This window comes from Trachypithecus francoisi, unplaced genomic scaffold (assembly GCF_009764315.1).
Source record: "Trachypithecus francoisi isolate TF-2019V2 unplaced genomic scaffold, Tfra_2.0 Lachesis_group1, whole genome shotgun sequence".
Lineage (NCBI taxonomy): Eukaryota > Metazoa > Chordata > Mammalia > Primates > Cercopithecidae > Trachypithecus > Trachypithecus francoisi.
Window position 1 is genome coordinate 135318168 of NW_022681454.1, and position 72089 is coordinate 135390256.

Sequence of the window (72089 nt, forward strand, 5' to 3'; positions counted from 1 at the left end):
ACCCCAGCTGTGCCACCTAGTAGATAGTACCTGGTGATTGCCCCAAGGCCTCTTCCCTCCTGCTCTCTGTTAACTGTGAGAGAGAGGACTGGCAACTAGCTCTACTTGCCCAGGAGACCTTTCTCTCATGGTGTATCACTTTGAATCTCTCTCTTTCCTGTTTTTCAGAAATGCTTCAGTATTTCCCATCCTGTGATAATAATTCATTCGTTTTTGATTTGATGATATGAAGGAGACACTAATTGCAACATGAACAAAAGAAATTAGCTTAGAAAGATTCCTAAGCGATTGATTTGCTCATCACTCTGTCTCTATCAGTTCATCAACTTATCATGAAAATAACACATAATTTGAATTTTGGTTGGAAATTCAAAATAGCACCAAAGGGTATCCAAAGTAAAGTAAGTCTTCTTCTCAGCCCAGTTCCTGAATCCCACTCCCTGTAGATAAACACCATCGACCATTTCTTATACACTCTTCCAGAAATGTTCCATGTAAATATATGTCTATAGACATTATTAATACCTTCCTTTTAACTTAATCATATATCTTGAAGATCTGTCCATATCAGCGCATGTAGATACACTAAATTATTTCTAATGATGATATAACAATTTATTATATGACCACATCAAAATTTGTTTAGTCAGTCTCCTGTTGATGGACATATGGCTGTTTCCTGGTTTTTGTTTTTCAGATCTCTCTGTGTAGAGGTGAAAATAAAATCAGAGAACAAATTGCTACGTTTGCTAGCAGGCCTTGCAAGATCGGCCTGTTTTAAATTTTAATAATATTGTCCAATTGCATTTCAAAGAGGGTGTACTAATTTTTACAGCACCTACATTGCATATGTACCTGTATCCTTACATCCTTAGCCACTGTGAATTTCCATGTTTTATAACTATTGCCACTATGGTAGGCAAAACATTGTTTCATGGTCTGAATTTGTATTTCTTAATTATGAATGAGATTGAGATTTTTTTAATATGCATAAAAATTTATTTTTCTTTCTGAACTCCTCTTTCATACATAACTTTTGCCTATTTTGTGAGGCCATTTATATTTTTCTTGTTGGCCTATACTAATGTTTTATACATATCTAGAGAGGATATAGTACATATAGAGTGCAGATGTGATAAAAATTCGTACAACCTCTCTGGAATGCCGTTGGAGATAAAGACGCATGTGTACAAAGTTCAGGGTTCTTTTGTTTTGTTTTGTTTTGTTTTTTGAGACTGAGTCTCGCCCTGTTGCCCAGGCTAGAATGTAATGGTATGATCTTGGCCCACTGCAACCTCTGCATCCCAGGTTCAAGGGATTCTCCTGCCTCAGCCTCCCAAGTAGCTGGGAATACAGGTGCATGCCACCACACCAGCTAATTTTTTTGTATTTTTGGTAGAGACGGGGTTTCACCATGTTGGCCAGGCTGGTCTTGAACTCCTGACCTCATGATCCACCTGCCTCAGCCTCGCAAAGTGCTGGGATTACAGGCATGAGCCACTGCATCCGGCCTAGGTTTTTTTTTTTAATCTTGCCTTTTGCCTTTAATTACTGTAGTTTTCCATGAAAGAAATGTAATATTTTATAGTAAAATTTATTCCTTTACCTCTATTCCTAATATCTGCTTAGATTTTTTTTCTTAGGAAAATATTACTCACTCCAAGATTACTTTAAATTTTTTTCATGATGCCTTATAAAATTTTTTAGTTTTGCATTTTATCTTTAAAGCTTTGGTAGAAATTCAAAATAACAAATCTAGAATGTACTTTAATGCAAGGAGGGAGACACAGAACTATTGTTTTTCTAAATGGCTGAAAACGTCTCAATGCCATCTATTAAATAATCCATCTTTCTTCACTGATTTAAAATGCTACCTTTATCATATACTGGATTCCCTGAAGTGTTTGGGCCTACTTAAGATTCTATTCTGTTCCATTGATCTGCCTGCCTATACAGATATTTTAGAAATGAATGCATTTATGTATCTATAATTTAGCCTATGTGGGTCTATTTCCAGGCTTCAGTTATTTGCATTCTACAGTATGTTTATTTGTCATTGTGTACCTTGGTTTTGACTTCCTCAAGGGTAAAGATTATGGATTCTCTTCCCTTTGTAATTCCCTAAAACATGAGTCTCTGCCAAGTTTGGCATTTTGAAAACTGAAATCAAGCCATGTCCTTAGGCAGAACCAGTGGTAGTCTGAGTGGTTTCAGTGAGTGAAGCCCCTGATCAAAATATTCAACCTCTAAATGTAATATATAAAACACTATGACAACTTATTCCTTTCATTAAAGGGATGCTCCTTTAAACACTAATATGGTGCATGGTGCTGAGAATACATTCATCATAATTTCTCCTTGGTCTAAGTTTTAGTAGAAAGGCAACATGAACTAACATTTAAGATCCATGAAATCTGTTAAGAATAGCACATATTCCATCTCATTTAATATCACAAACAGCCTACAAAATTGGTGTTATTAATCTCACTTTACAGAGAAGAAAACAGGCTTAGAAAAGTAAGTTAATTTGCCAACTTAGTTAGTGGCAAACCCTGGATTCAAACCCAAGCCCGTTTGATGCCAAATATCATGTTCTTCTTACTTTCCTATGCCGCCTCCCAGAGACAGAGATCCTCAAACAATTATGGAAAATAGTTTTCACTTCTCTTCCCAGCCCTGCAGTGCCTCCCTTGATCACTGAAGGGAGAATAATTTCTAGCTACAACCATGCTTAGCAGGAAACAGGACCATGATAAATGATTGACATCTGCCACAGAAGTAAAAGGCAGCAGTGGCCATACAGGACACTGTATTTGTCATTATTTGCTACAACACAACATAGGAGACCAAAGGAACATTTTCCCAACTTCACAGTTAAGTTTAGGAAAAACCCTAAAAATCAGTTGATCGATAAAATTTCACTCCCTGTATAAAGCCTAAGAAGCCAACGTTAAAAATAAATTTTGAGAAATATAGTAAATAAAAGAGAGATTATATGTGGTATCCAAAGTATACCAGTCCTGCCAACTTGACATGCTAAATATTCAGCCTCTTTTTGTAATAATCAACTTGGCTCTAGTAGTCATAGGAAGGCACTACCTCAAACCAGTTTTCCCCAGGCAGAAGAGAGAGAAGAAACTCTATTCCATTCTAGAGCTATGTATCAAATCAAGTACCTGAACTTTCAATCAAGCTCTACCCAGATCGACCAGTTCTAAGAACTGGGCCCCTGGGTTTGTGTGATACTCAATAGTTCCACATCTGGCCTCTCTAGAGTAGCCAATGAGTGGCCACCCAACTCCTATTCCTCCTTCCTCTCCCTTAGGGATCTGCAAATTTATCTAAGTTTTCTGCCCACTTCTCCAACTTCATATGGCTCAGGTAAGATTAGCCCCACTCCAGCCCCTCATAGTCCACGTATAATCCCATGCCCTTTGTCAGTAACTGGATTAGCAATGGGACTAATTGCTATTTGCCATTAGCAATGTGATTGGATTCAGAGTCCTGAATTGTGGTAGAGGTCTGCTCTAAGCATAAAAAACGTCTGCCTTGCTCCTCTGGAACAGCACCAGGGAACAACCCTTACTTTTCATCTGGCCAGTCTTCTTTGCTGATATAAGATCCAGAACTGCTGCAGCACGTTCCCACCAGCCATCATTCAGAGAAGGGCAGAGCCAAAACGATCACAGGGAATTGAACCTGTAGCCGTCATGGACTCAGCCATGATGCCCACAATAGCACTGAACTTGCAGTTACTGAAGCAGTAAACAAGTTTAAATTGTAAGCCATTATTGGCCTCCAAATGTTTCCTAACTGACCTCACTCATACACCTCCACTATGAATCTCTGAGGCAGTCACTCTGTAAACTCTAGACAAGGATTGCCAAAGTATTTACCTACTTAAAGGACACTGTAGGAGTTAAGAGGATAGGCTCAAACCCTGGCCCTGCCACTTATTTTCTGTGTGATCTTGGCAAGTTACCTAAACTCTCCAAGTATGTTCCTTCACCTGTAAACTGGGGATAATCATCACATCTAAAAGTTGTGAGGATTGAGGCAACTCATGCCTAGTGCTTAAAATCCAGCCTGGCATGTAAATACTGCCCTGATTGTGTATACTTTTGTTAATATCTATGCCTGATTTTCCTCTCCCAACAGTGACCCAAATTCCACACTTCCTGTGTTTATTTGGATTTCACGATCTTCAATTCTGAATCTAATCCATGTGTCTGTCTAGCCACTGCACCACAGTGATTCCAAGTTTGGACACTTTTCAAATATAGCCATAGTCATTGACATTTTCCCATCTAGGAATCCCAAGGATGATATAGCTAATGTGAGCCTGAACCCTAATGAAATACAAGTCTAATGCTAATTGGTATCTTGTAGATTTTAATCCATTCTTCTTACCACAGCAGTACTTCTTAAGAGCCTGTTCCTGTGGGTTAATGTGTACAGAAAAATAAGATACTAATTACTATGGATATTTAGCTCTGTGTTTCTATGAACAATCATCCTACTACAGTAACCCTCCCTTCCCCTTTGGCCCCAGCTGTTTAATTCATTAGGTATTACTTTTTTTTTTTTCCTCTATGAGCTGTTAGGCTGAATTTCAAAAAGAGACTGACCAGGAAAATTTTCAAATACATCTTTCAAATTTCTTTTCTCCTTGAAAATAAAGTTGAACAGTCCTCATACCATTAAACGTGGCAATTGAGTTGACGGGACAGCTCCTTTCAAAGCGCATACCTACGGCTATTTTCCACACCCTGGCATTGCTTGTCCGCTGCTTTCCAAGCAGGTTCACTGGGAACTGTGCCATGCTCAGCTATCATTTTCTGCTTATAAGAAGGAAGTGAGAGATCAGGGTCGTTAGAGTCTATAAACACTTGAATGCTTAGAAATGCAAAGCAATGAGCTATTTTGCAGGGCTGCCGGAGAAAAGGAGTGGAGAAAAGAGAAAAGAAATCATGTCTTGAAACTCCGATGAGTACCATTCTTACATGATGTCTAAACAGACAGGAATTCAAGTTGAGCATTTGAATGTTAAAAGAAAATAGACAATGCAATGATCTTCCCAGCAAAATAGCAGCCATACATGGGCTGCCTTGAATGGAAAAGGGAAGAAAAAAGGAGAAACAAAGATAAAATGAGACACAGGGAAAAGAGGCAGACAGATTGTCCAGGAAGGGTACAGTTAAGATTTCTGTAGTTTTACATGAAAAAAAAAAAAAAGATCTGTTTCATAAAAGGAATTCAAATAAGAGAAATAAGAAAAAGTCAGGCTGAACTTCAGAATCCATGATATCGTGACCTATAATATTTCCTCATCTAATTCCAACAATTTCAGGTAGCCAGTTCAATGCTATATAATTCTGAAAATGATTCATGGGACCAAAAAAGCAACTTTGGAGCATCTAAACTACCTGGTTCAAATTTGAGAACATTATTTTCATATTTTTCTTTATCTGCTCCACAGTTCCATGGCAAATTAATAGAAAGCCAATGAGATTTCAATGTGTGGGCTGTATTGTTCTTTTTTATGTGATATGTATAACTTTTCCCCATCTGCACAGATACAGAGAGGCCTATTTTGGTGTGCTTTTTTAATTTGCTGCTTGTCCGTGAAATGGAATGCTCCTGAGAAACTAGAGCGGTAAAGAACTTAGAACAGGTGATAAAACCTCATTTTTGCACTGTCGCTCAATGACACTGCGCTGCTGAAGCCCCACAGTGGTTAATGGCCATGGAAATTATACTGGCCCACCAGTCCTTGGACAGGAAGAAAACTAACTGTGAGAACTTGAATTTTATTGAAAATCAAAAGCCAACTGACAGGATGCTCTCTGAACTCACCTAGGAAATGCTTAGTCAGACTCATCAGATATAACAATACTCAGAAAAAGATTCAGAAGCAAAACCTAGGGAATTTAAAAAAAAAAAAAAAAAAACCTATCACACACGTCAGGGTGAATTTTATAAAGTATACGAAAGGCTGTAGGAAAAAGTAGATTGCAAGGCAGTATACCACAGCCATCAAACATCTAGTGCACTTTTAAGTTCAATAAATTCCTAGTTACTGTAATTGTGCCTAAAAACACAGAGTAAAAAAAAAAAAAAAGAAAAAATGGCAAAATAAGCAAAGAATTATTTTAAGGCTAGAGGATAATATTTTTATAAAAAAATGTAAGAGAGGTGGCCGTATGGGTGTATACGAAGACACATATAATGAGTATGACTATGTAAAACAGTAATTCCTCACTCACGAGTTCCACAAGTGTCTACTGAGTACCTGCTCTGGGCTAGTATCTGTTCTATGTGCTGTAGTTATAACTACGAACAACACAACACCTCTACTCCTACAGAATTTATTTTCTCATTAGGAAGAAATGCAAAATAAATATATTTATGAAGCTACATTCAATAATTGTAAATGATCAAGATCAGCCACTTTGCTTAATATTTTTTCAAACTTATTTTGTATAGACAATTCCACTGGAATTTCCTCTATATTCATACCAGCTATCACGAGGAAGAGAGGTAGAAACCTATATGGGTCATGGCACCTTTTCACACATGGCTTCTTTAAGTGGAGTATGATTATATTTACGAAGTGTACATTTTTTAATTTTTTCAAATATATGGGTTGTTACACAGAAATCATCTTAGTGCCAATAAGTATTTAACATTTCCACTTTCAGCAGCTAAAAGAATTTCTATCTCTGTTTCATTATAATTATGCTAAACACTTTTAGGCTTCCATTTTCCTTTTTTTATAATAATGAAACAAAATGCAATCAAATATTCAAATCACTGGACAAACAACCATACAAAAGGCAATACTGCTGAAAATGAATTGTTACCTAGCCCACAGCTCCACTATGCAACAGCTTGAATTTTTGTCAGCTGACATGAGAGTCCAAATTTAATAATGAAAGGCAATTAAGAAGGGTGAGAGTATAACATAATAAAAAGGTGGATTGTATGGAAATTGAATTTTTAAAAGTCTCTATACCAAGTGAGGCACAGATGCTGGACTGCCATAATTGACATTGGAGCCTTCTATTGGAAGTCTATCCTGGGACCCAGTATTCCATCTCTTGTCTCTGGGCTGGGAAAGACAGGGGTCTGAGTCCTGACTGAAGTCCAAAGAAGCCATTAACATAATGTCTGCCATAATACAGTTCCACCCAAAGAGTATGGAAGACCAGACACATTAATCTTCTACTCAGAGTCAAAGGATAGAGAACAGGGAATCAGGTGATGGGTGCCATTTCTCTCTCTGTCTCTCTTTTTTTTATATATCCACACTTAATCCAGTGAAATCACATATGTGGGCTAGTAAGATCTGAAATAGGCTGCACATTTTTGAAGATGGCCCACAGAAGCTTTTCTGTACCAATGCCCTTCAATGCCTCCTTTACTCTCTCTGAGATTCTCACCTCTATAATGAGGAAGGATAATTACATGAAATAACCTTTGTAAAAGTAACATACTATTGGCCGGGTGCAGTGGCTCACACCTGTAATCTCAGCACTTTGGGAGGCCACAGCGGGCAGATCACCTGAGGTCAGGGGTTCGAGACCAGCCTGACTAACATGGTAAAACTCCATCTCTACTCAAAATACAAAAATTAGCTAGGCGTGGTGGTGCATACCTGTAATCCCAGCTACTCAGGAGGCTGAGGCAGGAGAATCACTTGAACCCTGGAGGCGGAGGTTGCAGTGAGCCGAGATTGTGCCACTATACTCTAGCCTGGGTGACAGATTGAGACTCTGTCTCAAAAATAAATAAATAACATACTATTAAGCAGGGACGCAGAAAATCCTCAATGTGAGTTACTGAATAAACAAGCTAGTACCATTCTTAATAGGTAGCTAAAGCTGCATATACTGGTGAGAGTAAAAATTCATCTAACCCTAGATACATCTATCACCTATTGCTAAGATAACAGAATAATCAAGAATAATTTTTATTTATCTTTATTTTATTATTATTATATTTTTTTGAGACAGAGTCTCACTCTGTCACCCAGGCTGGAGTGCAGTGGCATGATCTCAGCTCACTACAACCTGTGCCGCCTGGGTTCAAGCAATTCTCCTGCCTCAGCCTCCTGAGTAGCTGGGATTACAGGCACCTTCCACTGCTCCTGGTTAATTTTTGTAGTTTTGTTTTGTTTTGTTTTCAGCAGAGACAGTGGCCAAACTGGTCTTGAACTCCTGACCTCAAGTGATCTGCCCACCTCAGCCTCCCAAAGTGCTGGGATGACTGGCATGAGTCACCATGCCCAGCTAAGAATAATTTTTAAACCAACATTGGAACTTAAGACAATTTTATTTAAAATACAGCAAAATGGATATGATCGGTGAATACAAAACTTTAAAATGTCCTATGAAATACAGAATTTTATTTCAGATAAATCAATTGTCTGTCTTTCTTTTCATATATTTAGTTAAGCTTTTGAAAACTTCAGTTTTTCATATTATTTATGTCTATGTTTGTAATGAAATTTGTTTATCAGAGAAATTACTGCTTACGAATCAATGGTTTTGTCTATTTATGTCTTTCAATCAGCTATAGAATAACATTTTAAGTGTATAAAATACAAATTTTCTATCCTAGAAATAAATGCACAATACTTTAATTGCTTTCTAAACTCTTTAATATTTTTCTAATCCTGTTAGGCTTTTAGTAATGTTTTTAATTCCCTACTTTTCAAAGGATTTTTTGTGAGACACTTTTCTATTTTCTTTAGAGTGGATTTAAAACAGTTCAGAATATAGCAATCATTGCTGCATTGCATGTACATCACCTTCTCACAACACCATACATAATGTATAAGAATCAATCATGATTTATATCTGATTGCTGGCTCAATGTCACGTTATAAAAAAGAATTCCTTTGTGTGTATTCTAATATTCTTCTATGTTCTCTTGAGAAAATTAGTAGCTTTTGCTGTTTTTTATCCTCAATCAGTTTTACTTGGAGTTCTTCAGAAATGAAAGAGATTGAGGGTCATATACAGAAACATATTTAACCTCAAACATATTAAAATGTATTCAATATTCAATCTAACTAGAGTCTGTTAGACTATTCTGTTCTTAACTCAAGAAAAAAAAAGTTAGACTTAACTAGGCAAGATTAATTTACTAGAGGCCCCATGTTTAATTTTAAGACATGGAATTATGTTTTAATATGTAATATTAATTACTAAAGGCTTACTATATAAATTAATTTATTAACATAATACCTAAATTTTCTAATGTTAAAAAACTCGGAAGATTAATATATACAAGGAATGCCACACACTGACCATCTCCAGAACATAATCTGCCACTTTCATTCACAGCATCCCTCAGAACCAGCACTGTGTACTGCCCTCACAAGTTTCCCTAAGGAGTCACATTGGGCAAGTTATGCTGCAATAAGAAGCAATCCTCAAAATCTCAGCAGTTTGAAACCACAGAGTTTTATATCTGCCTCATGCTATGTGTCCATCATAGACCTCTGCTCCTCACAGCCTCTCAGGGATCCAACTTGCTTGTGTTTAAACAATCACTGAAGAAGTGGGGAGAAAGCTTAATTAATCAAGCAGTAAAATTCTTCCTAAAAGTCATAAACATCACTTGTTCTCACACTTCATTGGCCAAAGCAAGCCACATGGCATCACCCAAGTTCATGTGGGCAGGGAAGTACAATTCCTCCGTGAACTGGGGATAACCAGATATATTTGGTGGCAGCTCCCACTCACCTTGTGATAAAGGAAAGAAGTAAGAAAGCAGAAGTTTTAAAAATTGGCCCTGGGCCGGGCGCGGTGGCTCAAGCCTGTAATCCCAGCACTTTGGGAGGCCGAGACGGGCGGATCACGAGGTCAGGAGATCGAGACCATCCTGGCTAGCACGGTGAAACCCCGCCTCTACTAAAAAAATACAAAAAATTAGCCGGGCGAGATGGCGGGCGCCTGTAGTCCCAGCTACTCGGGAGGCTGAGGCAGGAGAATGGCGTAAACCCGGGAGGCGGAGCTTGCAGTGAGCTGAGATCCGGCCATTGCACTCCAGCCTGGGCGACAGAGCGAGACTCCGTCTCAAAAAAAAAAAAAAAAAAAAAAAAAAAAATTGGCCCGGAAAATACCCAAACTCTTTTCAATGACATTCATCCTATTTTTTTATAACGCATACCAGGAAGAAGAGGATGAATGGAGTAAAAGTTACCATTTCCCTCATAGTACATTCTACCTGTAAATGCAGGGTTTAAATCATCTTTTCGTCCTCTTTTGTTTCCATGATAAAGCTAAATGTGAATTTGGCTGGATTGAGACCTTCCCAGCAAAATTAGGAATAAGTTAGTGCAAACTTGAGGCTATTAGATTAAAATGGATAGTTCCTAATGTTTATTTACAGTCTACCCCAGATGCTATTCATAGTGCCTTATGTGGATCATCACATATAATCTTCATAGCAACTTATATGAAGTAGGTAGATACTATCACCATCCTCATGTTACAAGTAAAGAAGGTCAAGAAGAACACAGAACTCATTAGTGAAAGAGGGTAGATTCCATTTCAGGCATGGACTCCACACCCCATACTCTCAATCGACACACAACAGTGAGTAGCACTGATAAAATATTTTGTTATATAATGCCATTTGAGCTTGTGTATTTGTATAAATGCCAGTGAACAATTGTAATTCTGAGAAAGAGGTTCCAAAACAGCATTCCAGCACATTCCTCCATTTTCGAAAAAAAAAAAACACTGGTTTTTCACTTCATTAGATTTCATACATTAAAGGGAAAAATATGTAAAGAGTGTTTTGGAGCTATTTTATAAACTTTATGTGACTCTAAACTAATTAGAGAACTTAAAATTTTACTAAAAATGAGTAAGACTGAAAATTTATGAAGAGCATACTGGGATCATGATAATATTCACAGATGCCACATTTATAACTCTGGAATGGCATCCATGGAGACCACGTAAATGTCACCCCCTGAAGTTGTGCAATGTACAATATGTGTGACCATATGCTGAGGCCCTAATGTTTTTATGGGATATCTGCCATCACTTGTATTTCTATCCTGATGCTGTGTCTTAATATGCAGTCTTATTTTGATTTTTGTTTCCCAAATAGCTTCAAAATTTTAATACCTTAAGTTATTCTCCAAATTGGAAGTAGAGAATGTTGTCATACTGATATGATAAGCATTGTAAAAACCAGTCTTAAATGAGCACATCTCAGGTTGTCATTTCGTTTGCTTAAAGAGTCAGTGTCTGGGTTTACATATGTAAATTATATTAACTGAACTGGAGAGCTGCAAAAACAGTTGAATTTAAGGAACTATATTTACTCAAGCATACAATAACAGCTAATCAATTCAATTATTTTAAAACTTCTTAGAAATATGTCACATTACAGACATTATATGTACTGGTATCTATGGGAGGAAATCATAATTATTTTCAAGCATGCAAGAGACACTACTTCAGTTCATCAACTTCAACAGCTTCCTATTCCAATCTCAGGAAAACTGCTCGAGTATTCCTCTCCTTCCACAGGACCCCATTACAGGCCCCACGGGATCTCTCCACTATTGCTATTGTGTCTTAATTTTGTTTTAATCATATTTTCAATCCTCCAACCCTCTCCAATGTCAGCAAAGTGCTGTTGATCTTGAGAAGTCCTTTGTTGTAAATCCCACTAGCCACTTTCTGCAGAGACGCTCCCCTTTTGAAGACTTGCCCCAGTGGTCTTTGTGTTGGCTGCTTCACTGAAGGAATAAAGCAGCATGCCTTAGGTAAAAAATTTTTGCAGTGCCTTTTCAAACAGTATTTGTACACTTTAGTAGTCATCACAGAGTCTGTGCTGACCTAAAAGATTTGCAGTTTTATAAAAGCTGTGGCAGATGCTAAGAATATTCATCAACCCTTTTCTTCTTTTGAAACAGGCCCAAAAATGAATGACTTGTGGGCAAATATTGATTTTGTTTCCCAAAGATCAACTATTAAGCATGAAAGAACACCTAAATACAAAATCGAAGGGTTTACCTTGTCAAACTAGGACAGAACGTAGACCACCACACTTACCTACCTGAGGACACAAGGGCCAGGGAACAAATCAGAAATGTAATGTCTGTGGCACTTCCTATGAGTCTTCTCTGGCAACCAAAGCCATATAAACGAAGCAACATAAGGCTGTGCTTCTCTAACTTAAACTTTAATGTGAGTACGAATTACCAGGGATCTTATTAAAATACAGATTCTGATTCACTGGGTCTGGGATAGAGTCTGGTATTCTGCATTTCTGACTAGCCTCCAGGTGATACTGATTCTGCTCATGTAGAGACCTCGCTTTGAGTGGCAAGTATTTAGGCCACTTACTAGCAGGAACTAAGCACAATCTCCTACAACCGCAAATGTCTGAGCTCTTTCCAACAAGAAAGACAAGAGCAAATGCTGATGCCACATCTGCACTGCCTCAGAAAATAAAGAAGGGATGAGGAGCCTCCCAGTGGCACTCTGTGCCCATAAAAAAGATCACATCAACATGAGAAGAGTTGAGCGAGGCAATGGGGTTGGTGCAAGGAGTTCAGCAATCCGTCTGCTGCGCGCTGGGGGCACTTGGTTTGGTTTCCACATTACCAGCCTCAGTGAGGTGGAACAGAGGATTACAAAGGGATAATCTAAATGGCAATTGCAAGTGTATTGTTGTGGTCACCAGCACCTTTTCCATCAGTATTTTCCATTTCTCCAAAGCCATATGGAGCAGTTAATCTATGTGGGTGATTTCTTAAGAGAAAATGAACAACACATGGTCCTGAGTGGCAACTGTAGTGAAAGTTAAAAATGATATTTTCTTTTATCCCGAAGACTCCATAATGTTCACAGATCTTACTATTACCACAACAATAAATGACAAAAGGGATTTAGTTCAGTTAGAAAGCATCCTGCTATTGGCCATGTGGAGAAACTTAAAATAAAACACACTGTCTTCTAGGCTTCAGCAGCTTCTAGCCTTGAGCATTGAGATAAAAGTCCAATATGAAGTTTCCTAATGATTTGAAGAGCTGGCTGTTTTAACAGAGATCATGGGAAAAAGAGTTAGAAAAAGAGAGATTTCAAATCCAAAACTAAAAAAAAAAAAAAATGGTAGATTTATGCTTCAATAGATTTGTTCCTTTAGCATATGCTCCATTGATCTTTCTGAAATTCTTCCAGGTGAGTTACCTGCTCTGTCCAAAAGGAATCACCATCAAAAAAACAAGAAGTCTTTTTAAACTAACAATTCCCTTTAGCTGAGGCAGAGACTTTGGCAAAATTTACAAAGAAACATTTTTCACTGACTTGCCAAAGATATATATCGAGTATAAGTAAAAATGGAAAAGAAATTAGACACAATTGTTTAAAAGCCAAATATGATAGCACCAGATCTACAGTGGTAGAGATTTGATTTGGAGCTTGATTAGAAGGAGACCAGCCAAACAGAATCTGGCCTGATTTAGAATATTACATCCAAAGCAGGGACAATCTAACTGGTGGGCTGAGTAGGTAGCCACCTACATGAAATAAAAGAGTTATAGGGAATCTTCCTCTATCCCAGTCCAAAAGCATCTTTTGCCTAAAATTTCAAATTAGACACCCTATTCCTATTAATATATCCATGGGAGAAGTAATACAATAAATTCTCTTATATCCTTAATATATTTCATTGGTTTGTTATTAGAGCCTCTTTGCATTATCTAGCCATAGATACATTTTTAATAGGTTTTTGGGGGAACAAGTGGTGTTTAGTTACATAAATAAGTTCTTTAGTGGAGACTTCCAAGATTCTGGTGCACCCATCACCCCAGCAGTGTACACTGTACCCAATGTGTAGTCTTTTATCCCTCACTACCCCCCACCCATTCCCCCAACTCCCCAAAGTCCGATGTATCATTCTTATGCCTTTGAGTCCTAATAGCTTAGCTCCCACATAGGAGTGAGAACATGCAATGTCTTATTTATCATTCCTGAATTACTTCATTGAGAATAATAGTCTCCAATTCCCTCCAGGTTGTTGTGAATACCATTGTTTCATTCCACTTTATGTCTGAGTAGTATTCCATGGTATTATGTATCACATTTTCTTTATCCACTCATTGATTGATGGGCATTTGGGCTTGTTCCATATTTCTGCAATTGCAAATTGTGCTGTTATAAACATGCGTGTGCAAGTATCTTTTCTCTATAATGACTTCTTTTCCTTTGGGTAGATACCTAGCAGTGGGATTTGCTAGATCAACAGTAGGTCTACTTTTAGTTCTTTAGGAACTGCCACACTGTTTTTCATAGTGGTTGTATTAGTTTACATTCCCACCAACATTGTAATATTGTTTCCTTTTCACTGCATCCTCATCAACATCTATTAATTTTTATTATGACTATTCTTGCAGGAGTGAGGTGGTATCACATTGTAGTTTTGATTTGCATTTATCTTCTAGAATCTTTATGGTTTCAGGCTTAGATTTAAGCCCCTGATCCATCTTGAGTTGATTTTTGTATAAGTTGAGAGATGAGCATCCAGTTTCATTCTTCCACATGTGGCTTGCCAATTATTCCAGCACCATTTGTTGAATAGGAAGGGTGTCCTTTCCTTGCTTTATGTTTTTGTTTGCTTTGTTGAAGATCAGTTGGCTATATATAGTTGGCTTTATTTCTGGATTCTCTATTCTGTTCCATTGGTCCGTGTGCCTATTTTTCTGCCAGTACCATGCTGTTTTGGTGACTATGGCCTTATAGTACAGTTTGAACTCAGGTAGTGTGATGCCCCCAGATTGGTTCTTTTTGCTAAGTCTTGCTTTGGCTATGCAAGCTCTTTTTTGGCTCCATATGAATTTTAGAATTTTTTTTCTAGTTCTATGAAGAATGAGAGTGGTATTTTGATGGGAATTGCATTGAATTTGTAGATTGCTTTAGGCAGTATGGTCATTTCCACAAGCTACTCCTGCTTGCTTTTGGTGTCCATTTGCATGGAATATCTTTTTCCACCTCTTTACTGTAAGTTTATATGAGTCCTTATTTGTTAGGTGAATCTCTTGAAGACAGCAGAAACTTGGTTGGTGAATTCTTATCCATGTTGTCATTCTGTATCTTTTAAGTGGAGCATTTAGGCCATTTATATTCAATGTTAATATTGAGATATGAGGTACTATTCTATTCATCAGGCAATTTGTTGTCTGAATACCTTGGCTTTTTTTTTTTTTTCATTGTGTTACTGTTATATAGGCCCTGTGAGATTTATGCCTTAAGAAGGTTCTATTTTGTTGTATTTGGAGGATTTGTTTCCAGATTTAGAGCTCCTTTTAGCAGTTCTTGTAGTGCTGGCTTCATAGTGGTGAATTCTCTCAGCATTTGTTTGTCTGGTAAAGATTGTATCTTTCTTTCATTTATGATGCTTAGTTTCACTGGATACAAAATTCTTGGCTGAAATTGTTTTGTTTAAGGAGGTCAAAAATGGACCCAAATCCTTTCTAGCTTGTAGGATTTTTGCTGAGAAATCTGCTCTTAGTCTGATAGGTTTTCCTTTAAAGGTTACCTGATGCTTTTACCTCACAGCTCTTAAGATTCTTTTCTTTGTTTTTACTTTAGATAACCTATGACTTTAGATTTCTCTTCTTCCTCAGGAACACCAATTATTCTTAGGTTTGCATGTTTAACATAGTCCCAAATTTCTTGAAGGCTTTGTTCATTTTTTTAATTCTTTTTTTCTTTGTCATTCATGGATTGAGTTAATTCAAAAGCTTTGTCTTCAAGCTCTGAAGTTCTTTCTTCTGCTTGTTCAGTTCTATTGCTGAGACTTTCTAGTGCACTTTGTATTTCTCTAAGTGTGTCCTTTATTTCTGGAAGTTGTGATTTTTTTTTTTATTTATGCTATCTTTTTCACTGAAGAATTTTTCATTCCTATCCTGTATCATGTTTTTCATTTCTTTAAGTTGGACTTTACCTTTCTCTGGTGCCTCCTTGATTAGCTTAATAATCAACCTAAATTCTTTTTCTGGCAATTTGGAGATTTTATCTTGGTGTGGATCAATTGCTGGTTAGCTGGCATGATCTTTTCAGGGTGTTAAAGAACCTTGTTTTGTCATGTTACCAGGATTGTTTTTCTAGTTTCTTCTCATTTGGGTAGACTATGTCAGAGGGAAGATCTGAGGCTCAAGGGCTACTGTTCAGATTCTTTTATCCCATGAGGTGCTCCCTTGATGTGGTGTTCTCCCCCTTCCCCTAGGAATGAGGCTTCCTAAGAACCAAACTGCAGTGATTATTTTCACTCTTCTGGGTCTAGCCATCCAGTGGAGCTACCAGGCTCCAGGCTGAGAAGTTTCTGCAAAGAGTCCTGTGATGTGATCCATCTTCACATCTTGTAGCCATGGATATCAGCACATGCTCTGGTGGAGGTAGCAGGGGAGTGAAGTGGACTCTGTGAGGGTTCTTGGTTGTGTTTTTGTTTATGCACTGGTTTTGTGTCAGTTGGCCTCCAACCAGGAAGTGGTGCTTTCAAGAGCACATCAGCTGTGGTACTATAGGTAGGATAGAAACTTGCCCTAGGGAAACCTGATTAAGTATTCAGGTTTCTCAGGCAGTGGGCAGTGTCATGGAGCTCCCAAGAGACCTTTTTCTTTGGCTACCAGGGCAAGTAGAGAAAGACTACCAGGTGGGGGCAGGCATGGGTGTGTCTGAGCTCAGCTTCTCCTTGGGCAGGGTTTGCTGTGGCTGCTGTGGAGGATGAAGGTGTGGTTCTCATTCCAATGGAGTTATATTCCCAGGGGGGTTATGGCTGCCTCTGCTGAGTCATGCAGGTTGCCAGGGAAGTTGGGGAAAGCCAGCAGTCACAGGTCTCACCCAGCTCCCATACATCCTGCAGTTCTAAAGCCGGGGCTCACTCCCACCATTCCCCCCTACAACACCACTGAATCTATTTCCACGTGCCTGGTGGCCAGGGCTGAGAACTTGCCTCAGACCACGAGCCTCTCCACTAAGAAAGCAAGCTGACACACAGGTTTTCAGCATCTCAAGGAGCCCACAGTGGTGATCCAGTTCCCTCAAAGCGTCTGTAGATTCTCTCGGCTTTCCTAATGTGTTCCTGCAGTAGTTCTTGGAGCAAAAGTTCACGATGTGAGTTTCCACATGCTGCTCTGTCCATCTGAGTGGGAGCTGCAAGCTAGTCCAACCGTCTATCCACCATCGTAATCCTTACTCTAATAAATATTTTTTTTATGAAAAGAGTAAGGGGAGGAGCAAAAGAAGTGTCCAGAGTCAATGCAGGGCTGATTAGCAAGCCATCTGGGGGTGATTATAAGAGTACTCAGGTATCTGGTTCTTGAATACAGAATCAGACCTTTACCAAAGGCAATATTCTTTAAATTTTTGCCTACAATGTCAATCACAGCAATCACAGAACGTGAGCAACAGGCCACAGCTCGTGCCCCACACCTCAAGCTAAATCTTGTGGAACACATATAGTGGCTCTTTTACATTAGAAATACAATAACTGAGATTAATTGTTTAACAAAATTTGAGTAAAACAACCTTACTGGATTTTGTCCACTGTAGTTTAGGTATTCCAAATAGACAGGAAATAAAGCTCTTCATAACCTGGATTATTTATATTCACTTAGGAGACATGTTTTCTTCCTCTGGCAGGATAACATTTCTGGTAGTAAACAGCTGCTTCCATCTTCACATAACAAATGGCTTTGACTCACCCCTGTTCAAGTGATCTAGTCAAACTCTGTCAGGAGTAACTTGAGGCAGAAAAGTACACATGTTGCTTTTTATAGAAATGGATATTAAAAGTGTAAGGGAATAGGTGCCACAGGTAATGCTGTCACACCCAAAAGACTTTGAACAGATGCCAGAGACAAATTCTCCTGGTCCTCTGCATCTCCTTTTTCTACTTAACTACATTGTTCCCCCCTCAGGTGTCCTTGAGGTGACTCTGAACATCCTGATAATGATTTTCAAACCTAATACATTTCTACGATTATGGAATAAACACCTCTGTGAAACAGAGAGATGAGCTTAAAAGAAAAGATGAAATTTGCATGTTTCTTTGCAACTAGGGTTTTCTTTTTTTATTTCCTTTTGGAGCTCCAACTTTGTCTTTAATCATCAAAAGTTGCCCCTTGACAAAAAGATGGTATAGGAAAAAGCAACAAAGACCCTCTTCATGACCAAACTTTAGTCAGGCTTCTCTGAGCCCACTTCTCAACTAGGCCTCAACTTTGGCCTGTAACAACTGCAACTTTCAGCACAATTTGTCCACCCACCACCCCCCACCCAACACACACACACATACACACTAAGAGGCCTGAACAAACATTAGCACAGTTTCTATCAACTCAAGGCCATTTCCCTAGTATAACAATCCTAGCCCCCTTAAAATGCCTTCCTGAGATAGTTCAACGCTGCCAAAAGGCCATTTCCCTAGGATGGCAATCCCAGCCCCTCCCTTAAAATGCCTTCCTAAGACAGTTCAATGCTGCCAAAAGAATTTACTGTTTGTTCAGGCCAAAACCTGACTACAGGCCCTGAGTCCCTTTCCTGACAGCAAGTACTTTAGAAAACTTACTATTATACATTCTTTCTTCTTTTAAGATCTATCTTCTACAACCCAGGATGGTCTTTCTCAACAACCTAGAAGCCATCCCTTTGTAATGTAATGATCAAGAAAAATAGGGTCCATGCCTCCCTGTCTCTATGGGAAGATAGGAGTTTAACTTTCTTTTCTTTGATTTTACTTTCTTTTTTATTTCATCTCTTTTTTTATAGCTCTTAATTTTTTTATTATACTTTAAATTCTAGGATACATATGCAGAACGTGTAGGTTGTTACATAGGTATACATGTGCCACAGTGGTTTGCAGCACCCATCAACCCGTCACCTACATTTGGTATTTCTCCTAATGCTATCCCTCCCCTTGCCTTCCACCCCCCAACAGGCCCCAGTGTGTAATGTTCCCCTCCCTGTGTCCATGTGTTCTCATTGTTCATCTCCCACTTGTGAGTAAGAACATGCAGTGTTTGGTTTCCTGTTCTTGTGTTAGTTTCCTGAGAATGAAGGTTTCCAGCTTCATCCATGGCCCTGCAAAGGATGTGAACTCATTCTTTTTTATGGCTGCATAGTATTCCATGGTGTGTATGTGCCTCATTTTCTTTATCCAGTCTATCATTGATGAGCATTTGGGTTGGTTCCAAGTCTTTGCTATTATGAATAGTGCTGCAATAAACATATGTGTGCATGTGTTTTATAGTATAATGTTTTATAATCCTTTGGGTATATACCCAGTAATGGGATTGCTGGGTCAAATACTATTTCTAGTTCCAGATCCTTGAGGAATCACTGTCTTCCACAATGGTTGAACTAATTTACACTCCCACCAACACTGTAAAACTGTTTCTATTTCTCCACATCATCTCCAGCATCTGTTATTTCCTGACTTTTTAATGATCGCCATTCTAACTGGTGTGAGATGATTTTCATTTCTCTAATGACCAGTGATGATGAGCTTTGTTTCATATGTTTCTTGGCCTCATAAATGTCTTCTTTTGAAAAGTGTCTGTTCATATCCTTTGCTCACTTTTTGATGAAATTGCTCTATTCTTGTAAATGTGTTTAAGTTCCTTGTGGATTCTGGATAGTAGCCCTTTGTCAGATGGATAGATTGCAAAAATTTTCTCCCATTCTGCAGGTTGCCTGTTTACTCTGATGATAGTTTGCTTTGCTGTACAGAAGCTCTTTAGTTTAATTAGATCCCATTTGTCAATTTTGGTTTTGTTGCCATTGCGTTTGGTGTTTTAGTTATGAAGTCTTTGCCCTTGCCTATGTCCTGCATACTATTACCTAGGTTTTCTTCTGGGGCTTTTATGGTTTTAGGTCTTACATTTAAGTCTTTAACCCATCTTGAGTTAATTTTTGTATAAGGTGTAAGGAAGTGGCCCAGTTTCAGTTTTCCGCACATGGCTAGCCAGTTTTCCCAACACCATTTATTAAATAGGGAATCCTTTCCCCATTGCTTGTTTTTGTCAGATTTGTCAAAGATTAGATGGTTGTAGATGTATGGCATTGTTTCTGAGGCCTGTGTTCTGATCCATTGGGCTATAAATCTGTTTTGATAGCAGTAGCATGCTGTTTTGATTACTGTAGCCTTGTAGTTTGAAGTTAGGTAACATGATGCCTCCAGTTTTGTTCTTTTTGCTTAGGATTGTCTTGGCTATGCGGGCTCTTTTTGGGTTCCATGTGAAATTTAAACTTGTTTTTTCTAATTCTGTGAAGAAAGTTAATGGTAGTTTGATGGGGATAGCATTGAATCTATAAATTACTTTGGCCAGTATGGCCATTTTCATGATATTGATTCTTCCTATCCATGAGCATGGAATGTTCTTCCATTTGTTTGTGTCCTCTTTTATTTCCTTGAGCAGTGGTTTGTAGTTCTCCTTGAAGAGGTCCTTCACATCCCTTGTAAGCTGGATCCCTAGGTATTTTATTCTCTTTGAAGCAATTGTGAATGGGAGTTCACTCATGATTTGGCTCTCTGTTTGTTTATTATTGGTGTATAGAAATGCTTGTGATTTTTGCACATTGATTTTGTATCCTGAGACTTTGCTGAAGTTGCTTATCAGTTTAAGGAGATTTTGGGCTGAGAAGATGGGATTTTCTAAAAATAGAATCATGTCATCTGCTAACAGAGACCATTTGGCTTCCTCCCTTCCTATCTGAATACGCTTTATTTCTTTCTCTTGCTTGATTGCCCTGGCCAGAACTTCCAATACTATGTTGAATAGGAGTGGTGAGAAAGGGCATCCTTGTCTTGTGCCAGTTTTCAAAGGGAATGCTTCCAGCTTTTGCCCTTTCAGGATATCGGCTGTGGGTCTCTCAGAAATAGTTCTTACTATTTTGAGATACGTTCCATCAGTACCTAATTTATTGAGAGGTTTTTGCATGAAGTGGTGTTAAATTTTATCAAAGGCCTTTTCTGCATCTATTGAGATAATCATGTGGTTTTTGTCATTGGTTCCGTTTATGTGATGGATTATGTTTATTAATTTGCATATGTTAAACCAGCCTTGCATCAGAGGGATGAAACCAACTTGTTCATGGTAAATAAGCTTTTTAGTGTGCCACTGGAATCAGTTTGCCAGTATTTTATTGAGAATTTTTGCATTGATGTTCATCAGGGATATTGGCCTAGAATTTTCTCTTTTTGCTGTGTCTCTCTGCCAGGTTTTGGTATCAGGATGTTGCTGACATCATAAAATGAGTTAGGGAGGAGTCCCCCTTTTTCTGTTGTTTGGAATAGTTTTAGAAGGAATAGTACCAGCTCCTCTTTGTACCTCTGGTAGAATTCAGCTGTGAATCCGTCTGGTCCTGGGGCTTTTATTGGTTGGTACACTGTTAATTACTGCCTCAATTTCAGAACTTGTGATTGGTCTGTTCAGGGATTCAACTTCTTCCTGGTTTAGTCTTAGAAGGGTGTATGTGTCCAGGAATTTATCCATTTTTTCTCGATTGTCTAGTTTACTTGCATAGAGGTGTTTATAGTATTCTCTGATGGTTGTTTATATTTCTGTGGGATCAGTGGTAATATCCCCCTTTATCATTTTTTATTGTGTCTGTTTGATTCTTCTCTCTTTTCTTTTTTATTAATCTGGCTACTGGTCTATTTATTTTGTTAATCTTTTCAAAAAAAAAAAAAACCGCTGGATTCGTTGATATTTTGAAGAGTTTTTTTGTGTCTCTACCTCTTTCAGTTCTGCTCTGATCTTAGTTACTTCTTGTCTTCTGCTAACTTTTGAATTTGTTTACTCCTGCTTCTCTAGGTCTTTTAATTGTGATGTTAGGGTGTCAATTTTTAGATCTTTCCTGCTTTCTCCTGTGGGTATTTAGTGCTATAAATTTCCCTCTAAACACCACGTTAGCTGTGTCTCAGAGATTCTGGTACATTGTGTCTTTGTTCTCATTGTTTTCAAAGAACTTATTTATTTCTGCCTTAATATCTTTATTTACTCAGGAGTCCTTCAGGAGCAGGTTGTTCAGTTTCCATGTAGTTGTGCAGTTTTGAGTGAGTTTCTTAATCCTGAGTTCTAATTTGATTGCACTGTGATCTGAGAGACTGTTATGATTTCCATTCCTTTGCATTTGCTGAGGAGTGTTTTACTTCCATTATGTGGTCAGTTTTAAAATAACCACCGCATGGTCAGCTATGTGGTGCTGAGAAGAATGTATATTCTGTTTATTTGGGGTGGAGAGTTCTGTAGATGCCTTTAGGTCCACTTGGTCCAGAGCTGCATTCAAGTCCTGAATATCCTTGTTAATTTTCTGTCTCATTGTCTATCTAATAATGACTATGGGGTGTTAAAGTCTCCCACTATTATTGTACAGGAGTCTAAGTCTCTTTGTAGGTCTCTAAGAACTTGTTTTATTAATCTGTGTGCTCCTGTATTTAAGATAGTTAGCTCTTCTTGTTACATTGATCCCTTTACCATTATGTAATGCCCTTCTTTGTCTTTTTTGATCTTTGTTGGTTTAAAGTGTGTTTTATCAGAGACTAGGATTGCAACCCCAGCTTTTTTTTTTTTTTTTTTTTTTACTTTTCATCTGCTTGGTAAATCTTCCTCCATCCCTTTATTTTGAGCTTATTTGTGTCTTTGCACATGAGATGGGTCTCCTGAATACAGCACACTGATAGGTCTTGACTCTTTATCCAATTTGCCAGTCTGTGTCTTTTAATTGGAGCATTTAGCCCATTTATATTTAAGTTTAATATTGTTATATGTGAATTTGATCCTGTCATTATGATGCTAGCTGGTTATTTTGCCCATTAGTTGATGTAGTTTCTTTATAGTGTCGATGGTCTTTACATTTTGGTATGTAATGCAGTGGCTGGTACAAGTTTTTCTTCTCCATATTTAGTGCTTCCTTCAGGAGCCCTTGTAAGGAAGGCCTGGTGGTGACAAAATCCCCAGCATTATTGTCTGTAAAGGATTTTATTTCTTGTTCACTTATGAAGCTTTGTTTGGCTGGATATAAAATTCTGGGTTGAAATTATTTTCTTTAAGAATGTTGAATATTGGCCTCTACTCTATTCTGGCTTGTAGGGTGTCTGCCGAGAGATCCACTGTTAGTCTCATGGGCTTCCCTTTTTGGGTAACCCGACCTTTCTTCTGGCTGCCCTTTACATTTTTTCGTTCACTTCAACTTTGGTGAATCTGACAACTATGGGTCTTGGGGTTGCTCTTCTCAAGGAATATCTTTGTGGTGTTCTCTGTATTTCCTGAATTTGAATATTGGCCTGCCTTGCTAGGTTGGGGAAGTTCTCCTGAATAATATCCTGAAGTGTGTTTTCTAACTTGGTTCCTTTCTCCGTGTCACTTTCACATACACCAATCAAACATAGGTTTGGTCTTTTCACATAGTCCCATATTTCTTGGATGCTTTGTTCATTCCTTTTCATTTTTTTTCTCTAATCTTGTCTTCACACTTTATTTCATTAAGTTGATCTTCAATCTCTGATATCCTTTCTTCCACTTGATTGATTTGGCTCTTGATACTTGTGTGTGTTTCATGAAGTTCTTATACTGTGTTTTTCAGCTCCTCAGGTCATTTATGTTCGTCTCTAAACTGGTTATTCTAGTTAGCAGTTCTTGTAACCTTTTATCAATGTGCTTAGCTTCTTTGCATTGCATTAAAACATGCTCCTTTAGCTCAGAGGAGTTTGTTTTTACCCATCTTCTGAAGCCTACTTCTGTCAATTCATCAAACTCCTTCTCCATCCAGTTTTGTTCCCTTGCTGGCGAGGAGATGTGATCCTTTGGAGGAGCACAGGCATTCTGGCAACCAGTATTTTCTAGGGTATTGCTTGATTCAGGAGAATATTCTCCATGTTTTTCCATGTTTGAAGTAAAACATTCACTCAAGCAGCCAATGGATCTGTTTCTGGCCACAGTGCCATCTTTGGAATACAAACCTTGCAGAGTTTGCCTCAGACTGAACTTTGCCTCCATGCTACTCTTGATCTTGCTTCATACTGATATGTTCCTCGAGAAAAAGCAAAGGCATGACGGCTAAACAATCCAGCAGATATTAAATGAGAACATTTTTTAAATTCTATTTTTCTTTAGGTAACTAACTGCAGTCTCTCTAAGGCTGCAGAATCATTCACTCATATATTAACATCACATGCATATATATCACTTTGAACTTTTCTAGTCATATCTAGGGAATAAAAGATTAAGCAAGACAAAGCCTACGACTTCATGGAACTTACACTGTAGAGGAGATAGACAACAAAGAAACCAAAATTGTCTGTGTACCTGTCGTTCAGTCTTGTGTAGTCATAAGTATTGTGGAAAAATAAGCCTGGGTAAAGGGATCGAGATGAAGGGACTGTGCACACCCACAATAGGTTCATCTGAGAAGGTAATCTAGAATAAAGACCTATATGAGTCAGAGAAGCAGTCCTTACAGAGGAAATAACATGTCCAAATATCCTGATGGAAATGGAAATGTAGTATTTTTGAGAAACATGAAGAGCCAGAATGGTGGAGCCTAAAGCGAAAGTAGTAGGAAATGAAATCGCGTGAACAGAAAGAGGTCAGATCTAACGGATCCTGAAAAGCCATAGTAAGAAGCTGTGTTTTTGTTCTGAGTGAGCTGCTGCAGGATTTTGAATAGAAAACTGACATATAATCTGGTTTACATTTTACTCAGCTAACTCTGTAACTCTCAACTTGGAGTAAAAGTCTTGTGGGTACCATCAGAAGCAGAGAAACCAGTCTGGAATCTAAATGGGGTCTTTTACTAGGAAAGGAATGATGAAAATGGTGAAACTGATCAAATTCTGAATACATTTTGAGGTTGAAGTGAAGATTTTCTAATACATTAAATGGAAGGTTTGCAGGATAGAGAGGCATCAAGGATTAACACTTGGTTTTTTTACCCATATCACTTGGCAAATGGTGGTGCCTTTCTCTAAAATGGAAGGAAGAAATGGTTAGGAAAAGGGAATCCAGAGCTCTAAACTGAACGTGTTAAATTTAAACGTCCTCTTTAGACACCAAGTGGAGATGTTGAGTAGGGAGTCTGACATAAAAGTCTGGAGTCCAGATTAAAAGAAATGGTGGAAGTTATAAATTTCAGAACCATCAAAAAATAGATGATATTTAAAGCTATGGTACTGAATAAACTTCCCTAGGAAGAAAGCATAGAAAAAAGAAGAGAAAGCACTCCAAAATCTTTAGGTCAGGGAGAAGAGGAGCCAGCAAAGAAGAATGGAAAAGTACGATCGCTGTAGAAATAAAACAAGGGGCCAATAGAATTACCCAAGCCAGTAAAAGAATATGCTTCCAGAGGGTGGAATTGGACAACAGGGTTCAGTGCTACTGACATGTTAAGGAAGATTAAGACTGAGAAATGTCCACAAGATTTGGCAAGAGGAGAATCATTGGTAACTTTGATAAGAAGGATTCCAGTAGTGTGTTAAGGATGAAAGCCTTAGTGGAATGGGCCAATGAATGAATAGTAAAACATTCTTTCAAAGAAATCCCACCTGAAAGGGGATGTGACATCTGGTCTGCAGTAAAGGATTTTGTCAAGGAAAATTTTAGAATGTCTTTGGATGTTGGTAGAAATGATTGTATAGGGAAGGAGAAAATAATGTCAGAGAAAGAGAACATAATTGCAGGAGCAAAGTCCTTGAGCAGGCAAGAAGGATGAGATCCAGCATATAAATGTGGAGTTGGGCTTCAAAAGAAACAGGATTTTTCATGCATTATAACAAAAGAAAAGGCCAAGTGTATGGATACAGGCACAGGTGGACTCATACTGTAGTGGTAAGAAATGGAAGAAATTACCTTGTGTTTATCTTTATTCTCTCAGTGAAATGAGACAAGACCATCAACTAAATGTGAAGGGAAAGGGTGTCAGATGCTGGAGGAGCAAGAGAAGGTGTGAAGCAGTGTCCCAGAGGGTGCTGGACTGAGCTGACCAGGGAACACTAACAGCTGTCCAGGCAGGGCAAACTGCCCACTTGAGATTTATGGTCAGAAGCTAGATGATCCTCTGACTTTCATTGTTTCAGCAATGTTAATGGATGGGAAATTTGGATATAATCTTTATATTCTAAGAAGATTTTTTAAGTATATTTTAAACGGGGGGGGAGATAAAAATAGAATAGAAACGATGTTATAATAGGCAACTATGCATAAATGGAAGGATGCTTAAAACCACACTTTCTAACCTAACTTTAAAATAATAATGATCTTTATTCTCATTTCCCTCTATACACAACTTTGCTCCATATAAGACTAGAGGGTCATTTTCTTTGATTTAAAGAGTACTGTATCATCAAGGGATATACTTCTAATCTCTGCCACTAGACAACTGTAAGATCCTAAGCAATTATTTAATACCCCTGCAGCAGAGATAGTAGGTTAGCACCTCTATGTCTTGTTTGCCTTTCTCTTAGAAAAAACTCTCAACTCCTTAGCTGAGCAGATGGCTCCAAGAATCAAGACTACATTTCCCAACTTCTTTTGCAGCTAGGTGCATCCATGGAACCAAATTTGGACCAATGAGACATAGAGAAAAGTGGTATGACACAGCTTCTAGAAAACTTCCTTTAAGAACGTGACATGTTCTCCTTATCTTCCTTTTAATCTCTTCCTCCACAGTATGGCTAGAGTTCTAGTCATCATCCTGGACCATCCTAAAAATTGTAAAGCAGTTAGCCGGAGGATTATGAGTCACTAACTGTTTTCTAGAAGCGACATCAACCCTGGAATACAAACCTTCAACCTTCAACAATGTGAGAGAGAGTGCTATCTCTATCAAGCCAACTGAACTGAATCATGATTGATATGCTTAGTCTCAAGTCTTAGTTTCCTCTTCCTTAAACTAAAGCTATCGTCAAGTTTTCTGTGTGAATGTAAAATTCTCATTTACAATGCCATTTCTGTTTCAGAGATCAAAGTGGAATCTACAGTAGCTAGCATCCAAAATTTCTGGCTTCAATCCTATCTTTAATGCCCTCCTGAAATCTACTTAGTGCTGCCAAGGAAGGTGATACCCAGAATTTTAAGTCCTCTCTCCATGTGTATATTTCCACAGAGTTAATGATCATAATGTTTGATCTCTGAGGTTCAGCAACACAGTTCTGACTCCAGACTTGGTTTGACATTTAGTGCAAAGAGGCATTGTGGGGTATTTTCTTTTTTTTTTTTTTTTTTGAGACGGAGTCTCGCTCTGTCGCCCAGGCTGGAGTGCAGTGGCCGGATCTCAGCTCACTGCAAGCTCCGCCTCCCGGGTTTATGCCATTCTCCTGCCTCAGCCTCCCGAGTAGCTGGGACTACAGGCGCCCGCCACCTCGCCCGGCTAGTTTTTTGTATTTTTTAGTAGAGACGGGGTTTCGCTGTGTTAGCCAGGATGGTCTTGATCTCCTGACCTCGCGATCCACCCGTCTCGGCCTCCCAAAGTGCTGGGATTACAGGCTTGAGCCACCGCGCCCGGCCTGTGGGGTATTTTCTATGAGCTACTGGAACACCCTCTGCCCAACAGTTTCACTAGTTTTGACTCGTGTATTGTCCTATGTGGAAAACAAAAATTGAAAATAATACCTCTTGTGAAAATTTGCTACCAAAATCATCCTTTCTTTTGCCATTCTGAATAAAATGATCAGTATCTGCTCATAAAGTTTATTAACTAAGGAAGGATGCCTTTATTTTTAGTTCTAAAATGCTAACACAAAAAGTACAAAAGGAAACATGCCAGATGAAAACAATTATTCAAAACAAGTTGACAAAAGCTATGGTCTTTAGGAAATAAAATATTGAACTTACATTATATTGATGATTTTAAGTAACTGTGTAAAAATATTTTCCACATTGCATTATTATTAAACTGGACTAGAACCCTTTCCCTATCGTTTATTAAAAGTCTCCCTGGATTTTCAAGCAATTTAGAGAAATGTAACTTGCAAGAGAAAAAACGTATAAAACAGTATTTTAACAAAATTTCTCTTTTTGCACACTACACAAATAATATTGAGCCAACAGAAACTTTCATAAAAGCCAGCATGGAAGGCTGTCACTGTATTTTTTTTTTTAATCTCTCTCTGGATTTAATGCCCTCATGAAGCTTGAATGGAATATATGCATGTCACAGCATAGCAGAGGGATAATATATTTTCCCCAGCTTCGCTGAGCATGAGTTGTGTATCTTGCCGTCTTGAAAGTCCACAGTGCAGCACATTTATCCCTATTAGAAAAGCTCAGTCTAATAATATATGGATGCTGCAGCCATTTAGGACAAATATGTAAAATCATAACCTTATATGTATTCTGGAGATGGATGCATATACATTGAATCTATTAACTATGCATTGACAGGTTTTTGTTAAAACTAGGTTTTCAACCTCAAAGACTAAAAGGGCAAATATATTGATTATATTTGTATATTTATGCAGCCTCAAACTTAATTTCAAGACAGAAAAAAAGAGCAGTGCCACTGTTGCCACTTTGGTCATACTTGGATTCACTATGCCCACCCTGAGCACACAGCTATTCAGATCAGGGTGCATGTTTATAAATATTTGTGATTTATAAATTTGATTAATTTGATAATTTGTGATAAGACATTCAGCTTCTTCTCATCTCATTTTAGAAATGAAGATCACAGCAATGAAACAGTATATTTGTAAAAGTGACCAAAAAATAAGCAAATATTTATGGTTCAAATCCCAACATTTTCTAATTATATAACCTTGGGCAAATTTACTTAACCCAAGTCTCAATTTGCTCACCTATAAAACAGGGATGATAATCATACCTAACTAATAGGATTGTATGTAAAGTGTTTAGCATGTCATTGGGACTCAATAAATGTTGGCTATTTTCATCATGACTAGTCCCTCAGAACCCTTGCCAGTTTACCAGTGGGGAAAAGTAAGCATAATCTATGAAAGAGAGTAGGTAGGAGAGCTATTATTAACTGTGCTCTCCAGTTACTCTTATCTGCTCCCAAGGGGTATAATGTGATACTGTCTCTAAACACACCTGAGAAAGACACAAGATCCTGAGAACAGCACAAAGGCCTGATAATCCCTGCAGAAGTCTTGTTTTAACCAGACTTAAACCATACACTCCAAAATTTAGGTCTGCATCTATATCTAATTAGTACACAGAGAAACAAACAACCTTACAACCAAAAGAATAATGGCCAGGGGTCACTTGAAGAGCACGATAGGATTAGATGTTTTTTTCCCCTCTATAACCATAGGTTATAGAATTTGCATCTTTCCCATCTCAGATTTAGCATTTCTTGGATCAAATTGTGCAAAAATATGTCAATTAGTTGATCCTCTGTGTTGATAAGGCTATAAATTCATTCCTCAAATTTTTTGGCTTTGAGAGTCCAAAGCCACAACAGTGAAAAATAATGTTTCACACTATTTTCCATAAAGTTAAGCACTCAAATACGTTGCCACTGTTAAAGTCTCATATTTGTAATATACCTGTTTCTCTAATTAACACAGCACAGTCATTAATATACTATATTATATTAGGAAGTCATAATTGCAGCCAAGCAGAAAATAATTACCATCTATCAGCCTTTATGTTTTACAAAAGCAAAATTATTTTTCCTTTGTTTTAGAACTTCCCCAGGACAAATAATAGTTTTACAGTGGCAACACTTTCATTTCATGACCCAACTGCCAAATGTCTCTATAAAACTGTCATATATTCTTCTGAGCTCAACTCACATGCAGCTGTTTCAATTTTAAAATCTAATCAAAGAGCAAATCCTTCTCATTCCATTGTGAACAGCTGGTAATAACAACAGTGAAAAATATAGGGTCTCTTTCAAATGTGTCTCCCTGTGAAAACAAGTTATTTCATATATCTCTCAGGTCAGACCTATAAAACAATTCCTTGAAATTAATTCATGTCAGCAAATCTGTAATGAACACTCACTCTAACGTGCATTGTTGGACAATGTGCTCTTGGAGGTACACAGCACATGCCCTCAGGCAGCTTATAGATCACTGGAAAACAAGACAAGGGGCAGAAATAACTGTAACGCAAAGGCAGAATAAGATAAAGACCTGAAAGAAAGATAAACATTGTTACAAGGTTCAGAGGCAGGACAATTCAAGATCATTTAATTAAATAGATTGGCATCATCGAATGCAATGTAAGGTTGGTAGCACTTCATCCAGCAAAGGGCTGGGCATTCCTGGCAATGGACACAACTTTATCAAAGATCCCAATGCAAGAAAGTACATGATGTTTTGGGGTCAACAAGTAGTCCACTGTGCTTGAGTCAAGAAGAGCCTCATGTAATGGACTTCTGTTGTTACCGCTATCCAGGATTCATTTATTTAACTTCTAGGAACAGCCATATTTGTCTCACCATCCTTCTTCCTTCAGTGGTCCATAGGATCTGAGTGACCCTATTTTGCTCCAAAGAGAGAAATGAGATTTTCATAGTACACTTAATTGCAATGACTGATGGAGAAGTGGATAGGCAGCCTAATCTGCCCAATCAGCATTATTAGAGCCAATAGACAAGACAATTGCTCATCTTCTGCTAATGAACCAGGAAGTTTATGACTCCCCAATCTGCTGGCAATCATTTTGTAATGATAATGGGACCAACAATAAAGTAGACCAAGAGATGGCAAGAGAGAGGTCAGCTCCTTCTTCTGTAACTGTAGATAGGTGTGTCTGGCATGGATGCTTCAAGGGCATTTCAAACTCAGTGTGTCCCAAAGCAAACTCATTATCTCCCCACTATAATTCTCTTACCCATCCACCAAAACAAATTATTTTGTGTTATCTACATTCACCAATGGTGTTACCATACAACCAGTTATCCAAATTAAAAAGTTGAGAGCCACAATTCCTTCTGCTCTGTAAATTCTACATTAGTCTGGATCGCCAACCCCTGAGGAGTCCATCTTAGTAATAACTTTCCATTCTCCCTCTCCATCCCTACACTCCTGCCTTCATGTCCCCCCAGAGGCCTCTGAGTCTGGAGATTAAGAATTTAATCTCTGCTGTCAGATATTCCTACTTTGGTCCTTATTAATTCCAGGATCTTTAACAAGTTCCTTAATATCTCTAACCTCAGTTTGCTTTTCTATAAAATGGGGATAGTAATAATTTCTACCTGACAGTGTTGCAATTAGGATTATGTAAAATTATATGTAAAAAGCTTAGAAGAGCACATGACACAGAGTAAGCAACCATAAGTACTATTATTCTTATTCTGATAATCTTCTAATTAATCTCTCTTCCTCCAAACCCTCATTATTTTTTATCCTCTAAATGATTTCCAGAGTTCTGTAAATATCTCACTTATCTGAACTTAAAATGTTGGTGGTTCTTCAAGCTACACAGACACAATACATTTGTTTCTTCAAGCTACACAGACAGAATACATTGGCAAATTTTGGAATTAATTTACTTTGTCTATCTGCCATATAGTCTACTTGAAGAGAAATGATATCAGAGTATGGCACATGTGGTTGACTAGAATAGTTTGACAGAACATTTTTTTTCAGGTTGGCGTGTGCACGCACATGAAATTGCATGGGTGTGTGTGAATGAGAGAGACTGGGTCACAATATAAAATGTCTTACTGTGGTCACGGTAAACAAATTGAAATCCATTGGCCTATGGAGTAGAGTCCAATCACCTCAGCATCTCTCTTCACCTCAGCATGCCTTTCAAGATAGTGATTCCAAGCAAAGTCTGCACAATGACTGCATTGGACCCCTTGCCATGTCTCAAAGGTACATTTCTACATCTCCTTGTTTTGTTTCATTTTGTTTACTTTTAAAATGCATTTTATTGAGAAAAAAATTATACACAATAAAATGTACCCATTTTAAGTATACAACACGGTAAGTTTTAACAAACACAGGCAGTCACAATCCAGATATAGAATATTTCCATCACCCCAAAATGCTTACTCATGTCCATTTGCAGTCATTCACTCTCCAGCTTCTAGCCCTAGGTCACCACAGATCACCTTTCTGTTCATTGATTTTGTCCATTCTTGAATTTTATATAAATGGGAACATACAGCATGTACTCTTGTGTCTGGTGTCTTTCACTCAGCCTAATGTTTCTGAGATTCATCCATGCTGTTGGGTATAACATTTGTTTCCTTTTATTCGTGAGGAATATTCCATTTTATGGATATACTACGATTTGTTTATCCATTTTCCTACTGAGGAACACTTGAGTTATTTGCAGTTTTTGTCTATTATGAATAAAGTTTCTAGGAAAACGTATGTACAGATATTTGTGTGGATGTATTTTCATTTCTCTTGGGTAAATATCTAGGAGTGGAATGGCTTGGTCTTCAGGAAAGTATATAATTAACCCTATAAGAAACTGCCAGTCTTCCAAAATGGCTATACCATTTTATATTCCCACCAGCATTGTTTGAGGGTTCCAGTTGCTCTACTTTCTTGTCAGTCAGTACTTGATATTTAGGTCTCTTTAATTTTAGCCATTCAAGTGGGTATACAGAGGCATCTCACTATAGTTTTAACTTGAGTTTTTCTCATGTCTAATGATGTTGAACAACTTTTCACGTATCGTTGGTCATTCTTTTATCTTGTTTCATAAAATATCCTTTCAAATAATTTGCTTATTTTTATTGGGTTGTCTTCTTATATCCTTCAAAAATGAAATATTTACATATTCCTCATGTGTTTTATGTGATTCCCTGTGTGTTTGATGACCATCCACTCTATCTCTATCTGACATATTTTTTAAAGTCTGGCTCATAGCTCTCCTCGTTGGAGGCTTTTCCCCACCTCCCCAATTACTACTTTCTCTGGGCCCTCACAACGTCTGGTTTCCACATTCCTCTGTAGTGGTCCTTACCAGATTGCATCATAATTCAGGGTTACATCCTGAACCCTGATAGGATAGAGTTTCTATCTTTCCCTAGATTGTGAGCTCCTTGAGAGCACAAGAGGAGTAATTTTTCTCCTTTGAATCTTCCCAGGGCTAACTACAATATCTAGCCTATTTAAGTACTTAGGCTAACCTGAGTACTTGAATGATTTAGATTTAGAAGCTAAGAGAAGGAAAAGTGAATTATTGAGATTAAAGCCATGGAAGGGTGAGTATGGCTTCAGAGTATTGTGGGAAAATATACAGGAATTCATTCATTCATTCACTTATTTAACAAATATTCATTTGACTCTTACTGTGTACCAGACACCTTGGATGCTAGGATGCAGAGATATATGAGCTAGACCAAACTCTGCTATGAAATAACTTAGCCTATAGCAAGAAAGACAGATCCATTAACCAAAAGTTAAAGTACAGTGTGACAAGTATGATGACCAGGGAAACCCAGGATGCTAAGGGAGCTCATAGCAAAATCCCTAACTCAGGCTTTGAAATCAAAGGGACTTTCTGAAGAAGTGCTATCTAAGCTCTGACCTAAAGGATGCATCAAAGTGGCTAAAGTCAAAAAAACAATAGAACAGCAGGTTATACAAAAGCCCTGAGATAACAAAGAAAAAGTTAGTTCAGGGAATTGCAATAAGTAAGTAGAGCTAGAGAACTAGTTATTGGATATAGGAAATGACTACAGAGGAAAATGTTGGTGATAATTCCATGAAATTATCAACAGATACAGGATAAAGAATGCTTACAAATTTTTATTTTTGTCATTTGTGAGAATCTCTTTGTCATTCCCCCTCCACCATAATCCCACCTCTAACAACTACTTGTTTGATCTTGAGAAAATGAAACCTCCCTGTATCTTGGTTTCCTCATTTTTATCACGAAAAGAATAACTTCATAAAGTTGTGTGAAGTATGAACTAATGCAGGTAAAATACTTTGCCAGGAACTAGCTAGACACTCACCAAATGTGTCCTCTTGGACACAAACTCTGTTTTGCAGCAACCATACATCTAGATGAGCCAAGTAACTAGTTATCAACAATAAGATATGAGCCCAAGGGTTGGGTCAGTTTTGGGCTAAGGCAGTTAAGATTAGGTGTGCCTTTCTCATGATCTCTCACTCTTTTTTTTTATGGTCACTTTGGAGTACACATGTTGAATATTCACTAGGAAGAAGCCTGGTTCTCTGAATGACTGCATAGAGCAGAGCACCTTTGCACCATCCATACCTACCTTCTGCTTACCTCATTGGTCTGTGACATGTGGCAGCAAAACAAAGAAAAAAGAAAAAAAACTTGTGTTATATTAAAAGACACAAAGGATTTGGGGTTGTTTGTTACAGGGTTTATCCTATCCCAGTTTATTCAAACATTTAGCCCAAGCAAGGCACGGTGGCTCACCCCTGTACTCCTGGAAATTTGGGAGGCCGAGGCAGGCGGATGATTTGAAGTCAGGAGTTTGAAACTAGACTGGCCAACATGGTGAAACCCCATCTCTACCTAAAATACAAAAATTAGCCAGGTGTTGTGGCAGGCGCCTATAATCCCAGCTACTCAGGAGGCTGAGCCAGGAGAATCACTTGAATCCAGGAGGCAGAGGTTACAGTGAGCCAAGATCATGCCACTGCACTCCAACCTGGGTGACAGAGCAAGATTCCATCTCAAAAACAAAAAACAAACACACATTTAGCCCAATGTTTAGTGTATACTAAGCATGCAAAACATGTGAGCTGAGGATGCTGTAATTATTTGTTTGTTTGTTTTATTATACGAGGCAATATGAGATATTCAGGATCAAGCTCTGAAGTCAGACAGAATTGGGTCTGACTCCTGAATCTACATTTACCAATTTTGTTTGTTTCCTTGGCTAAGTGGCATAGTCTCTTGTGCTTATTTTACTTACTCATCTGTAAAATGCAGCTAATAACAGTGCCTACCTCATAAGGTCATGGTGAGCACTGAATGAGATAAAACATACAAATCTTTTGCAACACCCACACATAGTAAGTGCTCAGTAAATGGAAGCTACTAATAATATTGAGAATGGAATCTGATATTAGGGAACATTGAGGATTTGTTGCTGCATTTGTACTTCATGCAATCACTCCAGGAATGTTGTTCTTAATGCTTATCCACAGTATTTTCAGGTCAGTAATTACTCTGACTGACAAAGATAATAATGTGTTAACAGATCAGGCCTCCAGTGCTCATAAATTATTCTTTGTCTCTTTCCTCAGCAAGTCAGGGTTCAAGGGATTTGAGTTGTTATTGGCCTCAAAGGTTTTTCGATGGCTGGTTCTCTGACTGCTAATGCTCCTGGCATGCTCCATTTTCCCCAGTGCTACAAGTTGCAATCAACTCGTGCTGGCAGTTGACATCTTTTAATATTTGTTGCTCTCTTTCTGCCTAGTACTTGCGGCTCTATCTTGACATGAAGCCATTCCTGTTATTGCCATTACTAACTAAAAAGCCCTTGGACTCTAGCTGGGAAGCAGTACCATAAATTGCTTAGAGTTATCTTATTTCCTGCAAACAAAAATCCCGGCAGCTTTAGGCCCATTTTTACTTTATTATTTATATGGCCAGACCATTTATTGCAGGATACGGCTGCTCCCTGGGTTGAAGTAGGGAAATTATTCCATTTCCTATTGTAAATGGTGCAACCCCTGATTCAGCAGCCTAGACAAGAGGCGTACTTGGAATGGAAGAATTTGCAGATTTGTTGTTGAAAGTACAAATTCATTATCTGTGCCCTGTTCTTCTTTGGCACTTAAGATAGAGTGGGATAAAGAGACAGGTTTTCATATCTCTTTAGCCATTCGGTCAGGTTATTGTTGGAGAGAGAAAGATGAAGATAGATAGCGTGGACAGCACAAATTCGTTTTAATGGTCTATTGGTTCCACTTAGTGAAGGCCTATTAATTGCAAACATGCATCTGTATCTGTGTCTTTCAAATAACATTTCTAACCACCTGGGGAACTGCTAAGAAGGCACAGAGGGACATATAAAGAATGGGTGCAATTAGAAAATTATCATCAAGAATGGAGAAAGGTTTGAAGGAGAAGAAGGGAAAGATGCTCCTACTTCAATGCTGTAGGATTTTTTTTTTTTTTTTTTTTTTGGAGATGGAGTCTCAGTTTGTTGCCCAGGTTGGAGTGCAGTGGCACGATCTCAGCTCACTGCAAGCTCCGCCTCCCGGGTTCACGCCATTCTCCCGCCTTAGCCTCCCGAGTAGCTGGGACTACAGGCACCTACCACCCTGCCTGGCTAACTTTTTGTATTTTTACTAGAAATGGGGTTTCACCGTGTTAGCCAGGATGGTCTGGATCTCCTGACCTCGTGATCCGCCTATCTGGGCCTCCCAAAGTGCTGGGATTACAGGTGTGAGCCATTGCGCCCAGCGAATTTAAAAAAAAAAAAAAAAATCTGTTTCACTATGAAAGGCTTTATTTGTAAATTGCTACACAAGTAACAGTGGCTAAGGGAAACAAATTTATCAGTGAAGGACAGGGTGTATTGTGAAAAGTAGAAGGTGAGCTGGGAGGTTTCTGATTGACTGAAAAAATTTTCACTTTTCTATTTTGATAAAAATCTACAATTATAGTTTTCATTCATCTTTATTATTTCCCAGTGAAATTCCATTTTAATGAAATGTAGAAATTAATAACTATTTGGTATGTGTCAACCCTTCCTAGTATCTTGTGTTCACTGAGAGACCCCAAATATCTCCTCTTGCCAGAGATTGTGCATCTCTGTGGAAGAGGAAACATCCTATTCTCCCCATAAGAGAAGCTGCCACCTGGTGGAATACTTGTCATTTCCTGACAGTACCATTCATCTAGCATTTATTATTGCAGTATTATCTCCCGTAACAGACTATAAACTGCTAAAGAACAACGGGGTTTCTTTAAATATACTGTTTTGACATGCCTTAGGAAAAAGGAAATAAGTACCTGAAAATTTTTGAAAAGATTTAGGTTTATATTTATTTGAGAGAAGAAAATGAGTAGCAACAGATCTTTTCTATTTTTGAGATTTACTATATTTTTCTCTGCTAAAAAAGGCAAAGCATTCAATAGAAGTATCTCTGTTTCTAGAACATTCTCAAGCAGCAGAAACAATCTGATTAGGAGGTAGTTTTTTTGTGATGTGGCCAGTTTGAGGAAGAGGATCAGTGAGGATCACCCTCTCTCCTCTGGTACAAAGGGACTGAGAAATCATTGGGAGAACCAGAAACCGGCCTCTGACTAGCACACTTCTCTCCTTTGGATGATGCTTTGAAAACTAAGTCAACTCTTTGGTTTCTGAATAGAAGCCCAGCAGCAGATAAGCTGCAGTCCAAAAGGCTTGACGGGTATGGCACCTATTGGTAGCCAGTTTCATTAAAGAAGGATACCGGGACAGCAAACTTATTTTACCTTAAGTCTAGAGGTGAATATTAAGGGAATAAGTGATTGGCACCTCTAATCTTGGTCCTTCATATGTCCAATAAGTAAATGAGTCTCTGTTTTAAAACTATAAGTACTATCAGGAGTAATTAATTCCATATTCTCTCCTGAGAGTTGAGGCACTATTGTTAGCTAGTTCTGCTACTAACGTGGGTCTTCTTATGAATCCAGAACAAAATTTAATGGTAAAACTGTGGTGATAAGACCCAGGGAGGAAAAGGTCATGGTGTCTTAAGCTCCATCAAAAGCAATTATGAACAGCAACAGGCTATGTCATTCAGGACATCAGTACTAGGGCACAGCACTTAGAATTCAGACTTGAATTGGGTTTGTTAAAAGTATTGCACATGGCCGGGCGCGGTGGCTCAAGCCTGTAATCCCAGCACTTTGGGAGGCCGAGACGGGCGGATCACGAGGTCAGGAGATCGAGACCATCCTGGCTAACACGGTGAAACCCCGTCTCTACTAAAAAATATAAAAAATTAGCCGGGCGAGGTGGCGGGCGCCTGTAGTCCCAGCTACTCGGGAGGCTGAGGCAGGAGAATGGCGTGAACCCGGGAGGCGGAGCTTGCAGTGAGCTGAGATCCGGCCACAGCACTCTAGCCTGGGCGACAGAGCGAGACTCCGTCTAAAAAAAAAAAAAAAAAAAGTATTGCACATAAAGACTTCCACAGTGTCTCTTGTAGCTTATACTAAAAAGATTTCGACTAAGCCTAATGTACTACCAGCCAGAAACCACCTAATCTTATGCCATAATGTTATTTTGGACCATGGATAACAGTCATATATGACTTTATTTTACTTATATAAACAAGCATAGTGTTTTATAGTTGTTAATTAAAAAGTACTTGTTAAATAAAATGGAATGGAACTAAATAGATCTTCTTTAAGAATCTGAAACTTGGCTGGATGCCATGGCTCATGGCTATAATTCCAACGTTTTGGGAAGCCAAGGTAGGCATATCGCTTGAGCCCAAGAGTTCGAGACCAGCCTGGGCAACATGGTAAAACCCCATGTCTACTGAAAAATAAATTAATAAAATATTTTTTTTAAAAACCTACAATTTAGTGTATTTTCTATCATATGACCATGATCTGGGTGACTTTGTTATGGAGAAATGATACATTCAATTAGAAAATATATAGACTTTGCCTTCCATCTACTACAAGAGTGATCAAAATTGTTACCTCTGAGGAATAAGTTTTCAAAGGCAGGTTTGCTGTCCTCATATACAAGACATAGTGGAGAATCATAACTAAGTCATGTAATATCATTGATTAAACAAATGTATATCATGGAGACTAAAAGAAACATATTATATGATAGCAATTTCTGTAATTCCAGCTACTTAAGAGGCTGAGGCAAAGTATTACTTATGCCCAAAAATCTGAGGTTGCAGTGAGCTAAAATTGTGCCACTGCACTCCCGCCTGGATGACAGAGTGAGACCCTGTCTCTAAAAAAAAGAAAAAGTGCTATTGGGTTGAGGTGGACAGACAAGTTAGCTGACTAGACACAGCCAGGAAGTGTTGCTCCAACCAAAAGAAACCAAATTATCCAATAAACCACCACATTTTAGTAGATCTTTGGAGAGAAAATGCCAAAAGTGGATGGAGAGGCAATGTTGAAGCTGAGGCTGAAGTGGGAGGAAGCTGGGAACCCTGCATGGGGTACCTGAACTCCAGGGCAAGTTTCTGGCCCTGAATGGCTCCTGGGAAAGGGGGAGTGAGGGAACTGAGGGACGGCTCACTCTTACCATGGACCTCTGGGATCCAAGCTATAAGGGGACCCTGTATCCCCCATGGATGTGTAAGCTGGCAGGGGGAATCTCCCTGGGGTACAGGCAGAGATAGGTCTTCAGACAGTGTGGAGCCTGGGAGCTTTTGGGCATTGGGCAGCTCCAGCAGAGAGTGGCCATAGACACCCACCAGGGCTCCTCATCCCCCTCCAGGAGGCACATGCCCTAACTGTTCTCCAAGCCAGGAGAGAGTGGAGCCTGCTTTGCTGGGGGACTGGGACATGTCTGCTCGGTGACGTCTTCTGCCTGGCAGCTCCTCCCAGGGCCCATACCTAGCTGCCCTGCAGGAGTGCGTGAACAGCACAGCCCCCAAAGCCCAGCCTGAGTGCAATGTTGCACCTGAGTACTTTCCCAGTGACCCAGGAGCACATTGGATCCCCCAGTGCAGCTAGAATCTGACTGCGAGCCACAAGGCATCCTGCTGCCCCAGGACTGCGGCACACAGCTTGGGAGTATGAAGCCAAGATCTGTGGCCAGCACTAGAGCTGTGGAGGAGCCTGCACCCTCAAACCACTGAGAAAGGTGAGATGTGCAGGTTTTCTGGCCAGGGCAGAGTAGGGTGTACCTCCTCCATAGGGCCAGTTTAGAAAGGTTATGGCATATCTCCCTGCAGCAGCTTCTACCTGGCAGGGCCCCACAGCCCAGGAGACCTAACAAAAGAAGTGCATATACAGTGCAAGTCTTCAGAGGGAGATCCACCAAGGCCCAGGAGCGGATCTGGTGAGAGGATCATCTCTCCCTCCCCCACAACCACAACAGAGCATCCTTGCAAATACAAGGAAATACAAAAGAGCCCCATGGCTGGGTATTAACCTAGCTACCAGCCATTACACTTAACCACCATCTATTGGATCACAACCCAAACTACAACAACAAAAATTATCCTGCTAATATATACACCTGTGAAACCAAGTTCAAGAATTCACCCACACCTAGAGATACCACACAGAGCTCTGGCCCTCTGAAAGCATTCATAAATGAAGCCAACTGACTATACTCAACTTTCACCGCAATTAAAAAAGAACACCAACCCCCGCCCCCTGCCCCACCACCACCAGAGTTCTGGCAATTCAAAAAGCCACAATGTCCCCTTACTTCCAAATGAGTACACCAGCTCCCCAGCAATAGTTCTTAACCAGTCTGAAATGACTAAAATGATTGACATAAAGTTCAGATCAATGACAAGGAAGCCCATCAAGATTCAGGAGAAAGTTAAAACCCAATCCAAGGAATCCAGTAAAATGATCCAAGAGCTGAATGAAAAAGAAATAGCTGTTTTCAGAATGAACCAAAGTAAACTTCTAGACTGAAAACCTCACTGCAAGAATTTCATAATACAATTGGAAGTATTACCAGCAGAATAAACCAAGCTGAGGTAAGAATCCCAGAGCTTGAAGATTGGTTCTTTAAATCAACTGAGTCAGATAAAAATAAAGAAAAAATAATTTTTAAAAAATGAATAAAACCTCCAAGAAATATGGGATTATGTAAAGAGAACAAATCTACAATTCATTGGGATTCCTGAGAGAGAAGAAAGGATAAGCAACTTGGAAACTATATTTGAGGATATAGTCCATGAAAATTTCCCTAATCTCACTAGGCACATTGACAGACAAATCCAAGAAATGCAGAGAACCCCAGCTAGATACTATACAAGATGGCCAGTCCTAAGTCACATATTCATAAGATTCACCAAGGACGATACAAAAGAAAAAAGCTTAAAGGTACCTAGACAGAGGGGTCAAGCCACATAAAGAGATAATCTCATCAGGCTAGCAGCAGACATGTAAGCAGAAATCATATAAGTCAGAAGAAACTGGGGGCCTATTTTCGGTATCTTTAAAGAAAAGAAATTCCAACCAAGAATTTCTCCTAAACTTCATAAGTGAAGGAGAAGTAAAATCCTTCTCAAATGAGCAAATCCGGAGGGAATATATTTTAACTAGACCAGCCTTACCAAAAGGTCCTTAAGGGATTGCTAAATATGGAATCAAAAGAATGACACTTGTTACCACAAAAACACACTTTTAGCACATAGCTCACAGGCACTATAAAGCACCTATACAATCAAGTCTATATAACAACCAGCTAACAATGCAATGACATGATCAAAATCACACATATCAATACTAACTATGAATGTAAATGGACTATACAACCCCCTTAAAAGTCACAGAGTGGCAAACTGGATAAAAAGACAAAACTCAACAATCTGTTGTCTTTAAGACACCCATCTCACAAACAGTGACACCCACATGCTCAAAGTAAAAGGATGGAGAAAGAGCTACCATGCAAAAAAAAAAAAAAAAAAAAAAAAGAGCAGGAGTCGCTATTCTTATATCAGATAAAACAGTCATTACACCAATAAAAATTAAGAAAAGCAATGAAGGACATTACATAATGATAAAGGGTATAATCCAACAAGAAATGTAACTATTCTAAATATATACACACCCAACACTGGGGCACCATAAAATAATTTCATAAAATAATTTCTTTTTACCTATGAAAAGACTTAGACAAGCACACAATTATAGTGGGATACTTCAACACCTCATTGACAACATTACACAGATCATCAAGCCAGAAAACTGACCAAAAACCCCTGGACTTAAACTTGACACTTGAACTGGACCTAAGAGACATCTACAGAACACTCCATCCAACAACCACAGAAGATTCATTCTTCTCATCTGCACACTGGATCCAGATAAAGCAGTGTTAACAGGAAAGTTTATAGCCCTAAACACTTTTATCAAGAAGTAAGTTAGAAAGATTTCAAATTAACTATCGACATTTTTTCCTAAAGTAACTAGGAAAAAAAAAGAACAAACAAACACCAAAGCTAGCAAAAGAAAACAAACAACTAAAATAAGAGAGGAGCTTAATGAAATTAAGATGCAAAAATCCATATGAAAGATCAATGAAACCAAGAGTTGGTTTCTTGAAAAAATAAACATGATCAATAAACTGCTAGCTAGATTAACAGATAAAAAAGAGAAGATTCAAATAAGTACTCCCAGAAATTACAAAGATGATATTACCACTAATCCTACAGAAATACAAAATATACAAAAGATCTTCAGAGAATACTGTGAACAATTCTATGCACACAAATTAGAAAATATAGAGGAGATGGGTAAATCTGGGAAACCCACAATATCTCAAGATTGAATCAGGAAGAGACTGAAACTCTGAATAGACCAATATTGAACTCTGTAACTGAATCAGTAGTAAAATGCCTACCAACTAAAAATAAAAGCCTGGACCAGATGGATTCACAGCCAAATTCTACCAAATGCACAAAGAAAAACTATTACCAGTCCTACTAAAACTATTCCAAAAAGTTGAGGAGGAGGAATTCCTTTCTAATTCATTCTATGAAGCCAGCATCAGCCTAATACCAAATCTGAAAGGGACGTGACAAAGAAAGAAAACATCAGGCTAATATCTCTGATTAACATAGACACAAAAATCTCAACAAAATACTAGCAAGCCAAATCTAGTACCACATCAAAATATTAATTCACCACAATCAAGTAAGCTGTATTCCTGGCATGCAAGGTTGGTTCAACACATAGAAATCAATAAATGTGATTCACCACATAAACAGAATTAAAAACAAAAACCATATGATCATCTTAAGAGATGCAGAAAAAGCTTTTGATGAAATCCGACATCATTTTAGGATAAAAACCCTGAACTTATTAGGCATTGAAGGAATATACCTCCAAATAATAACAGCAATGTATGACAAACCCATAGCCAGTATCAAACCGAAAGGACAAAAGCTGGAAGCATTCCTCCTGAGAAACGGAACAAGACAAAGATGCCCATTCTCACTATTCCTCTTCAATATAGTATTGGGGGTGCTGGGCAGAGCAATCAGGCAAGAGAAAGAAATAAAGGCATCCAAATAGGAAAAGAAGAAGTCAAACTATGTCTCTTCATAGATGATATGATTACCTACCTTGAAAACACTAAAGACCCCACCTAAAAGTGACTAAAACTGATAAATGACTTTACTGAGGTTTCACAATACAAAATCCATTTACAAAAATCAGTTGCATTTCTGTACACTGATAACATTAAGGCTGAGAATCAAATCAAGAACCCAATCCCATTCACAATGGCCACAAAGGAAATGAAATACCTAGGGATATAGCTAAATAAGGAGGTGAAAGATCTCTGCCAGGGAAACTACAAAACATTGCTGAAATAAATTAGAGATGATACAAATAACTGGAAAATTGGAAGAATTGATATTGTAAAAATGATTATACTGCCCAAAGCAATTTATAGACTCAGTAGTATTCCTATTAAATCACCAACATCATTCTTCACAGAGTTAAAAAAATATATATTCTAAAATTATTTAAAATTATTTTGGAACCAAAAAAAGCCTAAATAGCCAAAGAAATTCTAAGCAAAAAGAACAATGCCAGAGGCATCAAACTACCTGAATTCAAAGTATATTATAAGGCTACAGTAATCAAAACAAGATAGTACTGGTACATAAACAGACTTATGGAACAAAGTAGAAAACTCAGAAATACAACCGCACACCTATAACCATCTGATCTTCTATAAGACCAACAACAAAAAGGGAATGGGGAAAGGACTCCCTATTCAACAAATGGTGCTGGGATAATTTATTAGGCATATGCAGAAGAATGTAACCAGATCCTTACTTTTCACTATATACAAAAATTAACCAAGAAAGTTTAAATATTTAAATATAAAACCTCAAACTATAAAAATTCTAAAAGAAAACCTAGGAAATACCCTTCTTGACATTGGCTTTGACAAAGAATTTTTGGCTAAGTCCCTAAAAACAACGATAGCGAAAACAAAAATTGACGAGTGGGGCCTAATTAAACTAAAGAGCTTCTGCACAGCAAAAGAAACCATCAACAGAGTAAACAGACAACTTACATGATGGAAGAAAATATTTGAAAATATGCATCCGACAGAGGTCTAGTATTCAGAATCTATAAGGAATTTCAATAAATCAACAAGCAAAAAGCAAATAACCCCATTTTAAAAACGGGTAAAGGACATGAACAGACACTTGTCAAAAGATAACATACACAAGCAGCCAACAAACATATAAAAAAAATTCATTGTCACTAATCATTAGAAAGATACAAGTCAAAACCACAATGAGATATCATCTTATACCAGTCAGAATGGCTACTATTTAAAAGCCGAAACCAACAGATATTGGTGAGACTGCAGAGAAAGGGAAATGCTTATACACGACTGGGGGATATGAAAACTGGTTCAGTCACTATGGAAAGCTGTTTGTAGATTTCGTGAAGAACTTAAAACAGAACTACCATGGGACCTAGTAATCCCATTAGTGAGTGTATACCCAAAGGAAAATAGAACATTATATCAAAAAGACACACGTACTCATATGTTCATTGCACACTATTCACAATAGGAAAGACATAGACTTAACCTAGGTGCCTATCAATGGTGGACTGAATTTTAAAAACCATGATACAGATATGCCTTAGAATAACACACAGCCATAAAAAAAGAATGAAATCATGTCTTTTGCAGCAATGAAGAGGGAGCCATAATCCTAAGTGAATTCATGCAGGAACAGAAAACCAAATACTTTATCTTCTCACTTACAAGTAGGACCTACACATTGAGCACACATGGGTAAACATGGGAACAATAGATCTATGGACTATTAAAAGGAGATGGGTTGAAAAACTACCTGCTGGGTACTATACTTAGTACCTAGGTGCAATATACCCATGTAACAATCCTGCACATGTACCCCTTATATCAAAAGTAAAAGCTGAAATTTTTAAAAAGAGAGTAATATAATGTGGATTGGTTTAAACAAACCTTCTGAGATATAAATGACTAAGTTTTAGTTTCTTGTCACTAGGACCCATTACTGATGTATTTTCATCTGCCTGTTCTTAACATAGGAAAATAAATATGAAAGAGGAGTTTTCTATCACCTTTATCTCAAAATGTCAGATTACTCTAGTCATTGGTTGGGGATGGAAGGAGAGAATCCACCTCCAAGTAGCTAAAGACCAGAAAAAAAGGGAAAGAATTGATGTTATTTTAGTATAAAATATAGTCAGAAAAATCTTCATTGGGGAAAAATCAACCAAATCAAAATCTTTATTTGAGAAAATATAAAATCAACAGATAAAACCAAACCAAACTGAAAAATATTGGAAAGAAAAATCCCTAAGTATCCCATAAGGCATTATATCGTTTATTATCACTTAATATACTAGGTGATGCAAGGCCAGCTCTACAGTAGCTGAATCATTCTCCTAATGAAGGGCTTTCTTATATTTCCAAGGTATGGAACACATAGAAAATAATAAATCTGGAAAGAGTAGTAAATACTTACTGTGCACACAAACGACCTGCAAGGGTTCAAGAAACCCCAAGGCCAATGAAGTGTACATTTCAAAACTATTCTCTCTAGAGAAGTGATCGGCAAACATTTTTTGTAAAGGAACAGATAGTTAATATTTTATTTCAGTTTGTTCTAAATAGCTCTCTGTCTCAACTATTCAACTTCAATGTTTTAGCATGAAAGCAGCTATACACAGATAAATGGCCATGGTTGTGTTCAATAAAACTTTGTTTATAAAAACAGGAAGTGCTAGGGCTTGGTCCACTACCAATTGTTTGCCAACATTCTCTAGAACTATGAAATGGTAACTGAGTGAATAGGCTCTGGACCTCATCATCCCCAATACACCACACACACACACACACACACACACACACACACTTCAACCAAGGAAAATCTATATTTATCTCTTTTACATATTTAATTTCCATGTGAGGTTTTGTTTGAGAATAGTTAGTTCAGTAAACATTTATTATAAAATATGTGTTTATTATAATAGTAGTAGTATTCAACTAAATTCTACTATGTTTTTCAAAATGTAAGTCAAGATTCAAGATAGAAATGTACTTGAAAAGAAGTTTCAGTGCTTTTTAACGATTGATGAATTTAGAAACATCAATTTAAACAACTGATGAATTTAGAAACAAACTTTCATGGGGTACCTGAATATGGGGAAAGTTTCTGAAAATTTAGGGTGGGAGAGATGTCATCAAGATGGCTGACTAAAGGCGCCCAAGATTTGCCTCCCCCACAAAGAAGGACCAAAACAGCGAGAGCAATACATTGAATAGAGTGCCAAAGGAGAATGCTAGAATTCAGCAGGAAAGTGACAGGAACCCTCTGAGGCATAAAAACTCAAAATGACAGTATAAAGAGGAAAGAAAAGCAAGGGCAAGGATTGGCTCAGAGCCACGAGTGACCCTCTAGTGCAAGGAAAAGATAAGCAAGAGATCCCCAACAGTTCACATTTCCACCACCAATGCCTGCAATATTTGCTACAGGAGAGCACCTCAGCCCTCATTTGCCCTGAGCTGGTACAGGGAGCTTCTTGAAGTCTATGCAACTGCATTCTCTCAGAGAGAGAATTCATTCTATGTCTCACGCACATATCCTGAGACCCAAGCAGTTGTATAATGACACCATTTTGAGGTCTGAGCCAACAGCAGACTACTTTATGCTCTGGGGTCCAAGAACTCCTGCATTCCCCCACATCCCTGGTGGGCCATGCTGACATCGTCCCCCACATCAGTTCAGAGGGCTTCAGTGTTATGATATGTACTAAACCCAGCAGTGTGACTGCATCCCTAGCACCTGAACCCACACAGCTCCCTACACCCCAGGGAGCAAATGGTCCAGTACCCCAGGGAGGCTACCCCCAGGGAATACGGAAGCATGAAATCCCCAGAACCTGAACATAACCTGACTGGGGCCACTGCCACTGAAATTGACCCTGCCCCCTCCACCAACAAGGCCACCACACACCCATGCATGCCACTCAAGTGTATAAAATCCAGCCCATCCATGGCATTGACATCACCATAGGCACCCACATATACCACCCAGAGTCCCATGGACCAGTGCACTTAGCCCATTGTCATTGGCACCTGTCCATATCACCCAAGAGCCCAAAAGGGGGCCCACACGACCCACTGCCACCACTACACCCATATGGCCCACCTGAAGCCCCTAGGACCCATCTGCCCAAGGCCTGCTGCTGTTACCACCAATGACTGCATGCATTTCCTGGGAACCTGAAGACTGTGCATTTGGGGCGTCTGCCACCACTGCACATGCCTATATACAACAAGCAGTGGTTTAGGGATCTCATATAGGGACAACCACACCACAGCCAGTACCCACCCATGCCACCCAGGGGCCTAAGGTCTGGCCCACCCAGTGATCGATTCCCCAGCAAAGCCTCACCACAGCCTCCACAAACAACTGCAGCCTAAGTCACTGAGGAACTACCAGGAACTAATGACATTGATTACAGTAGAAAAAAAGAAAAAAAGTAACAGAGACTACACTGCAGGACCCATACCGAACCAAAGCCAAAATACCCTACCCAACTGATACTATAGATACATCTACTGGAAAATGTGTTTCCCTATAAAAGCTACTCTATAAAAATGAAATCAGGTAATCATTAAAAAGTCAGGAAATAACAGATGCTGGAGAGGATGTGGAGAAATAGGAACACTTTTACACTGTTGGTGGGAGTGTAAATTAGTTCAACCATTGTGGAAAAGAGTGTGGTATGGAGGTTGAGATCTGAGAATGGACAGACTGCCTGCTCAAGTGGGTCCCTGATGCCTGAGTAGCCTAACTGGGAGACATCCCCCACTAGGTGCAGATTGACACCTCACACCTCACACGGCAGGGTACACCCCTGAGACGAAGCTTCCAGAGCAAGAATCAGCAGCACTCACTGTTCAGCAATATTCTATCTTCTGCAGCGTCTGCTGCTGATACCCAGGCAAAGAGGATCTGGAGTGGACCTCAAGCAATCTCGAACAGACCTACAGCTGAGGGTCCTGACTGTTAGAAGGAAAACTAACAAACCGAAAGGACACCCACACCAAAACCCCATCAGTACGTCACCAGCATCAAAGACCAAAGGCAGATAAAACCACAAAGATGGGGAAAAAGCAGGGCAGAAAAGCTGGAAATTAAAAAATCAAAGTGCATCTTCCCCTCCAAAGGAATGCAGCTCATTGCCAGCAACGGATCAAACCTGGATGGAGAATGACTTTGACGAGTTGAGAGGAGAAGGCTTCAGTTGATCAAACTTCTCAGATCTAAAGGAGGAACTACGTGCCCAGCACGAAGAAACTAAAAATCTTGAAAAAAGAATGGAAGAATGGATAACTAGGATAATCAATGCAGAGAAGGCCATAAATGAACTGACAGGGATAAAAACCATGACACGAGAAATAAATGACAAATGCACAAGCTTCTGTAACCGACTCGATCAACTGGAAGAAAGAGTATCAATGATTGAAGATCAAATGAATGAAATGAAGCAAGAAGAGAAGTCTAGAGAAAGAAAAGGAAAAAGAAATGAACAAAGCCTCCAAGAAATATGGGATTATGTGAAAAGACAAAATCTATATCTGATTGGTGTGCCTCAAAGTGAGGGGGAAAATGGAACCAAGTTGGAAAAGACTCTGCAGGATATCATCCAGGAGAATTTCCCCAACCTAGTAAGGCAGGCCAACATTCAAATTCAGGAAATACAAAGAACTCCACAAAGATACTCCTCGAGAAGAGCAACTCCAAGACACATAATTGTCAGATTCACCAAAGTTGAAATGAAGGAAAATATGTTAAGGGCAGCCAGAGAGAAAGGTTGGGTTACCCACAAAGGGAAGCCCATCAGACCAGCAGCAGATATCTCAGCAGAAACTCTACAAGCCAGAAGAGAGTGGGGGCCTATATTCAATATTCTTAAAGAAAAGAATTTTAAACCCAGAATTTCATATCCAGCCAAACTAAGTTTCATAAGTGAGGGAGAAATAAAATCCTTTACAGACAAGCAAATGCTTAGAGATTTTGTCAACACCAAGCCCGCCCTACAAGAGATCCTGAAGGAAGCACTAAACATGGAAAGGAACAACCAGTACCAGCCATTGCAAAAACATGCCAAAATGTAAAGACCATCGATGCTAGGAAGAAACTGCATCAACTAACGAGCAAAATAACCAGCTAATATCACAATGACAGGATCAAGTTCACACATAACAATATTAACCTTAAAGGTAAATGGACTAAATGCTCCAATTAAAAGACACAGACTGGAAAATTGCATAAAGAGTCAAGACTCATCAGTTTGCTGTATTCAGGAGACCCATCTCACATGCAGAGACACACATAGGCTCAAAATAAAGGGATGGAGGAAGATGTATCAAGCAAATGGAGAACAAAAAAAAGCAGGGGTTGCAATCCTAGTCTTTGATAAAAACAGACTTTAAACCATCAAAGATCAAAAGAGACAAAGAAGGCCATTACATAATGGTAAAGGGATCAATTCAACAGGAAGAGCTAACTACCCTAAATATATATGCACCCAATACGGAGCACCCAGATTCATAAAGCAAGTCCTTAGAGACTTACAAAGAGACTTAGACTCCCATACAATAATAATGGGAGACTTCAACACCCCACTGTCAACATTAGACAGATCAACGAGACAGAAAGTTAACAAGGATATCCAGGAATTGAACTCAACTCTGCACCAAGCAGACCTAATAGACATCTACAGAACTCTCCACCTCAAATCAACACAATATAAATTCTTCTCAGCACCACATCGCACCTATTCCAAAATTGACCACATAGTTGGAAGTAAAGCACTACTCAGCAAATGTACAAGAACAGAAATTATAACAAACTGTCTCTCAGACCACAGTGCAATCAAACTAGAACTCAGGACTAAGAAACTCAATCAAAACCGCTCAACTACATGGAAACTGAACAACCTGCTCCTGAATGACTACTGGGTACATAACGAAATGAAGGCAGAAATAAAGATGTTCTTTGAAACCAATGAGAACAAAGATACAACATACCAGAATCTCTGGGACACATTTAAAGCAGTGTGTAGAGGGAAATTTATAGCACTAAATGCCCACAAGAGAAAGTTGGAAAGATCTAAAATTGACACCCTAATATCACAATTAAAAGAACTAGAGAAGCAAGAGCAAACACATTCAAAAGCCAGCAGAAGGCAAGAAATGACTAAGATCAGAGCAGAACTGAAGGAGATAGAGACACAAAAAACCCTCCAAAACATCAATGAATCCAGGAGCTGGTTTTTTAAAAGATCAACAAAATTGATAGACTGCTAGCAAGACTAATAAAGAAGAAAAGAGAGAAGAATCAAATAGATGCAATAAAAAATGATAAAGGGGATATCACCACTGACCCCACAGAAATACAAACTACCAACAGAGAATACTATAAACACCTCTACACAAATAAACTAGAAAACCTAGAAGAAATGGAAAATTTTCAGGACACTTACACTTTCCCAAGACTAAACCAGGAAGAAGTTGAATCCCTGAATAGACACATAGCAGGCTCTGAAATTGAAGCAATAATTAAAAGCTAACCAACCAAAAAAAGTCCAGGACCAGACAGATTCACAGCCGAATTCTACCGGAGGTACAAAGAGGAGCTGGTACCATTCCTTCTGAAACTATTCCAATCAATAGAAAAAGAGGGAATCCTCCCTAACTCATTTTATGAAGCCAACATCATCCTGATACCAAAGCCTGGCAGAGACACAACAAAAAAAGAGAATTTTAGACCAATAGAGATTTCATCCCTGATGAACATCAATGCAAAAATCCTCAACAAAATACTGGCAAACCAAATCCAGCAGCACATCAAGAAGCTTATCCACCATGATCAAGTGGGCTTCATCCCTGGGATGCAAAGCTGGTTCAACATATGCAAATCAATAAACGTAATCCAGCATATAAACAGAACCAAAGACAAGAACGACATAATTATCTCAATAGATGCAGAAAAGGCCTCTGACAAAATTCAACAGCCCTTCATGCTAAAAACGCTCAATAAATTTAGTACTGATTGAATGTATCTCAAAATAATAAGAGCTATTTATGACAAACCCACAGCCAATATCATACTGAATGGGCAAAAACTGGAAGCCTTCCCTTTGAAAACTGGCACAAGACAGGGATGCCTTCTCTCACCATTCCTATTTAACATAGTGTTGGAAGTTCTGGCTAGGGCAATCAGGCAAGAGAAAGAAATCAAGGGTATTCAGTTAGGAAAAGAAGAAGTCAAACTGTCCCCGTTTGCAGATGACATGATTGTATATTTAGAAAACCCCATCATCTCAGCCCAAAATCTCCTTAAGCTGATAAGCAACTTCAGCAAAGTCTCAGGATACAAAATTAATGTACAAAAATCACACGCATTCTTATACACCAGTAACAGACAAACAGAGAGACAAATCATGAATGAACTTCCATTCACAATTGCTTCAAAGAGAATCAAATACCTAGGAATCCAACTTACAAGGGATGTAAAGGACCTCTTCAAAGAGAACTACAAACCACTGCTCAGTTAGATAAAAGAGGACACAAACAAATGGAAGAACATACCATGCTCATGGATAGGAAGAATCAATATCATGAAAATGGCCATACTGCCCAAGGTTATTTATAGATTCAATGCCATCCCCATCAAGCTACCAATGACTTTCTTCATAGAATTGGAAAAAACTGCTTTAAAGTTCATATGGAACCAAAAAAGAGCCCGCATTGCCAAGACAATCCTAAGTCAAAAGAACAAAGCTGGAGGCATCACGCTACCTGACTTCAAACTATACTACAAGGCTACAGTAACCAAAACAGCATGGTACTGGTACCAAAACAGAGATACAGACCAATGGAACAGAACAGAGCCCTCAGAAATAATACCACACATCTACAGCCATCTGATCTTTGACAAACCTGACAAAAGCAAGAAATGGGGAAAGGATTCCCTATTTAATAAATGGTGCTGGGAAAATTGGTTAGCCATAAGTAGAAAGCTGAAACTGGATCCTTTCCTTACTCCTTATACGAAAATTAATTCAAGATGGATTAGAGACTTAAATGTTAGACCTAAAACCATAAAAACCCTAGAAGAAAACCTAGGTAATATCATTCAGGACGTAGGCATGGGCAAGGACTTCATGTCAAAAACACTAAAAGCAATGGCAACAAAAGCCAAAATTGACAAATGGGATCTAATTAAACTAAAGAACTTCTGCACAGCAAAAGAAACTACCATCAGAGTGAACAGGCAACCTACAGAATGGGAGAAAATTGTTGCAATCTACTCATCTGACAAAGGGCTAATATCCGGAACCTACAAAGAACTCAAACAAATTTATGAGAAAAAAACAACCCCATCAAAAAGTGGGCAAAAGATATGAATAGACATTTCTCAAAAGAAGACATGCATATAGCCAACAGATACATGAAAAACTGCTGGTCATCACTGGCCATCAGAGAAATGCAAATCAAAACCACAATGAGATACCATCTCACACCAGTTAGAATGGCAATCATTAAAAAGTCAGGAAACAACAGGTGCTGGAGAGGATGAGGAGAAATAGGAACACTTTTACACTGTTGGTGGGATTGTAAACTGGTTCAACCATTGTGGAAAACAGTATGGCGATTCCTCAAGGATCTAGAACTAGAAATACCATATGATCCAGCCATCCCATTACTGGGTATATACCCAAAGGATTATAAATCATGCTGCTATAAAGACACATGCACACGTATGTTTATTGTGGCACTATTTACAATAGCAAAGACTTGGAATCAACCCAAATGTCCATCAGTGACAGACTGGATTAAGAAAATGTGGCACATATACACCATGGAATACTATGCAGCCAGAAAAAAAGGGATGAGTTTCTGTCCTTTGTAGGGACATGGATGCAGCTGGAAACCATCATTCTTAGCAAACTATCGCAAGAACAGAAAACCAAAGACCTCATGTTCTCACTCATATGTGGGAATTGAACAATGAGATCACTTGGACTCTGGTAGGGGAACATCACACACCGGGGCCTATCATGGGGAGGGGGAGGGGGAGTGATGGCATTGGGAGTTATACCTGATGTAAATGATGAGTTGATGGGTGCTGACGAGTTGATGGGTGCAGCACACCAACATGGCACAAGTATACATACGTAAGAACCTGCACGTTGTGCACATGTAACCTAGAACTTAAAGTAAAAAAAAAAAAAAAAAAAAAAAAAAAAGAAAAAAAAAAGAAAGAAAAAAAAGAGTGTGATAATTCCTCAAGGATCTAGAACTAGAAATGCCATTTGACCCAGCAATCCCATTACTGGGTATATACCCAAGGATTATAAAACATTCTACTAAAAAGACACTGCACACGTATGTTTATTGTGGCACTGTTCACAACAGCAAAGACTTGGAACCAACCCAAATGCCCATCAATGATAGACTGGATAAAGAAAATGTGGCACATATACACCATGGAATACTATACAGCCATAAAAAAGGATGAGTTCACATCCTTTGCAGGGACATGGATGAAGCTGGAAGCCATCATTCTCATGAAACTAACCCAAGAACAGAAAACCAAACACTACATCTTCTCACTCATAAGTGGGAGCTGAACAATGAAAACATATGGACACGGGGAGGGAAACATCACACACCAGGGCCTGTCAAGGGGTAGGGGCCAAGCAGAAGGATAACACTAGGAGAAATACCTAATGTAGGTGACAGGTTGATGGGTGCAGCAATCCACCATGGCACATGTATACCTATGTAACAAACCTGAACGTTCTGTACATGTATGTACCCCAGAACTTAAAGTATAATTAAAAAAAAAAAAAATGTAATCAGTGACTTGTTACACCAGATGTGTATACATTGACATGAAAAAAACAAGAAACATGAAAAAGGAAACACGACACCCCAATGGAACACAATAATTCTTCAGTAAAAGATCCTAAATAATAGGAAATCTATGCAATGCCTAAAAATAACTCAAAATAATAATCTTAAGAAATCTCAGCAAGATACAAGATAACACAGATAGACAATATGAAGAAATTAGAAAAAACAAATCATGATCTGAATGAGAAATTTACCAACAGGATAAATATCATAAAAAAGAACCAAACACAAATTCTGGAACTGAAGGAATCAATGAATGACATAAAAATATAATTGCAAGTTTCAACGATGTAATAGATCAAGCAGAACAAATAATTTCTGAACTTGAAGAGGTTTTTTGAAATAACTCAGTCAGACAAAGAAAAAAGAACTTAAAGGATGAAAAAGTCAGTGTGATATATGGGTCACCATCAGGAAAACAAATATTTGAATTTGGGGAATCCAGAAGAAGAGATGGGAAAAGACATGGAAAACCTATTTAGTAAAATAACAGCTGAAAACTTCCCAAGTCTTGTAAGACATACAGACATTTAGATACAGAAAACTCAAAGGTCTTCAAATAGATTCCACCCAAAAAGGTCCTCTCTGAAGCACACTATAAGAAAACTGTCAAAAGTCAAAGACAAAGAAAGAATTCTAAAACCAGCAAAAGAAATACTGCCAAGTCACATATGAGGGAATCTCCATTAGACTAACAGCACATTTCTTATTAGAAACTTTACATACCAGGAGAGAAGGAGATAATATATTCAAAGTACTGAAAAAATAATTGTGAGCCAAAAATACTATATCCAGCAGAGCTGTCCCACAGAAATGAAGGATAAATAAAGTATTTCCTAGATAGGCAAAAACTGAGAGAATTCATCACAACTAGACTAGTACTACAGGAAATACTTAAAGGAGTTCTACATCTGGAAGCAAAAGGACAATCAACCATCTACCATCACTAAAACACACAAAAGTATAAAACTTACTAATAGGGCACATGCACAAATAAGAAATAAAAAAGAATCAAACATTATCAGCACAGAAAAACACCAAACTGCAAAGATAATAAGTGAGAAAGAAAGGAATAAATTAAATGCAAGACAATCAGAAACCATCTAACAAAATATCAGGACTAATTCCACACACAAAATGACAACCTTGAAGGTAAATGATTTGAATTCTCCAATTAAAAGATATAGACTGACTGAATGAATTTTAAGAAAAGAAAAGAAAAAAAAAAAACAAGATCCATCTATCTACTACCTACAAGAAACTCACTTGATCTGTAGATAAACAAGCTGAAAGGGAAAGGATGGAAAATGATATTCCATGTGAAAAAAAAACCCAAAAGTATGAAGAAAAGTAAGCATATATCACATAAAATAGACTTTAAGTCAAAAACATAAAAAGAAACAAAGAAAGTCATTCTATGATAAAGAGATCTATTCAGCAAGAGGATAAAACAATAGGAAATATATATGCACCCAATACTACCCAAATATCAAATATTATTAGAGCTTAAGAATGAGATAGACTCCAATACAATAATAGCTGGAGCCTTCAATATCTCAGTTTCAGCATTGAACAGATCACCTAGAGAAAAAAACAACAAAGAAACATTGGACTCAAACTGTGCTATAGGCCAAATGGACCTAACAGCCATTTACAAAAATTTCATCCAACAGCTGCAGAATATACATATTCTCATCAGTACATGGAACATTCTCCAGGATATGTTAGGCCACAAAACAAATTTCAACAAATACAAAATTTGAAATCACATCAAGTATCTTCTCAGACCACAGTGGAAAAAAAACTAGAAATCAATAACAAAAGGAACACTGGAAACCATACAAATACATAAAAATTAAACAATATGCTCCTGAATAATCTTTGGATCAATGAAGAAAAAAAAGTCTTGAAACAGACAAAAATGGAAACACATCATACCAAAATCTATGGAATTAAAAACATTACTAAGAGGGAAGTTTATAGTAATAAATGCCCACATCAAAAAAGTAGAAAGATTTCAAATAAGCAACCTAATGATGCACTCTACCTCAAAAAACTGGAACAATAAGAACTCAAACCCCAAATTAGTAGAGGGAAATAAATAATAAAGGCCAGCACAAAACTAAGCAGAACAGAGACTTTAAAAACAGCACAAAAGGTCAATGAAATGAAAAGTTGGTGTCTTGAAAAGATAAACACAATCAACAAATCATTAACGAAACTCAGAAAAAAAAAGAAAGAAGACCCAAATAAATAAAATCAGAAACAAAAAGGAAACTTTATAACTGATAGTAGAGAAACAAAAGATCACTGAGACTATTATGAACAACTATACACCAACCAAGTAGAAAACCTTAAAAAAATGGATAAATTCCTTGACACACATAACCTACCAAGATTGAACCAGGAAGAAATACAAAACCTGAATGGACCAATAATGAGTAATGAGATTGAATTAGTTATAATAAATCCTCCAGCAAAAGAAAGCCCATGATCAAATGGCATTACTTACAAAATTCTAACAAATTTTTAATGATGAACTAATACCAATTCTCCTCAAACTATTCCAAAAAATTGAAGATAAAGGAATTCTTACTAACTCATCCTACAAGGCCAGCATTACCCTGATACAAAAATCAGACAAAAATACAATAAAAAAAGAAAACAGAACAATATCCCTCATGAATATAGTTTCAAAACTCTTCAATAGATACTAGCAAGCCAAACCCAACAGCACATCAAAAACATAATACACCAAATCAAGCGAGATTTATTGCAGGAATGCAAAGATAGTTCAAAATATGCAAATCAGTAAAGGTGATACATTACATCAATGTAATGGAAATAAACCATATAATCATCTCAATAAATGAAGAGAAAGCATTTGATAAAATTCAACACACTTTCATGATAAAAACTCTCAACAAATTAAGCGTACAAGAAATATACCTCAACACATGAAGACTTTATATGACAAATCCAGAAATAACATCACACTGAATGGGGAAAAAGCTGAAAGGCTGTTCTCTAAGAACTGGAACAAAACAAGGGATGTCCACTTTCACCACTTTTATTCGACAGAATACTGGAAGTTTTAACCAAAGAAATTAGTCAAGAGAATAAAATTAAAGGAATCCAAATTGATAAAAAGGGAGTTAAATTGTTCTTTGCACATAACATGATCTTATATATAGAAAAACCTAAAGACTTCATGAAAAAATTCTTAAAACTAATAAGCAAATTCAGTGAAGTTGTAGAATACAAAAACAACATACAAAAGTCAGCAGCAATTTTATACACCAATAATGAACTAGCTGAAACGGAAATCAAGAAAGTGATTCCATTTATAATAGCTATAAAAATTAATATACCTAGGAATAAATGTAACCAAAGAGGTAAAAGGTATCTACAATGAAAACTACACTGATTTAAGAAATTAAAGAGGACACACAATGTAATGACATTCCATACTCATGAATTGAAATAATTAATATTGTTAAAATGATTACACTACCCAAAGCAATCTACAAATTTAGTGCAATTCCTAATAAAACATCAGTGTCAGAAATAGAAAATGCAATCCTAATGTTTGTATAGAACCACAAGAAAAAAACCATGAATAGACAAAGGAATGCTAAACAAAAATAACAAAACTGAAGACGTTGCACTACCTGACAAAGTGTGAAACTACCTTACAAAGTCATATCAACCAAAAAAGCATGATAAAACATGTAAAAGCAGACATATAGAACAATGAAACAGAATAGTTACCCCCAGACATAAATTTATGCGTTTACAGTCAGCTAATTTTTTACAAAGATGCCAGGAGCATACATTGGGATAGTCTCTTCAGTAAATGGTGTTGGGACAATAGAATATCCATATGCAGAAGAAGAAAACTAGATCCCTATTCCTCACCATTAAAATGGATTAAAGACTTAAATATAAGACCAAAAACTATAAAACTAGTAGAAAAAAGCATATATAAACACTTCAGGACATTGGTCTAGGCAAAGATTTTATGGCTAAGACCTCAAAAGCACAGGCAACAAAATCAGAAATAAACAAATGGGACTATAACAAACTAAAAAGCTTCTGCACAGCAAAAGAAAACAAAAAGTGAAGACACAATCTGTAGAATGAGAGAAAATATCTGCAAACTATTTATGTAACAAGGAACTAATATCCAGAATATATCTTTAAAAGCTCAACATTACTAATCATCAGGGAAATGCAAGTCAAAACCACAGTGAGATACCATCTCATCTCTTTGGAAAAAAAAAAAAAAACACATTTTTCCTCTGCTTTCACACCACAATAATCTAAAACAGATGAAGACTTCTGTGACAAAATGTGTGGGGAGTTGGAAAGGGAGCAATTCACCAAGTGCACAATCAGTTCTGTGCAGATATCAGATGGGTGTCCTGCAATTCAATTCCAACACTATCTACCTGGAGATAATGTCAGATCCCACAGGTGGTGGGCTCAGTCCCAAAAACTGTCCTGCCCCCTTCAGAAACCAGTTGCAACTCCAGGCCTCCAGAACTTCTGATGAATGGGGTTTAGGTTGGGGTTCCCATGACCCCTTCTTTGGGTTTGATTAATTTGCTAGAGTAGCTCACAAAATTCAGGGAAACACTCACTTACATTTAAGAGTTTATCATAAAGGATATTGATATGGTTTGGCTCTGTGTCCCCACCCAAATCTCATGTCAAATTGTAATTCCCAGTGTTTGAAGAAAGGCCTGTTGGGAGGTGATTGAATCATGGGGACGGACTCCCCCCTTGCTGTTCTCATAATAGAGTTCTCATGAGATCTTTTTGTTTGAAAGCGTATAGCACTTCCCCCTTTGTTCTCTCTCTCTCTTGCTGGCCATGTGAAGATGTGTCTACTTCCCCTTTACCTCCCGCCATGATTGTAAGTTTTCTGAGGCCTCCTCGGAAGCAGAAGCCTGTAGGAGCCCACAGAACCATGGGTCAATTAAACCTCTTTCCTTTATAAATTACCCAGTCTCAGGTATGTCTTTATAGCAGTGCAAGAACAGACTAATACAGATATTATAAGGCAAAATATGTGGAAAGAAGCATGGAGATCCCATGCCCTTCCTGGATGCACCACCCTGTGGTAATCTTCATGTGTTCAGTTATCAGAAAGCTCCCCCAAATCCTGTCTTCTTGCACCTTTTATGGTGACTTCATAGGATAGGCATGACTGACAACCATGTAGAAATGTGACTGGACATAAAAGTTATGATCTAAACGCAGCAAGTCCTGTCTTTACAGATTCTTCTTGGCCTCTCTGTGCAGCATTTCTTACTCCCAAGTTTGGGGCAGGACCCTGTCTTAAATGAGGGTCTTATCATCCACAATTAAATACAGTCCTAAGATTCTGCTTCATTACAACAAAAAAAATTGGTAACAAGGGATATGGGAGTTATAAGCCAAAAACCAGAACTTCTCTTGAACTGGTTTTAAGTTGGGGTTCCCATGATCCCCTTTTTGGGTTTGATTAATTTGCTAGAGTAGCTCACAAAACTCAGGGAAACACTTACTAATATTTACGAATCTATTTATATATAAAAACATATATATAAATAATATCATATTACCCCAGGTAGACAAGCTATTATCAAAAAGGCAAAAAATAAGAATTCCTGGTAAGGATGCAGAGAAACGAGAACTCTTGAACACTATTAGCACCAATTAAACTACTACAGTCATTATGGACAATGGTATGTAGGTTTCTCCAAAAACTAAAAATACCATTTGATAAAGCAATCTCACTACTGGGTATTTATCAAAGAAAAGGAAATCAATGTGTCAAAGGGATACCTGTACCTCCATGTTTATTGCAGCACTATTTACAATAGCAAAGATATGGAATCAATTTAAATGTCCATCAGGGGATGAATGAATAAAGAAAATGTGGTATATATTCACAATGGAAGACTATTCAACCATTAAAATAATGAAATCCTGTCATTTGTGGCAACAAAGATAAGCCTGGAGGACATTATATTAAATGAAATAAGAAAGGCACAAAAAGATAAATACCATGTGTTCTCACTCATGTATGGGAGCTAAAAAATATAGCTCATAGAAGTATTATGAGTTATATTTATTATTATAGTATTATCCTCTGTTATCATTAGGGGATGAAAAGGGTGGCAGAAGAGGAAGATAGGAAGAGACTAGTTAACATATGCAAAGTTACAACTACATGGGAGGAATAAGTTCTAGTGTTATTTAACACTCTAAAGTGAACATGGTTAACAATAATTTAGTGTATATTTTCAAAAAGCTAGAAGAGAGAATAATGAATGTTCACAACTCAAACAAATGATCAATATTCTAAGTGATGAATATGATAATTTCCCTGATTTGATCCTTACACATTGTATGCACTGTGTGCCATAAATATACAAAAGTATTACATGTCAACTAAAAATAAAAGGAAAAAAATTTAGGGTGAGGTGAGTAGATACATGGCGCTTTTAGCTAATTAATACCTAGACTTCTTTAAAGAGCTTCCTTGCTATTCCCAGGGAAAGCTTCAAGTAGACTTTTCTTTCTTACCTAGTTTTCTAATAGTTTTCAAACTTCAGTTACACACGATTTACTTAGGAATGATTACAGAAAATATGTAATCCAATGACTTTCATTCCAAAGGTCTGGGGTTAGGCCCAAGAATCAGCAGTTTTAACAAATATTCCAAGTTAGCGTACCACACTTTGAGAAACATCACTGTACAGTGAACTAATAACATAAACTTCCTGTATTGACAAGAAGCTCTTGCCCTTATTAAAGTTGGAAAAAATAGGATAATAGTATATTTTTTAGGCCCGCATTCTCTGTATTGTGATTTTTTTCAAAGACATGTGTTTGCCCTAGGGGTCTGAAGAACATTTTAACTTCTTTGTTGTTCTATTCACTGGTGTTTACTGATGTGTACTCCTAAAGGAAATGTTTTTAAAATGTACAGAAACACAACTACACACAGATACGATCTATATTTTAAAGTAAGACTTGGTTTTAGACCTTTCTCAGATGTGTTTAGGGAGTTCAGTTCATATCCAGTTCTAAAAGCATCAACCCTCAGTGGACACCAGTGTTGTAGTCAGCCAAGTTGAAATCATTGTACAAGGACATTATTTTCAGCAAGTTCCAGACTTCATTCAAAAGGGAAAAAATGTTTCTTATACTTTTTCTTCAAAAACAGTAGCTGCTGTAACTTCGAAGAGGAAAAAAATCACTGGAATACAGAAGTATTGATATCTGATTTAAAATGCAAAAAACAAAAAAGGAATACAAGAGAAAAGGAGCAAAATATGTTCAGTGTGCCAAATGCAAGCATAGTAATAATCTGTAAGTGTTTAGAAGATATAATGACTATTTCCTTAGGAGGAAGAGTCATTATATCTTCTAAACACTTCCATTTAGTTGAGTGCAGGGTGCTAGGACAAGGAGAAACGGGTCCTGATTTCTGTGTAATTTTCTATCAAACTCAAAGTTGCTGATTATATAGTTTCAGCCATTTTTGAAAAATGTTTTTTGGCACACACGAGTAAAGTTCTTAACTAATCCAGGACTGCTGATGTGAATGCAGCAAGAATTTATTTACAATTAGGCCTAACAGTCCCAAAGGTAAAGCCATTTTTTTAAAGTCTTTAGGAAACTTACCTCTGCAAAAATTCTACTTTCCCCTCCCTGAAGGGTGTCAACTTGGGATAGGTGAATCAAATAATAAATTTGCTGAGTAGCACAAATATTAGTGAAGACTTTGCAGCTCTCATGATTTCTGCTACCTTTTAAAGGCTTATAAGTTCTACGCTTCTCTTTCGGTAAGCTATATTAACCAAGAAACCCAGGAAAACATAAACGTTTGTTGGCATGAAAGATAATTTATAATTCCAGAGTAAAAAATGCTATTTATCTACTGTCATCTTCAGACTACATGCCTCATCTGCATTCATATTTTAATGCTGATTGAAAATATTGCTTGCATCTTTCTTTGTAGTTTCCTCCCCGAGATATGTTTTCTCAGAAAGGTCACTTCCACACTACTGTATTTCTGAGACTACATCTTTCTACCCTGCCAGGATATTTTTTTCCTTATTACTTTACCACATTATGTCTCATATATTTTTTTTTTAAAAAAACTGATTTTAAGTTGTTTATAGTGTAGTCAAGTGTTTGTCTAGGGATATTTCCATGCAATGGGAGGTTTTTGAATTTGGTCTACAGAGCAGAACCATCAGTATCACCTAGAAGAAATGCACAATCTCAGGATTCATCCCAGATCTGCAGAATAAGAATCTTCATTTTCACAAGATCCCACAGTGATTTACATATACTTTAAATTCAGAGAAGTAGAAGGTTTTACAAGGTCAAGGACTGTGGGGAGGAGCCCCCATCTAGCCCAACTCCTCCTAGGATTCTGTGTCTGCCACGCCTTAAGAGATTGTTCTCTACAGATTTGGTGGTGGATCTGCCAGAGATATTTCTCCTGTGTTTTCTCTAGTGGGAAGAGTAGCAGGATATCATTTAGCACTCTGTCACTCTGTCCAGGGCAAGTCCCATAGACAGTAACATTCTGAAGAGAACCAACTAACTGTTCTTTACCATTCTATCTCTACTGCTAGAAAGCAGTGACTGGCATATAATAGTTGTTCGCAAATAAAATGCAATTGGAATCCTAGAAGCACCAAAATCATTGGTGAAATATATAAACATTTCAACAACTTGAAAGAGAAGTATGGTCAACATGAAATTACCTACCCTCGTAGTTTCGTTGTTACTGATCAAGTCAAAAGTATGGTTTTGTAAGATATATAGTCTACTCCGAACCTAAGTTTCAACAAAAGCATAGTACACTTTGGTTAGGTTACTGACTCCAAGCTGCTTACTGACATCATAAAACATGTATTCTAAACTTTTGAGGACTTGTTTAGACCTAATTATATGATAATCAAATGGTAGAAACCCAATAAATGCTGCTGACAGGCTGACAAGATTTACTCACCACTGGCTTGAGTCTTCGTGACTCAGTTCAACCTCAAAGGAAAAGAATTCACGGCCTTTACCATCCACTCTGTAGCTGGGCAGCCTTTCACCAATGCAGAGAACTAATTGCTTCTTTGTCTTTGGCTTTCACATCGTTTATTACTGGCATGATGTTCCAGTACCCAAGAAGCACAAATCGTGATCCCTGAAGCTGCTTTAACCTTTTCAAACTGTAACAACTTGATTGTATGCTTCATTACACTCCTCAGGATGACAGTCTGAAACAGAGAAGTCCATCGGCATCCTTCATTAGTACTTTCTCCCACTTCCCAAGATAGCAAATGTCCTGCAAGTACAGGCAGAAACTTCAGCATCCATCCCTCAGTATTTTAGTGTTTCCCATTCCTGGGCACATTTCCTAACTATTAAATCATGTGTGTGCTTTGAAAACCATAAGCTCAATGAGCTTTGCCCACCTCAGCTTGCCCCAGGGCATTTAAACCCTTCACTAGAAAATTCCTCTCTGTGGGGGTTTTCTATCACAAAGCAAGAACATTAGCAAAAAATCAAAAGCTCACAAAACTGAGATAAGGTATATAGAAATGAAAACAATTCTAAAAAGGCTAGAAAGGTTTACTGAAATTATAATTACCATCATATTTTGTATAGGATATGAAGTTCCTGCTAATCTGATCCTTGCCTTGCACACTCACCACCAGCAGTCCCCATATCCCAGCCCATGCACTGCATCCCCTGCCGGCTATGCATCCTTACAAAGACACACTATAACTGCTCACACTTGGGTCTTCCACTCTACTGGGTAAATGTCTACTCTTCTGTGACAGCCTTGCTCAAATAACTTCTATCAACGCTACTTAAACCACAGGTCATTTTCTATCCTGCAAGCAATGTATAAATTTACATAAACCCTAGTTTAGTGCATTTCACATTTATTATAATCATTTACATATGTCCCTACCCTAGAATGCAGGATATTTTTACATTCTAGTGAGAAGAGTAGTAGGGTGCCATTTAGCACTCTGTCACTCCGTCCAGGGCAAGCCACATAGACAGTAACATCCTAATAAGAAACAACTACATCTTCTCTACCATTATATCTCTACTGCCAGAAAGCAGTGACTGGCATGTAACAGGTGTTCACAAATAAGATGCAAATGGAATCCTAGAAGTATTTAGTTAGTTAGCACTACATATCCAGTGCCCATTTAAGTAAGTACTTGACACTAAATAAACAAGAAAACAAAAAATAATCACTAGGTTATACCTAAAATTAGAGACATTTTAGGAAACATTTAAGACCCACTAACATGCCTTCATAATTAGAAAACATTCAACTAATAACATAAGTGTAAAAATGTTTCCTGTAATAAAAGCGTAATAACACAAACATATGAAACCATTAGGTCACTCGCCTTTGAGAAATTTAAAAATAAAACTACAGAAATTGCTGCTACTTGGCAGGAGTAAATGAATTCTGTTTCTCTAAACTAGAAGCAATAATCCTATTAATTTGAATGACTGAGAGGCTTCTCAGTCTTTACATAGGCCAATTTCATCCTATAGTCCCATAATCATATTATTTTTCTGAAAATGTTGCTTAAATACTAATATGAGAGCATCCCAAAGCAAACCAAAAATGATATAATTTTATTATACTTTCAAGTTAGCGATGCAGTAAAAAAATTTTTTTTAAGAAATAAAATTAGAGGCTGGGCGCAGTGGCTCACACCTGTAATCCCAGCACTTTAGGAGGCTGAGGCGGGCGGATCATGAGGTCACGAGATCAAGACCATCCTGGCTGACATGACAAAACCCCATCTTTACTAAAAATACAAAAATTAGCTGGGCATGGTGGCATGTGCCTGTAGTCCCAGCTACTCAGGAGGCTGAGGCAGGAGAATCGCTTAAACCCGGGAGGCAGAGGTTGCAGTGAGCTGAGATTATGCCACTGCCCTCCAGCTTGGGCAATAGAGCGAGACTCTGTCTCTAACAAAACAAAAAGAAAGAAAGAAAGAAAGAAAGAAAGAAAGAAAAGAAAATTAGGGTCTAGAAAAATACCTTCAGTGGGCGAGGACCAAGATGGCTGACTAGAAGCAGTGACGATCAGAGGATCCCATAGAAAAGAACCATAATAGCTGTGAATCCTGTACCGCAACTGAGGTATCTAGGTTCTCTCATCAGAACTGACTAGGCAGCTGGCATGATCCACGTAGAGGAAGGAAGAGCAGTGTGATGCAGTGGCCCACCTGAGAGCCACATGGAGCAGGAGAGCCTCCACCCCTTAGCCAAGGGAGGTGGTGAATAAGCATGCTACCCAGCCAGGGAAACCATGCTTTTTCCATGAAACCATGCAACCCATAGATCGGAAGATCCCACTAGTGAATTCATGCAACTGAGGCCTAGGGTCCCAAACTTGGAGGCATGCAGATTCTCAATGGCCTCTCAGCTAGAATCTGCTTAAGCCAGCTGAGTTTTCTGGGGGAGGGGAGATCAGCACCACAGCTGTGGCTGCCTGATATCTAAGCCTTTTAAGTTCCTTCTGGGAGGTGCAGCAGCCAGCACTGCAACTCATAACTGCCTAACATGCTAAGCTGCCTGGGTGGGGGAAGGACAGCATCCATCTCTATAGATCCAATCCATGCTTTCCCCCTGCTGGAGACAGCTTGGTTCCAAGAGGAGTGCCCCACAGCCCAACATACCAGCTGTGGCAGACTGCAGCCAGAGCACCTCTTTAGGCCTGACCCTGACTCATCCTTCCTCATTGGGCAGGGCCTCCCTGCAGGAAGGCCAACAACTCTAGCCAGAGGCTCAGGGACAGAACCCTGAGCTCCCTGGGCCTGAGCCCCTAGGGGGAAGGGTGACCACAGTCTCTGTGGACCAGCAGACTTATCCTTTCCTCCTGGTAGTTCTGAGGAATCAAGGCAGCCCAGATGAGTAGGTATCCCCCCAGTGAAGCACACCACCTCCATCAAGGCACAGTCAAAGTGCTTTGTTAAACGGGTCCTGTTCCCCATGGTACCCAAATAGGTGAGACCCTTCAACAAGGGTTTTCAGACACCCTATACAGAAGTGATCCTACTGGCATCAGGTTTGTCCCCCTGCAGGTTAGAGATCCTAGAAGAAGAAGACACCCATCTTTGTTATTCTCCAACCTCTTTGAGTGACATCTCCAGGCACGGGAGCAAACCAGAAGAATAGAGCCTGAATTGAACCCCAGTCAAACTGCAGCAGCCCTACAGAAGAGGGACCTGATCATTGAAAGAAAAACAAACAGAAAGCAATAACAACAGCATCAACAACAAAAAAGTCCCACAAAAACCCCATCCAAGGGTGAGCAGCCTCAAAGATCAAACCTAGACAAACTCATGAAGATGAGAAAGAATCAATGAAAATATGCTGAAAACCCACAAGGCCAGAGTGTCTCTTCTCCTCCAAATGATAGCAATGTCTCTCCAGCAAGGGTGCAGAGCTGGACAGAGGATGAGATGGACAAATTGACAGAAGTAGGCTGCAGGTGATGGGAAAAAAAAAAACTCCACTTAGCTAAAGGAAAATGTTGTAACCCAATGCAAAGAAGCTAAGAACCTTGATAAAAGATTAGAAGAGCTGCTAACTAGAATAACCAGTTTAGAGAGGAACATAAATGACCTGATGGAGCTGAAAAACACAGCACAAGAACTTCATGAAGCATACACAAGTATCAGTAGCCAAATCGACCAAGTGAAAGAAAGGATATCAGAGTTTAAAGATCACCTTGCTGAAATAAGACATGCAAACAAGATTAGAGAAAAAATAATGAAACAGAATGAACAAAGCCTCCAAGAAATATGGGACTACATAAAAAGCCCAAACTTACAATTGATTGCAGTACATGAAGGAGACAAGGATAATGGAAACAAGTTGGAAAACACACTTCAGGATGTTATCTAGGAGCATTTCCCCAACCAAGCAAGACAAGACAACATGCAAATTCAGGAAATATAGGGAACACCACTAAGATACTCCACGAGAAGGTCAACCCCAAGACACATAATTATCAGATTCTCAAAGGTTGAAATGAAGGAAAAATGTTAAAAGCAGCCAGAGAGAAAAGCCAGGTCACCTACAAGGGAAGCCCATCAGACTAACAGTAGACCTCTCAGCAGAAACCCTGTACAACAGAAAAGAGGGCCAATATTCAACATTCCTAAAGAAAAGAATTTTCAACCCAGAATTTCATATCCAGCCAAACTAAGCTTCATAAACAAAGGAGAAATAAAATCCTTTACAGACAAGCAAATACTGAGGGAATTCATCACCACCATGCCTACATCGAAAGAGCTCCTGAAGGAAGCACTAAATATGGAAAGAAAAAAACAGCAGCAACCACTGCAAAAGCCACACCAAAATATAAAGATTAATGATATTATGAAGAAACTGCATCAACTGGAGTGCAAAATAACCAGAGAGCATCATGATGACAGGATCAAATTTATACACAACAATATTAACCTTAAATGTAAATGGGCTATATGCCCCAATTAAAAGACATAGGCTGGCAAATTGGATAAAGAGTCAAGACCTACTGATGTGCTGTATTCAGGAGACCCATCTCACACACAAAGACACACATAGGCTCAAAATAAAGGGATGGAGGAAAATTTACCAAGCAAATAGAAAACAAAAAAAGAAAAAAACAGCAGGGATTGCAATCCTAATCTTTGATAAAACAGACTTTAAACCAACAAACAGCAAAAAAGACAAAGAAGGGCATTACATAATGGTAAAGGGATCAATGCAACAAGAAGAGCTAACTATTCGAAATATATATGTACCCAATACAGGAGCACCCAGATTCATAAAACAAGTTCTTAGAGACCTACAAAGAGATTTAGACTCCCACACAATCATAGTGGGAGACTTTAACATCCCACTGTCAATATTAGACAGATCAACAAAACAGAAAATTAACAAGGATGTTCAGGACTTGAACTCAGCTCTGGATCAAGTGAACCTAATAGATGTCTCTGCACCACAAATCAACAGAATATACATTCTTCTCAGTGCCACATGTCACTTGTTCTAAAATTGACCACATAATTGGAAGTAAAACACTGCTCAGCAAAAGCAAAAGAACTGAAATCATAATAGTTTCACAGACCACAGTGCAATCAAATTAGAACTCAAGATTAAGAAACTCACCCAAAACCACACAATTACATGAAAATTGAACAACCTGCTCCTGAATGACTCCTAGGTAAATAATGACATTAAGGCAGAAATCAAGTTCTTTGAAATCAATGAGAACAAAGAGACAATGTACCAGTATCTCTGAGACACAGCTAAAGCAGTGTTAAGAGGAAAATTTATAGCACCAAATGCCGACATCAGAACGCCAGAAAGATCACAAATTGACACCCTAACATCATAATTAAAGGACTTAGAGAAGCAAGAGCAAACTAATCCAAAAGCTAGCAGAAGACAAGAAATAACTAAGATCAGAGCAGAACTGAAGGAGATAGAGACACGATAAAGCCTCCAAAAAAAAAAAAAAAATCAATGAATGCAGGAGCTCGGTTTTTGAAAAAATTAACAAAATAGGCCACCAGCTAGAGTAATAAAAAAAGAGAGTAAAATAAAATAGACACAATAAAAAATGATAAAAAGGGATACCACCACTGACACCACAGAAATACAAACTACCATTGGAAAATACTATAAACACCTCTACACAAATAAACTAGAAAATTGAGAAGAAAAATATAAATTCCTGGACATACACACCCTCCCAACACTAAACCTGGAAGAAGTTGAATCTCTAAATAGAACAATAACGAGTTCTGAAATTGAGGCAGTAATGAATAGCCTACCAATCAAAAAAAAAAAAAAATACCTAGGACCAGACAGATTCACAGCCGAATTCTACCAGAGGTACAAACAGGAATGGTACCATTCCTTCTGAAACTATTCCAAACAGTTGAAAAGGAGAGCCTCTTCTCTAACTCATTTCATGTAGTCAGCATCATCCTGATATCAGAACCTGGCAGAGAAACAACAACAACAAAAAACTTCAGGCCAATATCCCTGATGAACATTGATGCAAAAATCCTCAATAAAACACTGGCAAACTGAATCCAGCACCACACTAAAAAACATCCACCATGATCAAGCTGGCTTCATCCCTGGGATGCAATGCTGGTTCAATGTATGCAAATCAATAAATGTAATCCATCACATAAACAGAACCAAAGACAAAAACCACATGATTATCTCAATGGATGCAGAAAAGGCCTGTAATCAAATTCAACATCCCTTCATGTTAAAAATTCTCAGTAAACTAGGTATTGATGGACTATATCTCAAAATAATAAGAGCTATTTATGACAAACCCATAGCTAAAAGCATACTGAATGGGCAAAAGCTGGAAGCATTCCCTTTTAAAACCAGTACAAGACAAGGATGACCTCTCTCACTACTCCTATTAAACATAGTATTGGAAGTTCTGGCCAGGGCAGTCAGGCCAGAGAAAGAAAAAAAGCGTATTCAAATAGGAAGAGAGGAAGTCAAATTGTCTCTATTTGCAGACGATATGATTCTAAAGTTAGAAAACCTTATCATCTCAGCCCAAAAACTCCTTAAGCTGATAAGCAACTTCAGCAAAGTCTCAGGATACAAAATCAATGTGCAAAAATCACAAACATTTCTTTCTTTCTTTTTTTTTTTTTTTTTTTTTTTTTTTTTTTTTTTTGAGACGGAGTCTTACTCTGTCACCCAGGCTGGAGTGCAGTGGCATGATCTCAGCTCACTGCAAGTTCCGCCTCCTGGGTTCAAGTCATTCTTCTGCCTCAGCCTCCTGAGTAGCTGGGAGTACAGGTGCATGCCACCACGCCTGGCTAAGTTTTTTTTTTTTTTTTTAATAGAGACAGGTTTCACCATACTGGCCAGGCTGGTCTCAAACTTCTAACCTCATGATCTGCCCACCTCAGCCTCCCAAAATGCTGGGATTACAGGCATGAGCCACTGCACCCAGGCAAAAATTACAAACATTTCTTTACCCCAGCAATAGACAAGCAGAGAGCCAAATCATGAATAAACTCCCATTCACAATTGCTACAAAGAGAATAAAATACTTAGGAATACAACTTACAAGGGATGTGAAGGACCTCTTCAAGGAGAACTACAAACTACAGCTCAAGGAAATAAGAGAGGATACAAATAGAAAAATATTCCATCCTCGGCTGGGCGCGGTGGCTCAAGCCTGTAATCCCAGCACTTTGGGAGGCCGAGGCGGGTGGATCACCAGGTCAGGAGTTCGAGACCATCCTGGCTAACACGGTGAAACCCCGTCTCTACTAAAAATACAAAAAACTAGCCGGGCGAGGTGGCGGGCGCCTGTAGTCCCAGCTACTCCGGAGGCTGAGGCAGGAGAATGGCGGGAACCCGGGAGGCGGAGCTTGCAGTGAGCTGAGATCCGGCCACTGCACTCCAGCCCGGGCGACAGAGCAAGACTCCGTCTCAAAAAAAAAAAAAAAAAAAAAAAAAAATATTCCATCCTCATGGATACGAAGAATCAATACCATAAGAATGGCCACACCGTCCAAAGTAAATTATACATTCAATGCTATTGACATCAAACTACCATTGACATTCTTCACAGAATTAGAAAAAACTACTTTAAATTTCATATGGAATCAAAGAAGACCCCACATAGCCAAGACAATCCTAAGCAAAAAGAACAAAGCTGGAGGCATCACACTACCTGACTTTATACTACAAGGCTACAGTAACCAAAACAGACATATAGAACACGGTACTGTACCAAAACAGACATATAGAACATGGTACTGTACCAAAACAGACATATAGAACATGGTACTGTACCAAAATAGACATATAGAACAAGGGAACAGAACACAGACCTCAGAAATAACACCACACATCTACAACCATCTGATCTTCAACAACCCTGACAAAAACAAACAATGGGGAAAGGCTCTCCTGTTACATAAATCATGCTGGGAAAACTGGCTAGTCATATGCAGAAAATTGAAAGTGGAACCTTGCCTTACACTTTATACAAAAATTAACTCCAGATGGATTAAAGACTTAAACACAAAACACAAAACCCCAAACACCCTAGAAGAAACACTAGGCAATACCATTCAGTACATAGGTGTGGGCAAAGGTTTCATAACAGAAACACCAAAAGCAATTGCAACAAAATCCAAAGTTTACAAATGACATCTAATTAAACTAAAGAGCTTTCACACAGCAAAAAAAAAAAAAAGAAAAGAAAAAAATTATCATCAGAGTGAACAGGCAACCTACAGAATGGGAGAAAATATTTGCAATCTGCCCTTCTGACAAAGGTCTAATATCCAGAATTTACAAGGAACTTAAACAAATTTACAAGAAAAAAACAAACAAATGCATCAAAAAGTTGGTAAAGGATATGAACAGACACTTCTCAAAAGAAGACATTTACATGGCCAACAAACATATGAGAAAAGCTCAACATCACTGATCATAAGAGAAATGCAAAACAAAACCAAAATGAGATACCACTTCACGTCAGTTAAAATGGTGATTATTAAAAAGTCAAGAAACAATAGATGCTGGAGAGGCTGTGGAGAAATAGGAACACTTTTACACATTGGTGAGAGTGTAAATTAGTTCAACCATTGTGGAAGACAGTCTGGTGGTTCCTCAAGGATCAAGAACCAGAAATACCATTTGACCCAGCAATCCCATTACTGCGTATATACTCAAAGGAATATAAATAATTCTACTATAAAGACACATGCACACATATGTTTATTGCAGCACTATTTACAATAGTAAAGTCAAGGAATCACCCCAAATGCCCATCAATGATTGACTGGATAAAGAAAATGTGGTACATATACACCATGGAATACTATGCAGCCATAAAAAGGAATGAAACCGTGTCCTTTGCAGGGACATGGATGAAGCTGGAAAAATCATCATCCTCAACAAACTAACACAGGAACAGAAAAC